The 72,089-nt window shown below is 38.4% G+C and overlaps 1 protein-coding gene across 11 annotated transcripts; it reads left to right on the top strand.

Annotated features, from left to right (window-relative positions):
* The first annotated feature begins 40,160 nt into the window (after nucleotides 1-40,160).
* Nucleotides 40,161-46,641, top strand: LOC147497339 (actin-7-like). 11 transcript variants are annotated; one of them, XR_015195085.1, is made up of 7 exons: nucleotides 40,161-40,311; nucleotides 41,459-41,530; nucleotides 41,630-42,008; nucleotides 42,082-42,689; nucleotides 42,773-42,859; nucleotides 43,176-44,027; nucleotides 44,146-45,741. XR_015195085.1 is itself a non-coding variant. In XM_086559933.1 (5 exons), exons 2-5 carry the CDS (start codon nucleotides 41,471-41,473, stop codon nucleotides 42,836-42,838), a joined length of 1,113 nt encoding a protein of 370 aa, XP_086416059.1. In that variant the 5' UTR covers nucleotides 40,622-40,861; nucleotides 41,459-41,470; the 3' UTR covers nucleotides 42,839-43,064. The 11 variants fall into 11 exon arrangements, 3 of the variants coding, with proteins under 3 accessions (XP_086416059.1, XP_086416060.1, XP_086416058.1); XR_015195083.1 differs by lacking the exon at nucleotides 40,161-40,311 and adding an exon at nucleotides 40,610-40,861 and having other exon boundaries at nucleotides 41,431-41,530; XR_015195082.1 differs by lacking the exon at nucleotides 40,161-40,311 and adding an exon at nucleotides 40,614-40,861 and having other exon boundaries at nucleotides 41,451-41,530.
* Nucleotides 46,642-72,089: the final 25,448 nt, after the last annotated feature.

The raw sequence follows: 72,089 nt of genomic DNA, 5'->3' as shown, positions 1-72,089 counted from the left end.
GAATAAACTATCTTATATATTTTTGAAAGTTAAACTATCTTGAAATCGTTTTGGTTCCTTTTATTTTTCCTCGATAGTCTTTGGTGATGAAGAGAAACCCATTGACACAATACTTATGGTACTTTGTAGCAAAAAGCGTGTAGGTCCCCTAACTAAATCCTTGAAGTGATCATCGATGGATTCGAGGAACTCCCCGCTGTTTTGTCAACCATGTGATGAAATCATCGAACACAATGCCACCCTAGTGTGCCCAAATCCTCCTCCTTGCACTTGTTCTATTGTCCTCAATGAAGCTAGTGTACTTCCTAAATGATTTTTGAAGTAATAAAGTCAGTTAGGATTATGAATATAATTTAGATTGTGTTAAGTTTCTAACAACTTTAATACTGACGTGATATACTTTACGTGTGCCATCTGTCATAACTGGGATGACTTCTTAGTACCCATTGGCGTGCTTGTTCATACTCCACACCTTCCAATAAATACTTTGCACTTGGGCCAAGTGGCCCACCCTCATTGGCGTAGTAGTTGTCGCCTACACTATCAAAATCTGGTAAAACATCGTGTTCATTTTCAACCATCCTATCAAGTTTATCTAAAAGACCACCTCCTCCTTTATATCCAAAGACAATACATTAGTGTCTCCTCCTTCAAGTAACGCTCAGAATACACCCTTCCGGGCGCTTTGTTGGTAACATAATCCTTGAAATATTTCATGTACCTTTAAAAAGTATTTTAGAAGCAATATAATCTTAAAATGAGAAAATAAATAAATAAAATAAGTAACAAAAATCAGGCTCACGTGCCTTTCAAAACAATACATCCACCTAAAGAAAACATGCCCACAAAGGCGAGCCTCATGAGCTAAGTGAATAGGAAGATGCATCATAGTAACAAACAATGATGGTGGGCGATTCTCTCCAAATAAGACACAATGCCTTGACCATACCCCTTTCCAAGACATCAAGTGTTTCAATCTCTACTTTCTTGAACACAAAGCACTAAAGAAAGTACAAATGGTAGTAATAATTGTTCGAGCTTCTTTTCTTTGCCATCTCTATAAGCATCTTTCAGATTAATACCGGCAGCAAATGTTGCATTAGAATATGATAGTCATGTGACTTCATTTGTCTCAAATCCATTGAATCTCCTTTGACAATATTAGACCAGTTACCACTAAACCTAACAAGTACACTAAGATTGCGCAAGGTTTGGATGAACAACATCTTCTCCTCTTTTCGAAGCCAAAAGATACCTTGAGGCATAACCTATTTCCCACCAAGCTTAGTCACCCAATATTTCTTCTTTTTCTCTTCATGCGTTAAATCTTTTATGCATTGACATCATCTTTAGTTTTCCCTTTTGTATTCAACATGAAAGCAAGAAGAATTTCACATACATTTTTTTCAATATGCATGACATCAAGGTTATGATGGACAAGAATGTGTTTCCAATACTTGAGCTTAAAGAAGATAGATCGCTTTGAAAACCACAAATTTTCTTTATTCCCTTCTTTATTCTTGCCGAAGCTTCCCAAATTGATGATTTTTCAAACTCTTAGTCATTCTCTTAACTTCAACTCCAAATAACCTTATTGGTTGCTCACCTTCTTCTTTTGTCTTATCATAGGTGCTTTCTCTTGTATCATTTCTAGCCTCGGATCTCAATGGAAGCCACCGCCTACTTCTCATATACACATGCTTACTTCCATGGTGAAGTCTTATAGAAGCAGTTTTCGACCACAAGGAGGGCGCTTAATTTTCCCTTAGTTCTACAGCCGAGAGATATTCCCATAAGCTGGAAAATCATGGATTGTCCACAATAAAATGGCATGCATATGGAACTCTTCACCTTTGAATGCATCTTTAACCATCACCCCATCATGCCACAATTCTTGAGTTCTTTAACCAACGGCTGCAAATAAACGCCAATATCATTACCTGGTTGCTTTGGACCCTCAATGAGAGTTGAAAGCATAGTGAATTGAGACTTCATGCATAGCCAAGGTGGGAGGTTATAGTTCACAAGCATAACAGGCCATGAACCGTGGTTAAGCTCCAAAGTTGCCATAAGGAGTAAAACCATCGCTGGCTAGTCCCAAGCTTAACATTCCGTGGCTCTACAGAGAAGTCTGGATATTTTAAATTGACTTGCTTCCACACTGCCGAGTCAACAGGATGCCTCATCGTGCCAGGCTTTGATTCTCCAGTAGAATGCCACCGCATCTCCTTTGCCACCCAAGGCACACTATACAATCGTTTCAACCTTACTGTAAGTGGAAAGTATCGCAAGACCTTAGCAGGCACCCTGGTTCGCTTCCTCAAATCCTCAATGGTTGGAGTTTTGTATCTAGAAACTCCACAAGTAGGACAGGTAACCTTGAATTCATTCTTTTCCCAATACAAGATGCAGTCGTTTCTACATGCATCAATCTTCTTGCATTTCAGTTTCAAGTCTTTAATCATCTTATCTGCCCTGTAGTTATTCTCTGGTATCTTGTTACCAGCAGTAACACTATCTTGGAGCGATTGAAGCAATACAGTAAAACTCTTATCACTCCACCCATTTGTGTACTTCAGGTTAAGGAGTTTCACGACAAATCTAAGAACACTGAAGTCACATCCATGATATAATTCAGTCATTGCTTCACGCAAGTTAGCGTTAAAAGCAACACCGTCTACGACTTCTTCCCCCTCTGTACAACCTCCTGGATCATCTCCAAGAAAAGTGTCCAAGTTGTCAAGACTAAACTCTTGAGCAATGGTGTGGAAAGCAGCATTCATGTCAACCACATGCACGTTCTCTTGAAATCCCGGCCCTCTTTCATTATGTTGTTCTTCCACTTCTTTCTCACCGTGCAAGAACCACATTTTATATGTCTTGTCAAACCCATAACTAAAACAGTGTAGGGCAACATTATCGTGACTCATTGCTGCGCCTTGGTTTCGACACTTTCGACAAGAACATGGTATGACATTCTTGTTAACGTGGTGTTCCGAGGCAAAGGTTACAAACTCTGTAACACCTCTTATAAAACGCGGATGCCAGAAATCATCTAGATCAATCCAACTCTTATCTATCAAGCATGTTGACTCCATGATGTACTTCTAAGAGATAAGAAAGAATGAATGAAACTCAAAACAAGAAAAATAGCTAAATAGTTATGTAGAGGCATACACTAACTAGGTTAAGGAGTTACAATGCTAACTCTAGGCATACACTGACTTCAAGCTAACTCTACGCATACACTAACCTAATATTCATTACCAAAGTTAGATGAAACTAGAGTCGAACACATATATTCATGCATCTTATATAATCAGCAATACATACACAAACATATTGGTGTTGTAATAAGAAAGACATCAATCCTACAATGCTAGCAGGACATTTCTATTTGAAAAATCAGTTCGTTTTTCAAAGAGGAAAAAAGGTAGAATAGTTTAACTTAGTTAACTAGATTGCTCTCAAACTACCTTAGAATTTTTTTTTACAGAACCAAACACAATGTGGCAATTTTATTTTGATACATCATCCTCATTTGAGTAACACATTTGATTAAAGCATTACTCAAATAATAATAAGAAGAGTTGCTTTAAACCAAATCAAAGTCAGTAGCCTTTGATTTGAAGGTATGATATTAGTATGCTACATATGATACTAGTCTCCATACACTTCTTCTGTTCGAATATTTTTTCGGCATTGAAGGTATATAATACTAGTCTGCTACAATTACTTCTACAATTGTAAAGCTATAAAAACACGACATTTCTAATTTCATCAAATGCATTACCACTAGTATAAAGCCCGCTTAACTATCGTGTTTCATCAAACAATGTTGAAAATAAAAACACTTTACTCACATTAGGAACTGAAAAATAGAATATGGGGAAAAAGATAAATGTATTCTTACAGTTGCTTATATATCAAATGGAGCTTTCAGAATATCTATAGAATACTAAACTTTGACCGACACTAAAATATAGAATACACACTTACAGAAAGCAAAGAAAAACAGTCAAGGAACTTGTTTGTCATCCAAAGCAATTTAAACAATCGAAACACAAATCAAATTGGACAAACTTACCAGAAATTATGGCGACTGACGAATATTCTCAGAGCTGAAATTAATCAAACACAAGTTTTAATAAAACAACTAGAAAAGAAATCATGTTACACTTATCGAACACAAGTTTTAAATAAATAACTAAAGTTTTCATCTTTTAAAAGTCGGTGTTCAAACGAGTAGTAGTGGTAGTGGAGGAGGAGATGCGTGGTGGCAGAGAGATGAGGTGGTGGCTTTGTAGTGAATGAAAGTGAATATTTTTTAAGGATTAAACATGCAAAAACTATAAAACGAAGTGAGAATGAGGATGAGATTCAAACAAATCAACTAAATATTTAAACATTGAAATTACCTGTTCAGGTTTTGCGGCGGTACCGTCGTGGTGCAATGAAATTCAAGAGTTTCCACGAGGTAATGGTCTGAGGTACTCAACAACTATTGCAGAAGCGAAAGTGAAGAAGGAGAAGTTGAAAACTTGCCAGTTTTAAAGTCGGTTTTATCATTTTAATTTTAAGGGTTTAAATTTTCATGAAATTTTATCGTGGGAAGTGAAATCTTTGCCGCCTGATAATTGAGATATGCCGAGGGTTAAGAAGTACGGCCATATTTTATTGTCCGTTGGATACAAACAATGGTTAAAGCCCGTCGAATTAGCCGATAGCTAAAAACTCTCGTGCAACCGTCGGACAGAACAAAACAATTGGATTACGCCCGAGGACGGATGGCCAACTAATACCCGACGGATAAAAGGCGTCGGTAACTTCCTATGGTTATAAACCGTCGGGTAATCTTTCTGGAGTCTGTCAGGTAAAGTCGTTTTTTTGGTAGTGAGCATTAACTCTTATTTATTACTCGCATAATTGGTCTAAAAGTATTATTGTTAAGGGGTTAAACTACAATTTTGGGCTCTTATCAACACCCTTAAGATACTTAATAAAATGGTCAGCTAATTACAACGTCATTTTAGTTGGTTGCATCTCTTTTAGACCTATTTGTTTATATAGATAATAAGGGAGTAAGTTAACACTCGCCCCCAGGTCTAATAGGGCAGTTGTCATGTGGGTATCCCTTAAGGTGCATTGTACAATAGGACGACCAGGGTCCTTGTACTTAACTATTCCATTATGTTCAGATAGAGTAGGAAACTGTTCAGTTAAAAAGGCATCTTTTGGAATGTTTGTTTTCCGCCTAGTAGTGCATAACTCTTTTAGAAACTTAGCATGTTGTGGTAATTTTTTAATAGCTTCAAGAAAAGGTAGGTTTATCGTTAGATTCTTAAAAACTTCCTTAATCTCATCAAAATTTGTATCCTTGTTTAATATGGCTAGTCTCTGGGGAAATGGTGGTTTTTCTCTATATTTAGCATATGGGTCAATAGAAGTTTTAACCTTGGCCGCTTTTTTCTTGGGTTGTGGTTTAACTGGTACCTTTACAGGGGTAGGATCTTCAGTTTTTATTTCGGTATCTAGTAAATTTTCATTTTCAATGACCACTAGTAGCGTATCAATGGGCATAGTTATGGTGTTATCAACCACTCTGCCAGAACGGAGAGTGGTGATGACATTTAACTCACCTACGTTTAAATTTCTATTACTAGTATTACCGATTACTTCAAAGGCTGTATTTGGAGTTTTAGGATTAGGTATAACTTGACCTAGAAACACATATTTTGGTTGGGCTTTCTCTTGGGTTAACTACTATATGGATTGTTGAATGGATTGTAGAATCTATTGTTGAGCTTACATGTAAGCATCGAAACGATCCGGTTGTGAATGTGTAGTGGCCACAGGTGGTGTGACTAGAACTATCTCGCGTTGATTATTAACGAGTGGGTTGTGATAATTGTTATTAAATGGGACAATACCTCTATTATTATTATAATTATTACAATTACTTGGTCCTTGTCCTTATCTTGGTGGAGCTAGATTGTAGTTGTTTGCTGGGCTAACATTTTGATTATTAAACCCCGGAGGTGTAACTGGTTGATTATTCCGTAAACTGAAATTAGGGTTTTGTTTCTAAGGTGCGCTAGGAATAGGAAGGCTATTTACAGAGAAAACATTATCCGGTTGTGCGGGTGGTTGTTCATAAACTAGAGGGCAATGGTATGCTCAAGACTAAAACAGAAATAACATGGACAGAGTTGATGTTCATGACAAGAGTAGGTTTATGTTGAATGGAAATGGCTTCTACCTTTTTTGCGAGGGATTCGATTAGAGTTCTAAGCTCGGGATCAGTTTTAACCTCAAACATACTGGCAGCCTTGGCTGTGGAAGAAGAAGTAGCGGAGCAGGGGATGTCGTTGAACCCCCATTATTATTACGCTTAGATTGATCTTCTAGAAACCTATAAGCCTCTGAGGCTCCTTTACTAAGGAAACTACCCCCATTCATTATATCAAGAACCTCCTTATGATGATGTGAAAGCCTTTTGAAAAAGGCACGATAAAGCGTGTCTTTCGGAAGGTTATGATGTGGACACTCTATAGGAAGATCAGTATACCGGTTCAAAGCCTCTGAAAAGGATTCATGAGGGTTCTGGCAGAAGAAATGAATCTTTTGAATCATTTTATCTGTCTTCAGTGGTGGGTAAAATTGTTCCATAAACAATTGAACCAGTTTGGCCCATGAGTCCAGCATTTTGGCAGTTAACCAAGACACCGCCTTATCGGCTATGGTGAATGGAAACACCCTCGCTTTAATTTGTTCGGAACCTACGCTTAGGGATGATGGAATGTAGTGAGAACTTGTTCTATCCTACGCGATATGTTGATAAGGCTTTTCGTGGTCTAAACCATGAAAAAAATGTGTTACAAATTAAAAATATTTGGGGAATTCGAAAATCCCTCACCGGTCCGCAAGAATGATGCAAGACTTAGGGCCATCGTTTAGGGCTTTGTAAAAAATCGAGAGAGGAGGTCCGCTTCTTCAGCCATTGATGCAGGTGTAGTGTGTGATATTCTAGATAGGCGTGCGTTGGCGCTTACGATATAGATAACGTTAGATGGTATTCTCTTACCAGACCTTAATCTCATGCAGACTAAGTTAAATATGAAAGAAACACTAACAGCAGTCAAACAACACCTGATATACTAGAATTAAAACTCCTCTTACGGAAGAAACGAGGAGTGAAAGAGGAGAACCTGAATGCCTCCTTGCTACACGTATGAATAGCGTCTTTTATACGCAATCTCAGTGTACTGAAAAAGCTTGGAACACTGAATAAAAAAATAATTTAAAACGAAAAGAGAGCCTATAACTAACCTCGCGGAAATCGGATTTCTTCAAAGGAAAAGGCCACTCAAATATAAGGCAACTAGAAGCGTCGCGGCCTGTGATTTTTTTTAGAAACAGGCTTTCGCGCGGTTCTTTAAAGGGCTGGGCCTTAAGAATGGAAATAAAAGAGGAAATAAACTTATCAAGGGAAGGGTCGCGGTGGCGAAAGTACAATTCCCAAAATTTTTACAGACTTCCAAGAGCAAAATCCTGTTTTCTAAAACAGAAAAACACAGTTAGAACACAAACAAATCAGGATGGGTGGGTGAAGTAGGTTATTAGTAGAATTGAAAAACACGAAGGAAACTATTCTAAAGACAACTAAGATGGCATCGGCGCCATTTGATAATATTAAAATTACACGTTTTTTTATCTATCTTAGCTAATTTAACTAGGAAGAAGTAAAATATGCTATTCTACGTTTAGATCAAAGTTCTACTCTCGATTATGATGGAATAACTTAAGTAAGAATTCGTTCCACTCCTAGTTGCTTAGAACGTAACAATTTCACTAATTTAAACAATTCAACAATATGATGAGAGTAATAATTCTACTAGAACTAATATGGTGAGAACTAATATTAAAGATATTCTAAATTATACTATCACAATTTAATACTAAGATGTGAATATAAAGAAGGAATTAGGGAGATTTGATATCCACCTTGATTAATCCCTAACATGCTAGTATAGATTTTTATTACAACCATAATCTTTATGTTTTCACACAAGGTTCAACATAAAGATTAGATCTTTTTATCCCTAATTATTCATGGCATCTCTAACTAACTAATAATTAGCATGAGAGGAAGTTTAAATCTATTCTCATGGTGAATGAACTACCCTCTAGAATTGAAACTCTTAAAAATAATGATTCTATACTAACACATCAAGTCTTCATCAAAGCTTCAAACAAACCACTCTAATGGAGGTTTTGTTATAAATCATGGGACTATCATGGAATAAATAATAGAAAGAAGACAAAATAGGAAGGGAACAATTGAATTAACTAATAATCTTAAAGGTATTTTAATGGTGGCTAGGTTCACAAAACATAAACTTAGGTTTAGACTAAATTAAATAGTTAATGAGAGAGAGAGAGCTAATTAAAATTAACATAAAGGTTAGATATTTTTGATCCCTAATTATTCATGGCATCTCTAACCAACTAATAACTAGCATGAGAGGAAGTTTTAACCATATAACTTCTTAGTAACCAACATTTACTCCTTCCTCTTGCAAAAGTGATATATTTCTACACATAATTGATTCCAAAACTAGAAATATACAAAAGTATGTAAACAGTACTAACTCTTATTTATTATAAACATAATTGGTCTATATGTAATGTTATTTAGGGTTAAAACTATAGTTTTGGGCTCTTATCAAACCACCCCAAACAAAGATTTTGCTTGTCCTAAAGCAAATAAGATAAATTAAAATAAGTGACAAAAAATGGAGTTCTAACTAATCTCGTTTCGCCAAGTGTGATTGCATTGATCATATGCAATAAGGCCTTAAACCACTAAAATTTCCCTAGTGGACGAGTTATAGCCTCGTGAGAGTTTTACAGAGAAGATACTCACAAACTTCATTTATACTACAATGACTAAGAAATAAAATTATTGTTTCCTTATTTATTCACAGATATCTATATGATAAGCACCCAAAACTGTAATATTAAACCCTGAGAGACATATCATTTTGGTCAATAATGTTATTAATAATCATATAATAATTATATTTTCATACTTTTACAGGTTTTTGCAGCTTAACGTGAATATAATGATAAAACATGCATTGAAATGCGAAATACCGAATATTTGAAGTCTTCCTACTAAGCCCAAAGGAAACCTAACAAAGCTTGACTAGAGCCGAAGTTTCCAAAGGAACAAAACCAGTGCAGAACGGGTCCACATATAAAGAAGCAGCAAACTTCCAAAGCTCACATCTTATAAATCTGGATGCCGACGTTGGCTAGTGAACTACTAGAGCAACTGGCTGACGAACTTTACGCGAAAAACAAAAGTTGTAAAATGCCAAAATTAGGCGCCGCTTGGACACACTAAGTGGACCCACTCTGCAGGCCCAAAAGGCATGACGAGTCAAGCATAGGCAGGTGGCAAGTGATGGTCACAATTTTGTACCACCTTGCAAAAGGAAAAACACATCGCACCAATTCAATGTTTTGAATTGAATTGGGCAAAAGGACAAAACAAGACATAGAAGGACAAAACAAATTATAATAGGACAAAACTTTATAAATACAAAGTTTTGATCTTAACAATTCAATGAAAACAAAACCTTTTAATGTTAGGTCTTCACGTGAAGGGTCCGAGCCTATATATATGTAAAGGGGGTCTTCAATATTCCCCCTTCAGCATTTTATGCTTTAACTTATGCATTAGTTAGTTAGCTTTACATTCCGTCATTTTCTATCCCAGTAGTTTCAATACTATAAGTTATTTCTTCTTAATGAAAGTCATTTCTTTCCAAGTTTAATTCCTATCCTATATTTATTTATTTAAGGTATACAACAAGTTTAATTATTCCTCCAATGACCATGAGCTAATCCCCTCGTGGGGAGGGTTATCTTTGCTAAATGTGAGAATCCGGATTGACTCTTTAATATTCTAGAATCACTGCTTAGGAATTAGGTGTAGATTAGACATCCGGTCCCAAAATGACTGAGACTGTACAAATTTGGAGTGTTGATGCTCCAGAACAATCTCACAAAAGACCCAAAATGTCTCGCGCGCGACTCTATGGTGCAGACAACTCTCCAATTTGTCTAGCTGATGTAGAATTGAACCAGGAGCTGAAATGATATTCCAGAGATGAAATATTAGTTCAACTCCTTATGCTAGTACGATGCGGCTCAGAGATGTGGGCATTTCGCTAGGGATCAATACTCGACGTCGTCTCGAGTTTGTCTATGAACTTGAGACGAATTAGAGCTGTAGTGATGTGGTAATATAAACTGTTGAAAAATGATTCTTGCATGAGTATGATTAAACTTCTCCCTGTTTCTCTATCTTTGTTTATTTACATCAAAATCACCGTTAGTAATTTACATTATCATTAATTTAACTAAACCAACTGAAAAACCTAAAATCCTACTCACCAAAAGTTGAAATTCCAGTTGTGAACCTTGCCGAGCCCTAAGGTTTGAACGATCCCTTACTTGACCTATCCTACCAAACCCACGTGAGTAGGGTAACTTGACTAAACGGACGACTATTAGGACTTTGGACTTTGGACTTTGGACTTTGGACTTTGGTGTTCGGACTGTCGACCTCGGACTTAAGTATAAAACCAATAATGTGAAATTAACGTTTTATCACTATACATCTCACTAGCAATGAATAAAGAATAATCAATTCAAAACCTAAGCTAATACGTGCATAATAATCAATCATCTATGGATAAACATATATATAATGAATTATGCTATGAAATGCAATAACATGTCCATTTCTAAAACTTTGGAATAAATGTCCTTAAGTAGGTCCTCACAAATATGTCAAGACAAAAATATTATGATTTTTCCACTCAACTTTCCCTCACTCTAGTACACAGTGGGCACACTTTTCCTCACAAACTCAATGACGTACAATGAAGCCAAAGTCGATCAAACACATTTGCCACTTACTATCACACTAACCTATTCCTAATTGAGCTAGATGTCTTTATTAGGTGTTGCGGGGATTAGGTGATGGTTTTAAGAAGAAAGGAAATTGATATTCAAAAAGGACGAGTCTTAGATAATAGGATCATCAAAATATGTAACTAGAGAAAACCTTGTTCTTACTTTGCTTCTACACTTTGTTTCCATCTTTAGCCATTTCCCCCTTTTTCTTTTGTTTTTTGACTCCTTTGATTCTGTTTTTGGAGTTCTAACTTTTTATTTTATTTATTTATTTTTTCTTTTTCTTTTCTTTGGATGGAAACTTTCTTTTGTTTTCTTATTTGAAGCAACTAACAAATTCTTGGTTTTCCACAGGTCTTTCTCTTTTCTGTTCTTCATTTCATATCTATTCTAAGACTCGTTCAAAAATGGGTAGGCTAATTTTTATTTTATTTTATTTTTTTGTAAAAGGGTAAAGGATTTGTGGTTTATGAAAAGGCTAAAAGATTTGTGGTTTATGAAAAGGCTAAAGAAAGGCTCAAAGGGGTGACTAGCGGAAAGTAATTTCATACAGGTTTGAATTTATGGCTATTTCGATTGAAAGAAGGGCCTAAATTCTCGCTTAAGATATGGTATAAGGATCAAGCAAGTGGACGTGTGATTTCTCTATTCAGAATTTACTTCTCCTTTGTGTCATGATAAGAGCCCAAAACTGTAGTTTTAACCCCTTAATAATCATACTGTTAGACCAATTATGTGAATAATAAGTAAGAGTTAATACTGATTCGTGTTTTATGCATTTCAAGCTTCAAAGTCCATTATGTGCGAGAAATGTGCCACTTTAGCGAGATAAAGGAGCAAAAGTCAAAGAGAACTTCCTAGAATGCCATATCTTTGGACTCAGACCTCGGATTGAGGCCTACCTTATGTCAAAACGACCGGCTTGGAAAGAGCTTTGCAATGGTCTAAGCCTTGACCCAATCCGAGGAGCAGAAGTGGACGAAAAGTCTGTGGAAGCCAACTGCAGCTGAAGAGGCCTTTTGGATTTGAAGAATTGGGTTTGGGCTGCGATTCTGGCCCAAAACATGGCTCCAAGCCCATGCACGATTTTTGGATCTGGATGTATAAAAACAAAAGCTTGACTAAGTGTTAATGGAGTCAATGGCAGTTAGGTTAGGTAGATAGCTTAGAATAGAAAGTAGCCATTAAAATATCTTCTAGATCTAGATTTAATTGTTTTATTTAATTAGTTTCAAATCCTTTATTAGATTAAACCTTTGGATCTTGTTCTTCATTTGATTAGATCAATAAAGTAGTATTTTTTATCAATTTCGATTTTGTCATTTCCATTTCTAGATCTAATTTCAATTCTTGTTCTTATTTCATTTTAGTCATTAATTTAGATTTCATTATTGTTTAAATTAGTAAATTTTAATGCTTATTATTATGTGTAGTTTTAATTTAAATGGAAATGATTGCGGAATGATTCAAGGCTAAACCTCCATTTAGTGGGGGTTGAGAAGCCTTGATGAAAGCTTGATTCCGTTTATCGTAGAAGTCGTCGTAAATTTCTATTCCACGCCAGAGAAATAATTAGTTCACCATGAGAATGGGTTTAATTGTTCACATGCTAGTTATTAATTGGTAGAAATGCCATGTGTAATTAGGGATTAGGAAGAACCGCTTGTTCTTAGCGTGGCAGATTCAATTCGATTCTGACGACTTCGTCGTTAGTGGATTAAGTTGAGTTAAGGTGGAATCAATCCCCTCTAACTCCTTATCATAAAATCACCGTAGCATTCCCATAGTTGTCGATAATCGACTAGTTGCATCTTGTGGGTAGTTGCACCATAGTTTAGTTGCCCCTTAGTAAAGCTCTCATTGACTTTAAGTAGAGTATTGAGACTAGAATACAAGCATACTAAGGACTAAGAGTGGAAACGAACTTCCTACTCCACTTTATCTCATAGGATTGAGAGTAGAAGAAAAAACTTTGATAAACAAGCAACAAAAGATAGTTTTAGTTTACTTACGTTGTGAATTCATCGTTCATTTAAGTAGGTAGACTATACATTTTACGCTATCAAATGGCAGCTGCCATCTTAGTTCACTTTAAGTATTGTTTTCATAGTGTTAGTACTTGTTTTTAAAGTCCCATTTCACCCACCCACCCTTTGTTTGAATCATCTTGCGTGGGTCGTCCCATTTTAGAGTTGAAAAATTCGAGCAAAATTTACACCGGCCTTGCCAATCCTCTCCTGGCGTGACCAGCCCTATGTTATCGATAATCACGACCCACCGCCCCATGTGGAGCGACCACCTAAAAAACATCAAATTGAAAATACCGAATGTAGAGCCTGAAGCGGCATACATGTTAAATTTTTCGGATTTCGGCGGTTTTGATTCGAACTTTGCTCTTTCATATTTTCGGTGTTCTAACCTGCTATATACACCGAACAAAGCGTAAACAAGACGCTATTCATAAAGCGAAGCAAGGGCTTGTCAGGTATTCCTTTCTTCCAAACCTCGCATCTCCTGTTAGAGGTTTTATACTAGTATATCGAAATTGTTTGGAGTGTTGCATGTTTAGTTAAGCTCGACTTAGTCTTGCATGAGATTAAGGTCCGGTAGAACAAAACACCTAACGTAAATACACAACAACAACAACAAACAAATCTATCTAGTATACCACACTACACCTCTAGCTACTATTTTACACACACCACCGATATAATGGGGAAGAAAGAGAGACTCCTCTCTCGGACTTCTACAAAGCCTTGGCGATAGCCCCAAATCTTGCATCGTTCTAGCGGACCAACGGGGATTTGAGAATCCTCCAAATATTTTTAATTTGTTACCCGCTTTTCATGGTTTAGACCATGAAAAACTTATCGGCTATCGCGTAGGATTGAACAAGTCTTAACAACATTCCACCATCCTACGGTTGAGTGCGGAACAAATTAAATTAAGGGTATTCCCTTTCACCTTAGCTGATAAAAGGCGTCTTGGTTAACTGCCCAAGCACCTAATTACGTGGACTCGTGGGCTAAACTTGTTCAGTTGTTTATGGAACATTTTTACCCACCCCTAAAGACGGATGAGATGCTTTCCAAGATTCATTTCTTTCGACAAAATCCTCATGAATCATTTTCGAGGCTTGGAATCGTTTCACCGATGCGCTTATAGAGTGTCCACACCATAACCTAGCAAAATACACGTTAGTTAGTGCCTTTTTCAAAGGACTTCAACATCACCATAAAAGAAGTCCTTGACATAATGAATGGGGTAGTTTCTTAAGTAAAGGAGCCTCTGAGGCTTATAAATTTTTAGAGGACCAAACTAAAGCGAAATAATAATTGGGGGTAGCGCGAGGATATCCCCGCTCCGCTAGTTCTACTAATACAGTAAGGCCACGGTATGTTTGAAATTAAACACGATTCCGAGCTTAAAACTCTAATCGAATCACTCACTAAAAGGTAGAGGCCATTTCGTACAACAAAAGCCTATCCCGTCATGAATGTAAATTCAAACCCATGTAGTTTCTTTGGAGTCCCGAGCATCCCGACTCCCGGCGTCCTATAGCCTATGAACAGGCTTCTTCCATTAATAGTGAACCTAAGCCCCGCGGAGACAAAATCCCAACTTCGGTTGGAGAAATAACCAACAAGTCACACCTCAAGGGTACAATAATCAATATGTTAGGCCAACGCACAGCTTTAACCAAGCTCCACTACGACAAGGACAGGGTCAAGGTAATTTTAATAATTATAACAACTAAGTGCAACCTCGACAAGGTCAAGCACAAGGTCAAGGTAATTATAATAATTATAATGCTAATAGAGGTATCGTTCCGGTAAATAATAATTTTCAGAATCCACCTATAAATAATTCACGTGAAATAGTTCCAGTCACACCACCCGTGACTACTACACCCACACAACCGGATCGCCTTGACACTTTCATACAAGTGAGCCAAAAACTTTTCCAAACTATGGCTCAATCTAACCAACAGCTTCTACAATCCGTTAATAATTTAACCCAACAGTTGGCTCAAGATAAAGCCCAAACCAAAGGTGTGTTGCCAGGTCACGCAATACCTAATCCTAAAACAACAAACACAGCCTTTGAGGTAACGGATAATACTAGTAATGAATTTGAAAATGTAGGGGAGATAAATGCCATCACCACTCCGCTCCTCGCGTTAAAGTGGTTGATAACAAGGTAACTATGCCTATAGTTACCCCACCCGATAGTCCCCTACACCTACTACTTTACTAGATACCGACATAGAAACTGAAGAGCCTACCACGGTAGAGGTACCCGATTACAACCAACCTAAGAAACGAGAAAGCCACGGTTAAACATCCGGTGATACCATTGCTAAATATAGACGAAACCACCGTTTCCACAAAAATTAGCCATGTTAACTAGGGATACAAATTACGAGGAGATTAGGGACGTTTTCAAGAATCTAACTATAAACCTTCCCTTCCTCGAAGCTATTAAAAGCTACCACATCATGCTAAGTTTCTTAAGGAATTGTGTACTACTATGCGTAAAGACAAATATACCAAAAGACGCCTTTTTTTAGCGAACAATTCCCAACCTTATCTGAAAATAATGGAATTGTTAAGTACAAGGACCCCGGTCGATCCTATCGCATAAATGCACCTTAGGAGATTCCTATACGACGACCGCGTTATTAGACCTGGGGGCTAGTGTTAACTTACTCCCATTTTATTTGTATAGACAAATAGGTCTAGACAAGATGCAACCCACTAAAATGACGTTGCAATTAGTTGATCGGTCTATTAAGTATCCTAAAGGGTGTAGTCGAAAATGTCTTTGGTAAAAGTTCGAGGATTTCTACTATCGGGCTGATTTTGTAGTCCTCGATCTGAGAAGTAAGCTAACGACTCTGTCCGATTATTTTAGGGGCGTCCGTTCTTGGCAACCCAATGCGCCATTAATTGCGTGATGGTTCAATGTCCATGTCTTTTGGCCATCTTGTCATTTGAAGTCAATGTTTTAAAACAAGGACACGTTATCCCGATTCGTCTATGGATGGAGAGGTTAGCATGATCGAGAGCTTTGCTCGAGATTATTTCAACAACACGTTCCCTGATAGTCATATGCCCAAAATTCTTTCCTTTGGAAAGTCAGACTCCAACATTTTCATTCCTACACTAGTCGATACACATGTTATTGATGAGGACGGGATAGATGACTTTCTCAAAGATGTAGAGGACTACCATAGTAATGTGGATATGACCAATCTAGATGAGGAATTCGATGAGTTTCTTCGAGTAGGTGACGATTCACCCTATCAAGATCTACCTTGCACAACATCCACCTCGATTCCCCTCCTTCCACCCTTTCAAAGAAATCTCGAGTTTGCACTCGATCCTTTTGTTTCTCCTGTGCTTCATAATTTTTTAAATCCTCCTAGCAAAAGCGGATACTTGAAGGACAAACTATTTGACACCTTCATTTTCAAAATTGAGACAGTCCTACACACAATGAATGAGTTCGGTGCTAAAACCACATCCTCATTGTGTACAAGCTGTCTTTCTAGAACTTATCCATATCTACCATATTCTCCACAACCATTCACTTTTCCACACTTATTTACTAGAACACCCACTCATTCAAAAATGAAAAATAAGGTGCATGATAGGTTACACAATAGGGTAATCCGACTTAGCTTTCATTTCACTAGGTTGAGTCATAGGAAAATTGGTGTTTCATTGTGTTTGGATATGTTTTATGTGATATTTATTTATGGAATGATCCACAACTATTTCGGTTGTTGATATATGATCAACTTCATGTTCATACATATGTTTTTAGATAAAGTCTCGGTATCCGACTATAAAAGCGACTCAATTTCTATGTTTGGTGCACTTCCTTTCACTTTAATATATTGGTGAGTGCACCATTAAGGTAATCCGGCCCTCCCATGGAGTGTGTGTGGCTGTAAGTACGGATCCTAAGTCCACGGTTCACATAGTTCCGTTTTCCCACTCTTGCATGTTTTTCTCGATTTTTGAGTCATGTTTCTCTATGGTGTGAATTATGTCTTTATTGCTTATCGTTTTTCCTTCTAAAAATAAAATAAAAAATAAAAATAAAAAAAAAAAATAAAAATAAACATAGTAATCTAGGAAGTCTCGAATCGACTTTAAAAAACCATTACTAAAACAAATTTTCTAAGCTTAGATTTGTAAAAATTTGTTTGGGGAATTTGTTAAATGTTTCCGTAATAAATGTTTTATGTCCCATTAGAGTTGTTTAGGCCGCTTTTATTGTATTACGATTCGGATTGACATAATCTATTAATTTAGAGTTCATTCGTTCGCATAACTTACGTCATGCACGCACTTCGAGGCGTTTTCCACTATCTCGTATGTCATCCGAAGTCGGAATAGAGTGTTTTATGGATCATTGGATAGGAAATTCCCTCCTGATCATTTCCATATCTCATTCGCAAAAATCGGACCGGTAACGAAGCGGCAATTTTGATTTGAAATTCGCGAAAAAAATCGAAAAATCAAAATTTCGATTTTGGGCTTAACCCAACCAGCCCACGACCGGTAGCTTTCAGCGCCCTTACCTTCTTCAGCAACAGTTCATCGTTTTTTTTCATCTTCCACCGCCATTAACAAGCTCCAAACCTAGAAAAATAAAAATTAAAAAGAAAATACCATAAACCCACGCCAAAAATCAAATCCTAACCCCAAATCTTCTCTAAAACCAAACCACCACAACCCCCCGATTTAAATAACTAAAACCACCAAAAATTCAAAATTTGGTCTTTAGCGCCACCACTCCACCACCACCACTGTTCTTTCAGTCGGTCAAGTCAAACCACCACCACCACATCATATTTAAACCCTCACTCCATTTCAAACACTAAATGGATCAACAACGCCGAATTATACCAGGAAAAAGTTTTCCTCTGCCGACCATTTCGCTCCGTTTTTATGGTGACGAAATGGCTAGTAGAGAGAGCTGGAATAGTCTCGGTAATACTTTCGACCGAAGCCTTCTACCACGAAGACTTGGTCCGACGGTTTCTACAACACCAGGGGAGTTGGAGGGAGTAGGATTTTGTGATGGTAAGGAAGAAGAGAAGGGAGTTGACTACGGATCGTTTGTTAGGAGATTCTAGGCATTCCGCCTAGAATCCATCTGAGGCTACTTTTACAGAGACCCAGTTTGACGGGTAGAGCCATTGATGGGCGTTCGTCATCAATGGGAGCTACAATACAAACTCCCATTGTGTTCGCCGGGCATCCCTCGGGACCAACCAGTGGCTACTGACCCGATGGATTAGTCGAATGTCTAAGGGAAGGACAAGGTCGGCGACATCGGTCCGACCTGCCTCCATCGTCTTATGGGTACTCCGGGAAGCGGAAGTCACGATTTCTGTATCACGGAGTTTTGCTGAGCATGATTAGGGGGTCGGAAGGTCTTTGGCACCTCTTCCTATGTTAATCACCAAGATCATGTTGAAGATGAAAGCAGCTCCGGTTAATGCGAGAGGATTTACATTACCACTGCACCGTAACCGCAGCGCGTATCTATAGGGGAGTGTGTCCAACAAGTTTGGAGGAGGGCTGATAGATAGAAGAAGAAGAAGAAGAGGATGGAGGAGGAGAGAATGAAGAGGAGGAGGATGAGGAGGGCGTGACCTGCTTTGATCACGGATGCCTTCCGGAGGTGTTGGTCTGATGCCTTGAGCGCATGGCTATGCTTCATAGGGGCATCGTTCACTAAACACTATCTGCCACACCTCTCCGGACTCGACAGGCGACTATTCATCACAACCGAGATCCGCACCCAGAGAGAGGATGAGAGATGGGAGCGGCGAGGGCTGAGATGGAAGCCCGGCGCCCGGTTTAGAGTGGATATGCTTGCACGCTTCCCGCCTCATCTGGACTCTGCCCAGGACACCGACTCTGAGGCATGGCGTCGTCGGCGAAGGAAGGGCTACTTCTGGGACCTTCGGAGCCCGGGAGCCACCACTAGAGAGTGTGCCCCTCCGCCACGGTGGCGGGCGAAATGTTTAGAGAGTCCGAGGATTGATAGTGGTTGTTGTTTTATTTATTTTTGTTGTTTTATTGTAATGTAACTTTTATTTCCGTAATTTGAATTTTGTAGTGGTACTCGAATGAAATTTTAATATAAGGGCCTATTTTCATTATGCATGGTTGTTTCATATTGACCCCCACCTTCCCAACTTGTTTGGGGGTGGTTTTATCAATTCAAGCATTATTTTTGTATAACCCTCATTATTAGAGTTAATTCGCGGAGTCAAGGTGAAAATATGGTTGTTTAGGCGAAAATATGATCAAGTATCATTGTAGGATGAAATCTAGATTAAATAGGTACATTCTATCATAAAATCAACCTAAAAGATCTTGGGTTTGAATTAGAATCCGGGTTATGAGTTGTTTCCGTTTTCGAGTTTGGAAATTTTAGGATTTCGGAACCTGCCGTAATTAGTTTTGGCAACTTTCCGATCCTTTTTAGCAACTTTAAACCTATATAAACTTGATACAAACTATTCTCACAACTCACACTACACCTAAACTCCATCACCCTCACCCTTCACACCCGCGATTCCCCGTTTGACTTCATTTTGCAAATCTGCAACTTCGGGCCAGCATATGCTAGAGTAGCAAGCGCGCCCTACACACCGAAAAATTTTACTAAGAGCGCGCCATGCTTCATAGAAGCGACTCGGCGCTAAAAACACTGGAATTCAAAAATACTAAAGCGCTTCGCCAAGCCAAAGTCAAAGCGACCATACTACTTCTTGGAATTCCAAAATACAAAGAAGCGACTTCGCCCTAGTTAAGCCTTCAGCGCCCGACTTCCATGGACCAGAAATTTTCCAGTTTTTCGCGCGTATATCCGGATCTTTTTAGCTATTCCAAAGCGTAATTTTGAGATGACATCTCCAACATTGATACGGAACAGTCTTTCGAAGATTTGTTCCAAAGCACCACTTACGGTGCTTGGTTTTATGAGGTGATCACATATGTTGGTGGGAACCTCTTATGGTAAGACCGGCTGAACTTTATTCTCCGGCACTTGCATCTTATTTTATAATAACTGCATTTTCTTTGAGAGACGGATGGAGAACAAGTGTTCTCCATCAACATTGACGATGAACCAATGGAAATTACGGGGTTCTTGCTAGCATTTGTTCTTGGACTTGCTATGCCCGAGAGATACAAGACCCATGGTGCTATTGGATTACGATAATATGCATGTCTACACTTATGAGTTTTTGCCGCGAGAGGCTTATGGGGCGGCATTTTCCGTATTGAGGACCAAAGGGGACTATAACGTTGCCACTTGGTAGCTTGTCCATGAACATAGGAACTGTTATGTTTTGGATTATGCTAAACATTTTAGGGGAATGGCGTTTTTCTTACGTGAATGGCGCCACTTGCAGCGTTTTCCTTGCTTTAGCCACGGGGACGCCGGGTTCTATGACCTTCCCGAACTTTGATGTCTAGTTTAGCACGAGCCCATACCATGAGGCATAAGTACCTTCTTATGCCTGTTCTAATTTCACGTATTATGCTATGTTTCTTTCCTGTTTTTGTACCGTTTCACGGATTGGATTAGGGTAGACCGCGGTCGCGACCCACCAATAGTATTATTCGATCTTTCCGTGCAATGACGTGGCAAGGGTGGCGGATACAACCCTCACCCGGGTTGCACCCTACACCCCATCGGACCAAAGTGGCACTTAATAGGTTAGCAACCATAGATGATAAATGGCGTGAGGCACGGCAAATTATCATAGCATGGCGGGGACTTCGAAGGAGCCTCACTTCTTTATAGAAGTGGAGGATGGCGAAGATGACGAATAACAGTGGGAGTGGAGGTAAGTTTTAGTTTACGTTAGTGTGCCTTATGTCCCAAGCAATTTCATTCTTTTAACCCCATAATGGGTAGAACTTCATTATAGAGTTGAGTCGGTTTTATTTCCTATATTAGTGCGTTCTAACTTTGTTTTGCTTCTTTTCACAATTTCCGCGGCGTTTCATGTTTTTTTACTACCCTCTTTATTTAAATGCTTTGAGGACAAAGCATGCTTTTTTTGGGGGCATAGAAACTTCGTGTAATTAAGGCATCTGTTAGGATATAAATATGTATAATATGCATTTGTTTTCTAGTTAAAATTTCAAAAATTTAAAATATAAATAAATAAGTTATGTTATACACTTAGGAATATTGGTATTGTTTCTTTCTCCATGCTCTTAACAATCTAGAAGTCTCACATAGCTTTTGCATCGGAATAATTGTTAGAAACTTAGGTTAATATGTAGGTAATAATCTTTGCATCTATCTATAAATATATTACATGAGTATCTATGATTGTTTGGCGATAAGTTTAAAAATCTAGGCTAGAGTACTTATTCTACAAATCCTGTGTGAGAATATAGCCTAAAAGCCTTATATGAGTGAAACAATTGAGAAATGACACAAGGGAGAAGTAAAATCCGGATAGAAAATCACCGTCCACTTGCTTGATCACTAAACCATATCCTAAAGCGAGAATTTAGGCCCTTTTGGATCGATATAGCCCGAAATTCAAACCTATGAATTATTTTCCGCTAATTAAGCCCCTAATCGAGCCTTTCATTAGCCCTTCCATAAACCACAATTCCTTTACCACATTACAAAACAAAAACAAAATAAAAAAAAAAAAAATATATATATATATATATATATATATATATATATAATAAATCAACCTACCCAATTTAGAATAAGTCTGAGAATAGAATGAATGAAGAAAGAAGAAGAGAAAAACCTGTGTAAACAAAAATTAGTTAGTGCTTCAGAAAATAAAGAAAATAAGTTTCCATCCAAGGAAAAAAAAAAAAAATAGAAATAAAATAAAAACTCCAAAAATAGAATAAAAGGGAGTCAAAAGCCAAAGGAAAGAAAAAGAAAAATATGGCTAAGGATGGAAACAAAGTGTAGAAGCAAAAGTAAATAACAAGGTTTTCTCTAGTTACATAATATGAAGACTCTATTATCTCAGACTTGTCCTTTAGAATATCCATTTCCTTCCTTCTTAAACCATCTCCTAATCCCGTAACACCTAATAAAGACCTCTAGCTCAATTAGGAATAGGTTAGTGTGATAGTAAGTGGCGGATGTGTTTGATCGACTCCGCTTTCTGTGTGTCATTGAGATTGTAAGGTAAAGTGTGCCCACTTGTACACTGAGTAGCTTAAACTTGAGTGGAAAAATCAGTGTTGTTTCTTGACTATTATTATTGTGAGAACCTACTTAAGGACGCTATTCCGAGTTCTCAGAAACAAACCTGCTAAACATTTTATAGTACTACTCATTGTGTATATGTTTATTGTAGATGATAGATTATTATGCATATATTAGCTTAGGTTTTTGACTTGGTTATTCTTGTTCATAGCTAGTGAGGCGTATATAGATAATTTGGAGCATGAATAAAGGAAACAATAGTTTTATTTTCTTAGTCGTTGTAGTATAGATGAAGTTTGTGAGTACCTTCAATCTGGAAAACTCTCCGCGAGGCTATAACTTCGTCCACTAGGGAATTCCTAGTGGTTTAAGGCCTTGTTGCATATGGTCAATGCAATGCACTCAGCTGAAATGAGATTAGGTAGAACTCCATTTTTTTGGTCACTTATTCTAATTTCTCATCTTTGCTTGAGGACAAGCAAAAATCTTTGTTTGGGGGTGGTTTGATAAGAGCCCAAAACTGTAGTTTTAACCCCTTAATAATCATCTTGTTAGACCAATTATGTGAATAATAAGTAAGAGTTAATATTGATTACGTGTTTTATGCATTTCGGGCTTCAAAGTCCATTATGTGCGAAATGTGCCACTTTAGCGAGATAAAGGAGCAAAAGTCAGTGAGAACTTCGAATGCCATATCTTTGGACTCGGACATTGGATTGAGGCCTACCTTATGTCAAAACGACCGGCTCGGAAAAAGAGCTTTGCAATGGTCCAAGCCTTGACCCAATCAGAGGAGGAGAAGTGGACGAAAAGTCTGTGGAAGCCAACTGCAGCTGAAGAGGCCTTTTTGAATTTGAAAGAATTGGGTTTTGGGCTGATTCTCGGCCCCAAAACATGGCTCCAAGCCCATGCACGATTTTGGATCTGGATGTATAAAACAAAAAGCTTGACTCAGTGTTAATGGAGTCAATGGCAGTTAGGTTAGGTAGATAGCTTAGAATAGAAAGTAGCCATTAAAATAGCTTCTAGATCTAGATTTAATTGTTTTATTTAATTAGTTTCAAATCCTTTATTAGATTAAACCTTTGGATCTTGTTCTTCATTTGATTAGATCAATAAAGTAGTATTTTTTATCAATTTCGATTTTGTCATTTCCATTTCTAGATCTAATTTCAATTCTTGTTCTTATTTCATTTTAGTCATTAATTTAGATTTCATTATTGTTTAAATTAGTAAATTTTAATGCTTATTATTATGTGTAGTTTTAATTTAAATGGAAATGATTATGGAATGATTCAAGGCTAAACCTCCATTAGAGGGGGTTGAGAAGCCTTGATGAAAGCTTGATTCCGTTTATCGTAGAGTTAAATTAAGTAATTTCTATTCCACGCTAGAAATAATTAGTTCACCATGAGAATGGGTTTAATTGTTCACATGCTAGTTATTAATTGGTAGAAATGCCATGTGTAATTAGGGATTAGGAAGAACCGATTGTTCTTGCGTAGCGATTCAATTCGATTCTGACGACTTCGTCGTTAGTGGATTAAGTTGAGTTAAGGTGGAATCAATCCCCTCTAACTCCTTATCATAGAATCACCGTAGCATTCCCATAGTTGTCTGATAATCGACTAGTTGCATCTTGTGGGTAGTTGCACCATAGTTTAGTTGCCCCTTCGTAAAGCTCTCATTGACTTTAAGTAGAGTATTGAGACTAGAATATAAGCATACGGAAGGACTAAGAGTGGAACGAACTTCCTACTCCACTTTATCTCATAGGATTGAGAGTAGAAGAAAACTTTGATAAACAAGCAACAAAAGATAGTTTTAGTTTACTTACGTTGTGAATTCATCGTTCATTTCGTAGGTAGACTATACATTTCAATTTTATCATGTCATTATTCAGATATTTTACTCATATGAGGCTTTTAGGCTATATTCTCACAGGATTTGTAGAATAAGTACTATAGCCTAGATTTCAGAAACTTACTGCCAATACAAACATAGATACTCATGCAATTTATTTATGAAAAGATGCAATGACTATTACCTACATATTAACCTAAGTTTCTCAAAACTATTCTCATTTAAGAGCTAACGTGAAACTTCTAGACTACTATCATCACAGAAAAAGAAACAATACCAATATTCCTAAGTGCATAGTATAAATACTTTTTATTTATATATTTTTAAAATTTGTTACTAGAAAGCAAGTGCATATTATACATATATATATATAAGTGTCTTAAATTATGCGTGTTTCTATGCCACCCCCAAACAAAAACATGCTTTGTCCTCAGAGTATAGAAATAAAACGGGTAGAAAATACCATGGAAACGTGTGAAATTTTTAGAACACCTTTGAAACAAATTTAGAAGATACTAATATAGATAAAGAAAAATAGACGCAACTCTATATGAGTCTCACCCGTTATTGGAATAACAAAAATTACATTGCTTAAGATATAAGCAGACACGAACAGAAAGTAAAACTTACCTCATATCTAGCACTTGTTGTCCTCCCTTCTATAAAGAAGTGAAGTTCTTTTTGTGTCTTGCCAAACCATGATAATTTGCCAGGCATCACGCCATTTATCATCTACTTTTGCTATCATGTTAAGCGCCACTTGGTTGGATGGGGTGTAATGTGCAACCCAATTAGGCTTTAGCCTCCACCCCATCCAAATTATCGCATAGAAAGAGCGTATAATGCAATTAGTGTGTCTTACAATGTCAACCTCAACCCCAAGAAAGAAAAATAGCATTATGCGGCAAACCAAGACAAGCATAAGAAGGTACTTATGCTTCATACTATGGGCTCGTGCTAAACTAAACACTAAGGCCTGGGGAAGGTCATAGAGCATACGTCCCTCAGCTAGAGCAAGGAAGACATTATAAGTGATAGGGTTATATACTAAAAGCATTACTTTTGTATTAACTCTAATTCTTTATATTTTGAATGAGAATCATATGGGCTAATGTTATGCATATATGTTATTAGTTATATGCATGAATCTAATACTTTATGTTGTAGATGATATGGTGTGTGGTGACACACAGAAGATCATATCATTTGTACCTTATAAAGTATAAGTAAACGTTCACAACCTAGATGGATTTGGACAAACCATTGATACGATTGTAGTATAATCTGGTATTAGTCTATCTTGACTACAGGATTACACTAGTATACTTTGTGTGTATTGAACATGACCAAGTGAGGTTGTTTCTCTTTATACTAACTATATAAGAGAACAAACACCTCTGTTATTATGGATGCTTGTCCTCTTAATCCGGATATAATAATAGGCACTTACGTGCATTATACATTGCTTTAAATCATCAATGAGTGAGATTCATTTGTGAATCAACAAACTCGATAGATTGGGTAATGACATTGTATGTAAGGTGTGTTGTTGATTATAGAAGGAATCTGTGACCCGCAGGAAGTCGGGCTGATGATGTCCTCTTGAGGAGCTCATAAGGATTGTTATGTAAACCCTACAGGTGGATTTAATCTGACATGACAATGAGGTTGAGTGGTACTACTCAAGGACATAAGAAGTTGATTAATGTAGTTGTTAGTAATTTGACTTAATCAACGGGCATTCGATATCTTAAACACAGGGAGATTAACAAGCATATAATATGGAGCCCATAAACGTAACCGTAATTTGGGATTAGGGCTTGTAGTGCAATAATGTCCTTTAGTGGAATAAGCCATTTGTTGGCGGACTTGGGCGTGTGTTATGGGTGAACATGGGAAGCCCAAGCCGTCGGAGGCCCAACCCTAATTTCTCCTCATGGTCCCGGTTGTAGCCTATAAAAAACCCTTCTCTCCCGGGCTGAAATACTCAAGGTTTTCTCAAGAAAGGTTAGTTCCCAAATCGGTTCGACCTTTGTAAGTGAAAGAGCCAAAGAGAAAGAAGGGGCTGGTAGATCGTTGCCCACGCAACATCCATTCTAAGGATAGGAATATAACGTAAGATCAAGAGGTTACTTGGTTCAGTAGAGCTTGGATTCTCGAGAGAAATCATAGCTGATAAAAAATGTATGATTCTAAACAAAATCGTTAGAACCTTTATTCCATTTAGCATGGTTTTCCACGGTTTGTAAACTAGCGACCATAATGGTTCCTACAATAAATGGCGTTATTAGCGGAGAAAAAAATCACGATTCCCCAAGATATTCCACATGATAAAGAACATAATAGTGCCCATGTTAAGGGAGAAGCTACCAAGGGCTCGTTATATTACCCTTGGTCCTCTATATGAAAAACCCGCCCATAGGTCTCATGCAAATACTCATAGTTGTAGATGTATATATTATCAGCCAGATAGCCCCATGAGTTTTGGGTAGCAGGCATAGAAAGTACAATAGCAAAGGTTAAAAAAAAACTTGGTTAAGTCCATTGTTACATTATCAATGGTGACAGAGAACACTTGTTCCCCATCCAGTCAGTAAAAGAACTTACAATGATCATAGAAATAAGCAGTAAGTGCAGGAGAATAAGTTTCATCAGCACTTACCATTAGAGGCTGCATCCTGACTGCACAATTAAGTCGCGGAACTAGTACCTACAGGTGTCACTATCGAGCAATTCTTTAAAGGATTGCTCTGGTATGATTTGAGGAGATTTCATCGCAAATAAACACACTAATGAACTCCTTGAAGTGACTGCAAAAAACCCCAGAAAAAAGTTATGGAGGTTGATAAGAGCCCAAAACTGTAGTTTTAACCCCTTAATAATCATACTGTTAGACCAATTATGTGAATAATAAGTAAGAGTTAACACTTCTGGCGTTTTTATGCATTTCAGGTTTCAAAGTCCATTATGTGCGAAATGTACCACTTTTAGCGAGATAAAGGAGCAAAAGTCGCAGAACTTCCGAAAGCCGTATCTTTGGACTCGGACCTCGAATTGGGCATACCTTATGTCAAAACGACCGGCTCGAAAGAGCTTTGCAATGGTCCAAGCCTTGACCCAATCAGAGGAGCAGAAGTGGACGAAAAGTCTGTGGACGTCAACTGCAGCTGAAGAGGCCTTTTGAATTTGAAAGAATTGGGTTTTGGGCTGATTCTGCGGCCCAAACCCCGGCTCCAAAAGCCCATGCACGAATTTTGGATCTGAATGTATAAGAACAAAAGCTTAAGTCTTTGTTAATGGTAGATAGATAATGGTAGATTAATTAGTAGAAATTAGGGTTCATAGCTTAGAATAGAAAGTAGCCATTAAAATAGCTTCTAGATCTAGATTTAATTGTTTTTCTTTAATTAGTTTCAAATCCCTTATTAGATTAAACCTTTGAATCTTGTTCTTCATTTGATTAGATCAATAAAGTAGTATTCTTTATCCATTTCAATTTTGTCAATTCCAATTCTAGATCTAATTTCAATTCATGTCCTTAGTTCAATTTAGTCATTAAATTAAATTTCATTATTGTTTAATTAAATAAATTTCAATGCTTTATATTATGTTTAGTTTTAATATAAATGGAAATGATTGCGGAATGATTCAAGGCTAAACCTCCATTAGAGGGGGTTGTGAAGCCTTGATGAAAGCTTGATTCGATTATCGTTAGAATAAAATCGTTATTTTCTATTCCACTCTAGAAATGATTAGTTCACCATGAGAATGGGTTTAATTGTTCACATGCTAGTTATAATTGGTAGAAATGCCATGTATAATTAGGGATTAGGAATAACCAATTGTTACGCTAAGCGATTCAATTCGGATTCTGACGATTAAATGGTTAGTGGATTAAGTTGAGTTATGGTGGAATCAATCCCCCTCTAACTCCTTATCATAGAATCAGCGTAGCATTCCCTTAGTATTACGATAACCGACTAGTTGCATCTTGTGGGTAGTTGCATCGTGAGTATAATTCCGCCCGTAAAACTCTCATAGACTTAAAAGCGACTAGTTAGATTAGAAAACATCCATGCTAGAGCACTAGGAGTGGAGCGAACTCTATCTACTCCCTATATCTCAATTGGTTGAGAGTAGAATAAATCTTTTGATAAACAAGATAGCATCGGTAATAAGTTTAGTTTACTTACGTTTTGAATTCATCGTTCATTTTAATAGGTAGACTATTCATTTTTTACGCTTATCAAATGGCATATTTATATCTTAGTTGCACTTTATCATTGTTTTCATAATAGAATTAGTAATTTTTAAGTCCCATTTCACCCACCCCACCCTTGTTTGATTCATCTTGTGGTTTCTTGCGTTTCAGTTTTGGAAAAATTCGAGAAAATCGACCGAAAGCCAGCGCCCAAAGAGCGCGACCAGCGCTATCTTCTTGGACTTCTCGTTTATACATAAAGAGCTTCGACCAGCTATCTTCTTGGAGCTTCGACTTTGCCTTGGCCACGCCCACGAAAGAGAGCGACCAGCTATCTTCTGGAGCTTCGACTTTGCCTTGGCCCAGCATAAGATAAGCGCCAGCGCCGCTTTCTCTGAAAATTCGAGGATTTCCACGGTTTGTTTTGAACCCGAGTTGTCAAGTTTTTTCGGTGTTCTATTCTCTTATATACAGCTGAACAGCGTAAACAAGGCGCTATTCATAAAGCGAAAGCAAGGGCCTTGTCGGGTATTCCTTTCTTCCACACCTCGCGTCTCTGTTAGAGGTTTATACTAGTATATCGAATTGTTTGGAGTGTTGCATGTGTAGTTAAGCTCGACTTAGTCTTGCATGAGATTAAAGTGCAGTGGTACAAAACACCCGAGCGTAAATACAAACAACATCAACAATCAAGTCTATCTAGTATACCACACTACACCTCTAGCTACTATTCCACACACACCACGATATATAATGGGGAAGAAAGAGAGACTCCTCTCGGACTTCTACAAAGCCTTGGCGATAGCCCCAAATCTTGCATCGTTCTAGCAAACCCGGTGAGGGATTTGAAATCCCTCAAATATTTTTAATTTGTTACCCGTTTTCATGGTTTAGACCATGAAAAACCTTACCGGCTACATCGCGTAGGATTGAACAAGTCCTAACAACATTCCACCATCCTACGGTTGGTTGAACAAATTAAATTAAAGGGTATTCCCTTTCACCTTAGCCGATAAAGGCGGCGTCTTGGTTAAGCTGCCCAAAGCTAATTACGTGGACTTCGTGGGCTAAACTTGTTCAAATTTGTTTATGGAACATTTTACCCACCCCTAAACTAAACGGATGAGATGCTTTCTAAGATTCATTTCTTTTCGACAAAATCCTCATGAAACATTTTGAGGCTTGGAATCGTTTTCACCCGATCTGCTTATAGAGTGTCCACATCATAACTTAGCGAAAGACCGTTAGTTAGTTGCCTTTTCAAAGGACTTCAACATCACCATAAAGAAGTCCTTGACATAATGAACGGGGTAGTTTCTTAAACAAAGGAGCCTCGGAGGCTTATAAATTTTAGAGGACCAAACTAAAGCGTAATAATAATTGGGGGTAGTGGCGATTACTCCAGCTCCGCTAGTTCTTCTTCCACGATTAAAGGCTACCGGTATGTTTGAGGTTAAATCGGATCACGAGCTTAAAACTCTAATTGAATCCCTCACAAAAAGGTAGATGCCATTTTACGTACAACAAAAGCCAATCCCGTTATGAATGTAAATTCAAATCCATGTAGTTTACATTTGGAGTCCACGAGCATCCCTAATCCCAACGTCACTATAGCCTATGAGCGGGGCTTGTTCCATTAATAGTGAACCTAAGCCCCTTGGAGACAAAATCCCAATTTAGGTTGGAGAAATAACCAAAAGCGTCACACCTCGAAGGGTACAATCATCAATATGTTAGGCCAGCGAGAGCTTTAACCAAGCTCCACTCGACAAGGGGGCAGGTCGGGGGTAATTTTAATAATTATAACAACCAAGTGCAACCTCGACAAGGTCAAGCACAAGGTCAAGGTAATTATAATAATTATAATGCTAATAGAGGTATCGTTCCGGTAAATAATAACTATCAAAATCCGCGATAAATAATTCACGGAAATAGTTCGGTAACACCACCGTGACCACCACTACACCACCATGACGGATCGTCTTGACACCTTTATACAAGTGAGCCAAAACTTTTCCAAACCATGGCTCAATCGACCCAGCGGCTTCTACAATCCCGTAACTAATTTAACCCACGGTTGGCTCAAGATAAAGCCCAAACCAAAGGTGTGTTTCAGTGCATGATACCTAATCCTAAAACAACAAACCACGCTTTTTGGGGTAGCGGATAATACTAGTAATGAATATGAAAATGTAGGTGAGATAAATGCCATCACCACTCTCCGTTCACGGCGAGTGGTTGATAACAAAGGTAACTATGCCTATAGTTACCCCACCGATAACCCCTACACCTGCTATATTACTAGATCTTGAAAATAGAAACTGAAGAGCCTACCAGCGTAGAGGTCCGGTTATTCAACACAACTTAAGAAAAAAAAAAGCCGCGGTTAAACATCCGGTGATACCATTGCTAAATATCGGCCGAAACCACCGTTTCCACAAAAATTAGCCATGTTAACTAGAGATACAAATTACGAGGAGATTAGGGATGTTTTCAAGAATCTAACTATAAACCTTCCTTTCCTCGAAGCTATTAAAAGCTACCACATCATGCTAAGTTTCTTAAGGAATTGTGTACTACTAGGCGAAAGACAAATATACCAAAAGGCGCCTTTTAACGAACAATTCCCAACCTTATCTGAACATAATGGAATTGTTAAGTACAAGGACCACAATAGATCCCTCTTGTCTGATGCACCTTAGGAGATTCCTCTCGACGACAGCGTTATTAGACACGGGGGCTAGTGTTAACTTACTCCCATTTTATTTGTATAGACAAATAGGTCTAGACAAGATGCAACCCACTAAAATGGCGTTGCAATTAGGCGATCGGTCTATTAAGTATCCTAAGGGTGTAGTCGAAAATGTGTTGGTAAAAGTTCGGGATTTCTACTATCCGGCTGATTTTGTAGTCCTCGATCTGAGAAGTTGCTAAGGACTCTGTCGATCATTTTAGAATCCTTTCTTGGCAACCTGCCAATCGCGCTCATTAATTGCCGTGATGGTTCAATGTCCATGTCTTTTGGCCATCTTGCTTTGTTGAAGTCAATGTTTTTAAAACAAGGACCACGATTACCCGATTAGTCTATGGATGGAGAGGTTAGCATGATCGAGAGCTTTGCTTTCGAGATTATTTCAACAACACGTTCCACGATAGTCATATGCCCAAAATTCTTTCCTTTGGAAAGTCGGACTCAAATATTTTCATTCCTACACTAGTCGATACACATGTTATTGATGAGGGATGGGATAGATGACTTTCTCAAAGGCGTAGAGGACTACCATAGTAATGTGGATATGACCAATCTAGATGGGGAATTTGATGAGTTTCTTCGTAGGTGACAATTCACCCTATCAAGAACTAACTTGCACAACAACCACCTCGATGCCCCTCCTTCCACCCTTTCAAAGGAACCCGAGTTTGCACTTTCGATCTTGTTGTTTCTTACGTGCTCTATAATTTTTTAAATCCTCTAGCAAAGCGGATACTTGGAAGGACAAACTTTGTGACACCTTCATTTTCAAAATTGAGGCAGTCCCTACACACACTGATGAATGAGTTCGATGCTAAAACCAAATCCTCATTGTGTACAAAGCTGTCTTTCTAAAACTTATCCATATCTACCATATTCTCCACAACCATTCACTTTTCCACACTTATTTACTAGAACACCCACTCATTCAAAAATGAAAAAGAAGGTGCATGATAGGTTACCTGATAAGGTTACCCAACTTAGTTTGGATTCCACTAGGCTGAGTCGTAGGAAATCTTGGTGTTTCATTGTATTTGGATATGTTTGCTTGTGATATTTATTTATGGAATGATCCACACTATTTAGGTTGTTGATATATGATCAACAATGCATGTTCATACATATGTTTTAGATAAAGTCTTGAGTATCGACTATAAGCGACTCAAATTTCGTGTTGGTGCATTTCCTTTCATTCCAATATATTGGTGAGTGCACCATTAAAGGTAACCGGGCCCTCCACATGGAGTGTGTGGCTGTAAGTACGGATCCTAAGTCCACGGTTCACATAATTCCGTTTTCCACTCTTGCATGTTTTTCTCGGATTTTTTGAGTCATGTTTCTCTATGGTGTGAATTATGTCTTTATTGCTTATTGTTTTCCTTCTAAAACTAAAATAAAAAAATAAAAAAAAAAATAAACATAGTAATCTAGGAAGTCTCGAATCGACTTTAAAAGACCATTTGCTAAAACAAATTTTCTAAAATTCTTGTAAAAATTTGTTTGGGGGTGTTCAAGAAGTTTAAATGTTCCGTACTAAATGTTTTATGTCCCACTAGAGTTGCTTAGGCGTTTTATTGTATTACGATTCGGATTGACATGATCTATTAATTTAGAGTTCATTCGTTAAGCATAACTTCGTCATGCACGCGCCGAGGCGTTTTCCACTATCTCATATGTCATCCGAAGTCAGAATAGAGTGTTTTATGGATCATTGGATAGGAAATTCTCTCCTGATCATTTCCATATCTCATTATTAAAAATATCGGACCCGATAGCGAAGCGGGAATTTTGATTTGAAATTAGCGAAAAAATCGAAAAAATCGAAAATTTTGATTTTGGGCTTGGGCCCAACTTCAGCCACCAGCCCCATGGAGGAAGCCAGCTCGCTCTTACATTCTCTCAAACAGTTCATCTCTTTCATCTTCCACCGCCATTAACATCTTCCAAACCTAAAAAAAAAAAAAAAAATTAAAAAATAATACCATAAACCCGCCAAAAAATCATATCCCAACCCATTTTGTTTGCAAACACCAATCAAAACAAACTCCACCAATTTAAAACTTCGAAAAACCACCGAAAAATCAAACCAATTGGTGCTGCCGCCACCACTCCACCACCTCCACTGTTCTTCAAGTCGGTCAAGTAAAACCACCACTACCACACCCTCTACAAACCCCAACCGTAATCAAACTCTAAATGGCTCAGCGCCATTATTATCTGGGAAGATTTTTCACGCCCGACCATTTTAAGCGCCGTTTTCACGGTGTGAAAAATGGCTAGTAAAACTGGAATAGTCTACGGTACTTTCGACCGAAGACTTCTACCATGAAGACTTGGTCAGGCGGTTCTCTGACACCGGGAGTTGGAGGGAGTCGGATTTTTGTTTTGGTGAAGAAGAAGAGGAGGAGTTGACTCTGGGCTGTTGGTGAGATTCTAGGCATTCGCCTAGAATCAATCTGAATGCCGTTTTCACAGGATCCCGGTTTGTGAGGTTGAGCCGTTGATGGCGTTCTTGTCATCATGGGAGCTACAATCAAACTCCCATTGTTAATGCGCCGGGCTTCTCGAGGACCAACCAAACTATTTCTGACCCGATGGATTGGTCGAATATCCTAGGCAAGGACAAAGGTCGATTGACATCGGTCGACCTGCCTCCGTCTATGGATACTCCGAGGGGCGGAATGCGATTTACGTATCACAGGTTTTTTGCTTGAACATGATCGGGAGGTTGGACGATCGTTGGCACCTCTTCACATGCTTATCACTAAGATCATGTTGAAGATGAAGGCAACTCCGGCTTCGAGGAGGATTTACATTACCACCTGCGGGAACCAGCGTATCTATAGGGAGTGTGTCCAACAAGTCTGGAAATTGCCGAGGATAGGGAACGGTGAGGAGGAGGAGGCTGAGGGTAGATGAGGATGAGTCGGAGGAGGATGAGGAGGATGGCACGTGCTTTGATCACGGATGCTTTCGAGAGGTGTTGGTCGATCTTTGGCGCGTGGCTATGCTTCATAGGGGCATCGTTCACTCAACACTCTGTGCCGACCTCCGGACTCGACGAGGCGACCATTCACCACAACCGAGCTCCGCTTTGAGGAGGGAGGATGAGAGATGGGAGCGGGGGCTGAGATGGAAGCCAGCAGTCGGTTTAGAGTAGAGATGCTATACGCTTCCCACCTCATCTGGAGACTCGCCTCGAGGACCACGGCTACTAGGCATGGCGTCGTCGGCGAAGGGCGGCTAACTTCTTTGGACCTCACGGAGCCAGGGAGCCACCACTTTCGATGCGTGCCCTCCGCCACCGATGGCGAGGTGTTTAGAAGGATGAGGAGTGATAGTGGTAGTTATTTATGTTTAGTAGTTGTTGTGTTATTTACTTTTGTTGTCTTTATTGTAATGTAACTTTTATTTGATGTAATTTGAATTTTGTAGTAATACTCGAATGAAATTTTAATATAAGGGTTTATTTTTTTCATTGTGTGCTTATTTCATATTGACCACACCTTCCAAACTTGTTTGGGGGTGGTTTGATTATTTCAAGCTGTATTCTTAATAAAAAACCCTAGTGTTAGAATTTACTGCGGAGTAAGGTGAAAATATGGTAGTTTAGGCATATCTGTGATTGAGAATCATTGTAGGATGAAATCTAGATTAAATAGGTACATTCAGTCATAAAATCCAAATAAGAGATACTGGGTTTGAATTAGAATCCAGGATATGAGTTGTTTCCGTTTTCGAGTTTGGAGATTTTAGGATTTCCGGAAACTGCCGAAATTAGTTTTGGCAACTTTCTGATCCATTCTAGCAACTTTAAGCCTATATAAACTTGATACAATCTATCCTCACAACTCACATTACACCTAAACTCCATCACTCACCCTTCAAACCCAGCGATTCCCGTTTGACTTCATTTTTACGCAATTACGCAACTTCGGGCGGCGCCCTAGTATTGTTGGCCTTTCAGCGCCCTAAAAATTCTGTCGAGAAAAATTTGGTCGGTGGCCCCCGCCAAGTCGAAAGTCGACCAGCTAAGTTCTTGAAATCAAAAATACAAAGAAGCGGCGCCCAAGCCGCTAAAGTCAGCGACCAAAGTTCTTGGAAATCAAAATACAAAAAGCGCCAGCCTAAAGTTAATGGCGCCAGCGCTAACTTCTCTGGACCAGAAATTTTCCGTTTTTGGCGTGTAGTATCGAATCATTAGCGGCTATTCCAAAGCGTAATTTTGAGATGACATCTCAATATTGATCGGAACGATCTTTGAAGATTTGTTCCAAAGCACTACTACTACGGTGCTTGGTTTTGAGAGTGATCACATATGTTGGCTGGGAACCTCTTATGGTAAGACCGGCTGAACTTTATTCTCGAAGACTTGCATCTTATTTTTATAATAACTGCATTTTTCTTTGAGACGGATGGAGAACAAGTGTTCTCCATCAACGTTGACGATGAACCAATGGAGATTACGGGGTTCTTGCTAGCCTTTGTTCTTGGACTTGCTATGCCGGCTGAGATACAAGACCCATGGGTGCTATTAGATTCGATAATATGCATGTCTACACCTATGAGTCTTTGCCGCGAGGCTTATGGGGCGGGCATTTTTCGTTATTATTGAGGACCAAAGGGACTATAGCGTTACCGCTTGGTAGCCTGTCCATGAACATAGGAACTGTTATGTTTTGGATAATGCTAAACATTTTAGGGGAATGGCGTTTTTCTTACGTGAATGGCGCCACTTGCAGCGTTTTCCTTGCTTTAGCCAATGGGCGCCCGGTTCTATGACCTTCCCGAACTTTGATGTCTAGTTTAGCGAGCCTATACTATGAGGCATAAGTACCTTCTTATGCCTGTTCTAATTTCACGTATTATGCTATGTTTCTTTCCTGTTTTTGTACCGCGTTTCCGCGGATTGGATTAAAGGTAGACCGGGTCGCGACCCACCAATAGTATTATCCGATCTTTCCGTGCAATGACTTGGCATGGGTGGCGGATACAACCTCACCAGGTTGCACCACACCCCATCAGACCAAGTGGCACTTAATAGGTTAGCAATCATAGATGATAAATGGCGTGAAGCACGGCAAATTATCATAGCATGGCGGGGCCGAAGGAACCTCACTTCTTTATAGAAGTAGAGGATGATAGCGAAGATGGCCGAATAACAACGGGAGTGGAGGTAAGTTTTAGTTTACATTGAGTGTCTGCTTATGTCCCAAGCAATTTAATTATTTTAACCCCATAATGGGTGGAACTCTTATAGAGTTGTGTCGGTTTTATTTCCTATATTAGTGCGTTCTAACATTGTTTTGCGGATGTTTTACGAATTTCCGCAGCTTCAATGGTATTTTTTCCTACCCTCTTTTATTTACAATGCTTTGAGGACAAATCATGCTTCTTGTTTGGGGGGCATAGAATCACGTGTAATTAAGACATCTGTTAGGATATAGATATATATAATATGCATTTGTTTTCTAGTTAAAATTTCAAAATTTAAAAATATAAATAAATAAGTTTATGCTATACACTTAGGAATATTGGTATTGTTTTTCTTTCTCCATGCTCTTAACAATCTAGAAGTCTCATATAGTTGTTGCATCGGAATAATTGTTAGAAACTTAGGTTAATCGTAGGTAATAATCTTTGCATCTATCTATAAATATATTACATGAGTATCTATGATTGTTAGCGATAAGTTTAAAATCTAGGCTAGAGTACTTATTCTACAAATCTGTGAGAATATAGCCTAAAAAGCCTTATATGAAAAAACATTTGAGAAATGACACAAAGGGAGAAGTAAAATCGGGATAGAGAAATCACCGCGTCCACTTGCTTGATCACTAAACCATATCCTAAGTGAGAATTTAGGCCGCTCTTTGGATCGATATAGCCAAAATTCAAACCTATGAATTATTTTCCGCTAGTCGCCACTCTGAGCCTTTTCTTTAGCCTTCCATACACCACAATTCCTTTACCCTGTTACAAAAAAAAAAACAAAATAAAAAAAAAAAAAAAAGAATAAATCAACCTACCCAATTTAGAATAAGTCGAGAAATAGAATGAGTGAAGAAAGAAGAAGAAAAACACATTATAAACAAAATTGTTACTTGCTTGAGAAAATAAAGAAAAGAAGTTTCCATCCAAAGAAAGAAAAATAGAAATAAAATAAAAAACTCCAAAAAAAATAGAATAAAAAGGAGTCAAAAAGCCAAAGAAAAGAAAAAGAAAAATATGGCTAAGGATGGAAACAAAGTATAGAAGCAAAAAAATAACAAGGTTTTCTCTAAGTTACATATCTGAAGACTCTATTATCTCGGACTTGTCCTTTTGAATATCCATTTCCTTCCTTCTTAAACCATCTCCTAATCCCTGTAACACCTAATAAAGACCTCTAGCTCAATTAGGAATAGGTTAGTGTGATAGTAAGTGGCGGATGTGTTTGATTGACCCCGAGCTTCCTTGTTGTCATTGAGATTGTAAGGTAAAGTGTGCTTACTTGTACCTTTTGGAAAAGAAAACTTGAGTGCAAAAAATCAGTGTTGTTTCTTGACTATTATTGTGAGATCCTACTTAGGGCCAGTATTCGAGTTCTCGAAACAAACCTTCAAACATTTGATAGTACTACTCATTGTATATATGTTTATTGTAGATGATTGATTATTATGCATATATTAACTTAGGGTTTTGTTTGGTTATTCTTATGTAATTGCTAGAGATGTATAGATAGTTGAGCATGAATAAGGAAACAATAGTTTTATTTTCTTAGTCGTTGTAGTATAGATGAAGTTTGTGAGTACCTTCAACTTTGGAAAACTCTCACGAGGCTATAACTTCGTCCACTAGGGAATTCCTAGTGGTTTAAAGGCCTGTTGCATATGGTCAATGCAATCGCTCAGTGAAACGAGATTAGGTAGAACTCCATTTTTGGTCACTTATTCTAATTTCTCATCTTTGCTTGAGGACAAGCAAAATCTTTGTTTAAGGGGGTTTTGATAAGAGCCCAAAGCTGTAGTTTTAACCCCTAATAATCATCTTGTTAGACCAATTATGTGAATAATAAGTAAGAGTTAAACACTGATTCACAGCGTTTTTATGCATTTCGGGTTTCAAAGTCCATTATGTGCGAGAAATGTACCACTTTAGCGAGATAAAGGAGCAAAAAAGTCAATGAGAACTTCAAAAAGCATATCTTTGGACTCGGACCTCCGGATTGGGCATACCTTATGTCAAAACAACCGGATCGGAAAGAGCTTTGCAATGGTCCAAGCCTTGACCCAATCAGAGGAGCAAAAGTGGACGAAAAGTCTGTGGAAGTCAACTGCAGCTGAAGAGGCCTTTTGAATTTGAAAGAATTGGGTTTTGGGCACGATTCTCTGGCCCAAACCACAACTCCAAGCCCATGCACGAATTTTGGATCTGAATGTATAAGAACAAAAGCTTAAGTCTTTGTTAATGGTAGATAGATAATGGTAGATTAATTAGTAGAAATTAGGGTTCATAGCTTAGAATAGAAAGTAGCCATTAAAATAGCTTCTAGATCTAGATTTAATTGTTTTTCTTTAATTAGTTTCAAATCCCTTATTAGATTAAACCTTTGAATCTTGTTCTTCATTTGATTAGATCAATAAAGTGGTATTCTTTATCCATTTCGATTTTTGTCAATTCCAATTCTAGATCTAATTTCAATTCATGTCCTTAGTTCAATTTAGTCATTAAATTAAATTTCATTATTGTTTAATTAAATAAATTTCAATGCTTTATATTATGTTTAGTTTTAATATAAATGGAAATGATTGCGGAATGATTCAAGGCTAAACCTCCATTAGAGGGGGTTGTGAAGCCTTGATGAAAGCTTGATTCCGATTATCGTAGAATAGAATGTCGTATTTTCTATTCCTCTAGAAATGATTAGTTCACCATGAGAATGGGTTTAATTGTTCACATGCTAGTTATAATTGGTAGAAATGCCATGTATAATTAGGGATTAGGAATAACCAATTGTTACGCTAAGCAGTTCAATTCGGATTCTGACGATTAAATGGTTAGTGGATTAAGTTGAGTTATGGTGGAAGAAACTAGAATTTCTAGCAGTGAGATTGAAATTCAACATGTAGTTACTATCAATTAAGAGTTTATTCATATATTAATTATCATCGCATGAATGGAAACAACACACGATGTACAATCTTGTACAAGTGGGGAATCTTAGGGCCTTGACGCTCCGCTCATTAGCTTTGGACTCATTCTCTTAATATTATGGATACCGGGACTTGTTGTTATGCTTGGCGCTCCTTTCACAGTAAATGGCTCGTTTGCTGCTTTTACCAATGGGCTGTTCTCTGAATCAATACCATCTTTCTCTATGTTATCTGTTCTAAGGGGTGGCTCCTTGGTGTTCCTGTCGTTGGGTGCACAAGATGAATAGCATGCTCAGATAACTGAACTGATGCTCTTTCCACTGGGGTGGACTTTACACCAAGACCATCTTGCTTATCATCAGGCTTATATGATTTGACTGGTGATGGGCTCGGCTTTGGACCAATACCGTCTTGATTTTCTTTATCATCAGGTTTGTATGACTTGACTGGTGCTCTTTCAGTGTCCGTACACCAAGCCCATCTTTCTCTGTTGTAATGGGTTTAACAGAAGGTTCCTTTACCATTTTGTTGCAAAGTTGACAAAAGTCTTGAATCCATCCACCACCACCACCAAAAAGGTGGCATTCCATAACCACCCGAACAACCGCCACCACCACCATTACCGCTTCCTGGAGCCAAACCCACCGCCACTTCCATAACCTGGGCCTCCATAAGCTGGTACAGACCCGCCTCCTGATCCATGGCCTCCACCAGACCCGTAACCACCAGGCGCAGGCCCACCTCCATAACCAGGCCCAAAACTGGCAGAACCCCCACCACCACCAGAACCATACCCACCAGGTGCAGGCCCACCTCCACTTCCATAGCCACCACCGGAACCATAACCAGCAGGTGGTGCAGGCCCCACCACTGCCATAACCACCACCACCACCACCTCCCCTGAACCATAACCACCGGATGCCGGTCCACCTCCGTAACTAGGCCCTCCCACTGCTAGAACCTCCACCACCACCACCTCCACCACCTCCGCCGACTACTAAATAATGACGTCCTAACCAATAGTTTTCATCTCTTCATGAGTTCCACTGTCTACAAAGGTCCCTATGAGCTGAGCAAAGCCATAAGCTTAGTGTGACAAATAAAAGCCAAATAAATGCATTTCAGTCTCGTCATATTTGGTGAGTTTTGCTTTGCATGGATATTTAAGAATGTACGGTGAATTATTTATAGTAAATGGTTGAAAGGTTTAGGATATTAGAGAGATGTATAGAGATGATGACATGGTTTGACAAGCACCAAAAGCGTCTCCCTTCTTTGCTCTGGGAACCTGGAGAAATGATACTTGTGTGAGCACTGAGCAGTTGGTTTAGAAGTTTCGTTCTTTCTCTGTAGCAATTTGGACTTTGGGCCTCCAGTCCAAATGGAACCTTAGTTTCTTTAAAGCCTGTTTTTATTTTGCATATTAAGCTAAAGAATTTCACATGGACCTATGGAACCTTTGTATCATTTGAATTTCGGGTAGTACAAAAATGAGGTAGTTGCAAACTCTCTTGTCATAGTTTTTTAATGTTTAACATCAATGAAAACGCAAATAAAATAGACCAGGGGAAGACTTATTGAAGTTGTGTTTGTGTGCATTTAAAAAACTATGGAGGGATTAGTGTTTTGGCAGATTAGTCTTCCGTTTACTTTCCTTCTTTCGTCGTCTAAAAGCACACCACAGACAAGGTGAGCCATGCTTTTGATCAGCAGCTCTTCTTCCATATTATTATTGTTGTTCCATGTTTTCTGATAGCTCAAAAGTTCTTAATAATCGACTCGATTCATTAACTAAAAGTCCATTTCTTCTTTGGATTGCATCTTGTTCTTTTAAGTCTATTGTGTCCATTTCGTGCAACACTCATCTCTGTAAAGCATAGCCGGTGACATTCTCTTTGATAGATCTTCCGTTGCAGTTTTTTTAAAATATGGTACTTAAATGTTGTTAGTTTGGCGGATTTCACTTATTCTTAAACATTGTATTAATTGGTTCTTTAAAACAGCAGTTAGTACTGGAGGCTAGATTTTATGTATTCGGATTGAATGTTAAGCACCTCCCTCCTCATTTAAGTCTCTACTTCATTTACGCATCTAAGATGTATCAGTATCATTATCTGCTCCAAACTTGAAACTTACTGAGATTCAATCCTGTTCTTGAGTTGATCTCTCTGTTCATGGGGACAAAAATCTAGGACTAGATTAGGTAGGTAATCAGCATAATCTTTATTTGAACTTTCTAAGGAATATAACAACGATAGATTCTCCGTCTCCATCTAAGTTTTGCAGTATTCATAGAAGATGGTCGATGCAGAGGATATCTTGCCTCTCGTCTTTGACTGCGGATCTAAAACTACCAAGGTTATCCAACTTACAACATGCCTTTTCTCATCATTTAAGTTATGGTGTTATCTTTCAAAGCTTTCTGAATTTGCATTAGCTTCTTTCATAAATCACTAGGCTGGATTTGCTGGTGATGAGAATCCAAGGGTAGTGTTTCCGAGCATGGTGGGTAGAAGTAGAACTCAACATTTTTGGCAGAAACATGCTTATGTAGGAGATGAGGCAAAGTCTAAAATTGGCGACCTCAACTCAGCCTACCCAATTGATCACGGTGTTGTTAGGGATTGGGATAACATGGTTGAAATCTGGGACAACATATTCAAAGAGCTGCAAGTCGACCCAGAAGAGCACCCAATTCTTCTTACAGAACCAGCACTCAACCCAAAGGAAAATAGGGAAGACATGACTGAAGTCATGTTTGAGATCTTCGATGTGCCCAGCCTATGCATTGCTATCCAGGCTGTTCTGACAATGTATAACTATGGTCGTACAACTGGTGTGTATCTCTTTGATTTATTCTCTCTGTAATTTTTGTGGTTCGTCTATTAATTTTCATGTTTCGTCAAAAGGTGTCGTAGTAGAGCTTGGTGATGGTGTGAGTGAGGTAGTACCAATTTATGAGGGGTATCTCCTATCCGATGCTATGAACCGTTTCAACCTTGCTGGTCAAGATCTCACTGATTTCTTGATGAATATGCTCACTGAAAGTGGAAAGATGTTCAGCACTGATGCGGGACAGGAAATTGTCTGTAACATAAAGGAGAAGCTTGCCTATGTTGCTATCGACTATGAGCAGGAGAAAGCGAAAAACAACTCTTCAATGGAGGCAAGTTACGAGTTGCCTGATGGGCAGGTAATTGCTATTGGAGCTGAGAGGTTTACCTGCCCAGAGGCTCTCTTTGACCCATCTCTTGTTGGAAATGATACTGCAGGTGTCCATGAACTTGTCAGTAAGTCCATCTTGAAGTGTGAAAGGAGTCTCCGGAAGCATCTGTATGAAAATATTGTACTTGGTGGTGGATCGACCATGTTTGATGGAATTGGAAATCGTATGAGGAATGAAATTAGCGTGCTTTGTCCCCGAACCATGAATGTTAAGGTGATTGCAGCATCTCGCAGAAGACATAGTGTCTGGATCGGAGGATCTGTCCGTGCATCCCTGAGCAACTTCAAACAGGTGACATGAAATTTAGTGTTGTCCTGTTACAGATACTTGGAGATCATTAATAAATCCCTTGTTTTTTTGTGTTAATTTTACAGAATTTGATTTCGAAGGCCGAGTATGATGAATCAGGTCCATCCATCGTCTTCAAGAAGTGTTTCTGAGCCAGTTCACAAAAAAAAGTGGTGGGTCTTTATTTTCTTTTATTGTCAGTACGTTCACTTTGTGTAGCAATATGTTATAGTTTCTAGTGAAGTTCCATTGATTTGAAAGGAGGTGTACAGTTCCATTAATTTGGACCCATTGTCATATACATTTGTACAGTGTAAAATCTCTCTGCAGTACTCTCTGATCCTTTTCTGGTGTGGATGACTAGATGTTGTTGTGGTTTTCATAAACTCTCTTTACTACTGTACAGCATCAAATCGAACTTGTTAACCTTTAGTCTTTTAGTTTTGGAGGTTTAAAGTAACCTTGAAAGCTCGGTCATTTGTGTGACAGCACGCCAAAACTTTCAACCTCGGAGCCCTTAGCGTGTAGGCAATCTGTCTCGGGCGTACGAGTGAATATACCTGGATATCGTTGAATGACCTCCTCAAAGCACCACTTGACTCCGTGTCTGAGTTCGCCAACTTGATGATGTAAGACGATTGCCAAGAGAGATATGAAATGAGCCTACTATTAGTGATAGCCTTATTCAATTTAGTGTAGTTTCTTCTTTTTGCAAACTGAGGAACTCATGCTTTGAGTGCACTTCTGCTCAGAGCTTGACAGCACAGATCTGTAAGTTAGAGATAAAAGAAACAGTTTTCGAGGGTAAATGGGGTGGATTGAGCTTGGATCCTACACCATTTTTCTTTTATGCGAATGTAAGTGAAATATGTACCATTAAATTCCATACGTTCAGATTAATAATACACCAAATCCAAATTTGTGACCCAGAATAATGTCCGCGAACACTACCGAACAGTTAAGCTTGGATCTGCTCATTGGCTGTACGTATAAAAAACACACGTCTTTCCTTCTCCCTGGTAAAAGTGTAAAACTCGAGATGTGAATCGATTGACTTCGGAAGTCGTCTTCTGTTTTGGTATAAATTCAACAAGTTCAACATAAATTAAACAAGTTCCACTTGTTGCAATTGCCAACAACCCCGGGTGTTGATGCCTCTTCTCTTTGTTTTATAACATGTTGGTTTAAGCGGAGAACTACAAAAAGCTTCATTTCTCCTGATTAAAATCCAAACCTGCATAGAGGAAATAATAGTCCAAAATGAGAGAAGAGCAAATTAAATTCCAATCAAAACACACCAATCTCAGAAACGTGAGAGTTGAGATCAGAAATGGTTCTTAGGTAAGTATGAAAGCCTTCATTTGTTATCCATTATGAACTGAAGTTACAGTGAGAAAATTTTCATCAAAAAACAAAGAAAAAACAGTGACAGAAAATGTAAATGTTTCTTATTCTACAGGTATGAAGAGATGGGAGCAAACATGGTTGCTGATACGTAGTTAACCTAGTCAATCATTCCAGGTACCAGCCTGTTCCTGTAAAACTTATCACCCTGAGCCTGGATTATGTTAAGTTCACCTGACCCATTACGACAAAGTTGTGGGTCATTAAACTATCCCGGAGACGAGCAGCAGATCTTGGTCAACTACTCACGGTTCCTTTGAGTTCAGAGATTTGATCTCTTTTGCCCTTGTTTAAAGTTTCAACTCTATTCCTATTAAATTTACACTGCAATACCAAATTGCAAATTTATTTTCAAATAGAATCTACCTTCTCTAAATATATATTCTTTCGCAGAACAGTAGCTTAAGGAGTGCAACTTTGTTCCATACTCCTATAAACTGTGAATGTTTTAGATCTAGGATCAATCAAGAGAAATTTTAATGTAAACATAGGAAAAGCATGAGAGAAATAGGAGGATGGGGATCCCAGTTTCTTTCACAGCACGTGTCCCAATCTGGTGTAAGTGGTTTAAGCCTAAATCAGGTGAGTTAGTAGTTAATACTGATGGATCGGTCACAGAATAATTTAATGGATTTGGAGGTGCGGTAAGAGATGAAGCTGGAGTTGTTCAGCTAGCGTATACTGGGTGTTCTATAAAGAGGTCGGTCATTACCCAGGAACTCTTGGCTATTGAAGTGGGGATGAAGGGAGCTATTTGTACTGGAGCTCGACGAATTACAGTTTGTTCGGACTCTAAAAGTGCAGTATGAGTGATAACTGGATGAGAGGAACCTCCTTGGTATTGTCTTAACATTATTGCTTCCATTTAGCTCTTGAAACAACAGTTTGAACTGGTTGATTTTAAGCATGTGTATAGAGAAACAAATAGGGTAGCTGATTACTTCTCTAAGTTATGTAAGTCTCATGAGGATTTTGTTTTCTATTTTCTTTCTCCTTTAGACTGTGCTCTAACTAATATTATAATAGAGGATGCACAAGGAAAAGTGTAATTGAGATCTTGATTAATACAGGTTGGGGTCTGCCTAACCCCTAGTTTCTTCGGAAAAAAAAGGACCTTTGTATGATTCAGAATGTGTAAATGCGGCTTTGCGTATGATTAAGGAAGAAGGACATTCGTATGGGTTGGTTCTTAATGTGGCTAAGACTGAGATATTTTCACCATCACTGGATCCACGTTGCTTCAGTCCCGGTCTCTTTCCTTCATATTTATCCCTACCCTCATATGGGGGTCGTTGTTGCTTGAGAGGGCAAATCATCATCGATTCTTCTTTTGTCATAAGCCTTGCTTTCGCAAAGCGTGTTGAAAATGCTATGACTTGATGGACTGTTTAGTCAGATTGGAGGATCCACAAGATGAGTTAGCACTCTTACGAGCTTGTGTTGGAGCTCTCCAAGTTGGTATTTGCGATTCAGTACTTGTCCACCATCATTTTTTAGGGATCAATGCTAAGACTTTTAATTAGCACCTTTGCATGGTTCTCAGAGGGGTATTATAGTTTCTGATAGCCCTGGCTTCGGGGATTTCCAATAGTGTTTAGCGACGCTTCCATTACGCCTTGGTGGGTTAGGTATCTATTGTGCATTTGATGTCTCTGCTTTTACTTTTGTGGCCTCCCGTTTTTAGACTTTAGAGCTTCAGAACCACATTCTTAGGAGTTGTGGTCCAGTGCCTATGGGTGAGATCCTTGATGATGCTACCAGTGCATTGCGTCTCTGTCTTCCTGATTTTGACCTTGATTCTATGGCTGTTGATAATAGTCTAAAACTGTAGTTTTAACCCCTTAATAATACTACTTTTAGACCAATTATACGAGTAATAAATAAGAGTTAATGTTAATTACGTGATTTTATGTATTTCAGGTATGGAACTCAATTATGTGCAGAAATGTGCCACTTTGGCGATATAAAGGAGCAAAGGGTTGGTTGCTAAGAAGTTCTGTGATAATTACCAAAATTCAAGGAGACAAAGTCTTTATGAAGCACGGTCAAACGCTGAAAAGTCAACACGGGCAGAAATAGTGCACAAATCAGCAGAACTTTCGAAGACCATATCTTTGGACTCAGGCCTCAGATTTGGGCCTATCTTACGTCAAAACGACCGGCTCAGAAAGAGCTTTCCAATGGTCCAAGCCTTAACCCAATCAGAGGAGCAAAAAGTGGACTAAATGTCTGCTGAAGTCAAAGCCAGCTGAAACGGGCTCTGTGGACTAAAGAAATTGGGCTTTGGGCTCAATTTTCCGGCCCAAAACATGAGACCTCAGCCCATGCACGAAATTGTGGATCTGGTCTCTTTCTTTACATAAAACAGGACTTAGCTCTAAAAAAAGATAGTTAGATAGCTTAGAATAGAAAGTAGTCATTAAAATAGCTTGTAGATCTAGTTTTTGGAATTTCAATTAGTTAATTAATTAGTTTTATACATTGTTTTAGATTGGTTATTGGAATGATTGTTCTTCATTGATTAGATAAATAAAATAGTAGTTCTTGATCATTTCAATTTTTGTCATTTAAATTTGTAGATCTAATTTCAATTCTTGTTGTTATTCAATTATTAGTTATTAATTGGATTTGAAGTATTGTTATTTAAAATTAGTAAAGTTCAAATCTTTATATTATGTCTAGTTTTAATTCAATGGGAAATGATAGTTTGATGAATCAAGGCTAAACCTCTATTAGAGGGGTTTGATGAAGCCTTAATGAAAACTTGATTGTGTAGTATAGAATTGTTGTAAGAATCTATTCTACTCTAGAAGGTCGTTGATTCGCCATGAGAATGGGTGGACGACCTCACATGCTAGTTATGAATTAGTAGAAATGTCATGTATAATTAGGGATTAGAACGACCAATTCTTACCGTAAAAATGTAAGAATTGGTTTACAACAATTCTATGCTAGTTTATTAAGTTGGATTCAAGGTGAAATCAAATTCCTCTAATTCTTTATCTAGATTCAACTCTTAGCATTTTGTCATTTCGTTATTCGTAGCTTGTTATTTGAATTCACATCGTAGTATAAATTCCATCATTATTCTCATTAGACTTTGGATAGACTCGTCAATTGTAGAAAACTTGAATGCTAAAGGACTAGGAGTGGAATGAATCTTCTATTCCAACTCTACGTCAATAAATTCGAGAGTAGAAAATAAATATCTTTGATAAATCTAGTAACAGTTTAGTTTATAGCTTTACTTGCGTTTAGAGTTTCATCGCTTTATTTGTGAGTAAGACTAGCTTTTTATGGTTATCACTTCACGAATCTACCGTCCCCTCAAAACCACAAAAAGTTTTGGCGGAAGCTTTCTACAGTAAGATTGTTGTTAGTTTTGAGAGGGAGTTTGAGTTATCTGCTCGTCAAAAAGCAGTCATTGGGTGTTTGCAGTCGGAACATGCAAAAGATTTTTTACTTTCTATTCCGATGGAGGGACTTGGACAGCGTATGTCACAGGTGTAGTATCGTGCCATTCTCTGATACCGTCTTATGATTCTTCTGTACTCTGATGATAGTCTTTGCCCTGTATGCAAAAATAGTAGATTAGATGCTTATGGAGACCATGCAGCACATTGTAGACATTTTTCGGGTTTTAAATACCGACATGATCATGTTAGAGACATTTTGTGTGATGCATTTTAGAGGGTTGGAGTACAAGTGAAGAAAAAGCCTCGCTAACTTTCTCAATGATCCAATGACCAGATCGACACTTTGACCTGTGGATGTCTTGAATTACAGTTGGTCTGAGGGAAAACATGCATGTGTGGATGTAACTGGAGTCTCTCCGTTGGTAGGGTTGGGGAATGGTGGCTTTGAGGTGGGAGAAGCAGCTAAGAGAGCAGCGGCAGGGAAAATGGAGAAGCATGAGGATACTTGCAGGGCTAACCAACATTGTTTCATTCCGTTTAGTTTCGACACTTTGGTTTCTTGGAACAACGATCTATTGAGCTCTTCAAGAGACTTCCGAAAGTTATGGACCGATACGTTATGGCGGGGTTCTAATGAGTTTGTTTTAGAATGATAGGATTTGCTATTCAGAAAACTTTACTTGGCGCAGACTTGTTGCACGCTTGTCCTAATTATTTGTAAAATTAAGTAAAACCTTCAATAGGAGGAGAATCCTTCCGGAAATCACGAAGGTGGTGAAATTTTCACAGTTCTCGAGTTACTAAAAAGTGAATTCTGAGAATCTCTTTGTTCAATCAAACACATCCTTGAAGAAAAGATTTCTCTTCGGTTTTGCTTTCCGTATTTGCTTTACATACGGGCGGACCGGGGAGTTTAGGTCGAGGGTATTCAAGCTAAGTCGGAAATTCAACAACGAAAATTTTTCTTTAGTGTTATGTAAAATAAATAAATAAATAAAAATAACGAGTATAAACATATGATTTCAAAAAGCAAAATGAAACCCCGCGAGAAATTGAATTGAGAATTCGAGATGGTTTGATAAATGAATCCGAGAAAATGTCCAAATAATAGAGAAGGTGATTGAGAAATTGAGAACATTTGAGAAGTTTACTAGAAAAAAACCGAAATGAATTACTCATTGGAGTAAAAGTAAAAGTGTGGACAGTCTTACAGAGTCTTTAATCCAAAATGTTAAAAATCATTAACTAATGAGCCAAGTTTTTTTTTGGCTAAATACTAATGGGTTAAGTTAAATATTAAACATTTAAGCCTACTATTTTTTATTTTTTTTTTTGAGAAACCGGAGGGTATTCACTTGAATACCACTGCCTATACCGGGACCGCCCATGTTTACATATTCAAGTTTTGTCCATCTCATTTTCATACTCTGCTTTTCTTGTCTACAGAGGTCAATTTCCTGATGGCACACAAATTGCTGTTAAAATACTTAAAAACCACATGTCTAGTGTAATCCAAAAGCAGGATGTAACAATAGATCCATTTAAGGCTGAAGTGAATACAATGGCCAGGACATACCATCAAAACCTAATTAAACTCGGCCGGATTTTGCTTTGATGCCAACATGAAAGCACTTGTTTATGAATACATGGAGAAGGGGTCGTTGGATATGATTTTGTATAAGAATGACTAGAGTGTAGAGTGGCCGGATTTATATGTTAATGCAATTAACACGGCGAAAGGACTCTCTTACTTGCATGAGAATTGCAATCCGAAAATAATTCACCATGATATAAAGGCTGCTAATGTGCTCCTTGGCCGCCCGATCTTACTCTGCTAAAGGTTCTGATTTTGGATTGGCTAAGCTTTGTAACTTGAATGTAAGTCAGGTCACACAGCGGATTCAGAGAGACCAAGGGTTATGCTGCCCAGAAGCGTCTATGGGAGCGAATGCAATAACTTAAAAATGTGATGCTTACAGCTTCGGCATGATGTTATTTGAAATCATGAGGAGGAAAAGGAATCACAATGGCCAATATTGGTTTCGAGGACAATTTTGGGAATATTTTGTGAACGGACAACTGGACGGAAACCTAACCCACTGTAGCATTGCGGACAAAAATAAAAACAAAAGTGGACAGTCATTGCGCGGATGTAATTGTTGTTGTATACCTATGCCCAGTTTAATAGGCGATTAATAGCCGATTAATAGGCGCATAGGCACTATAAGCTACTTGACCGATACAATTAGCAGAAAAAATCCCGATCTAAGCGAGATCAATTAATAGCCCGATTTATGCCGATTAATAAGGCGATTTAGCACAAATAGGTGTTAAAAAAGCGGCGATTAATAGGTATAAGGGTTTGTTGTTTTATGTTTTTCTCAAAACATAGTTTATATATATATAAAGTTATAGAACAAAAGATCTATGATATATAAAACCCAACTTAAACCAACTTTTTCATGATATAATTTTAGCGGAGTCATTGATGCCTTTGTGTTTTTCATATTTTATATGTTTTTATTTGACTTATGTTGACCAATAAACTATGTAATGAGGTTATTATTGCATTTTGGTGATTGTTGGATATGTTTCTCATTTTCATTTAACTTAAATATGCATTTAGCTAATAATTATTTGTGGCATGTGTTATGGGTTATCTATGGGAATGGAAAATCTTATTTAGAATTATCACCGATTAGTTTCGATTAATCCCGATATATTCCGATTACTAGGCCTAATCGCTATGCACTCTTAACAGATTAACTACCGCTAAACGCTTAAACCGCGCGGTGTATACAAAAAAGCTAGCTATGGTCAGATTTTGTATTTGCTATATTTCAACCTGCCATTTATTGCTACTTATCGCCTATAATCTCCCTTTGAAAAGCGTCAAGAGTCTCGATCAATTTACTTAATGAAGAGAAAAGGTTGAAAATGAATGTAGGAGGAGTTCTAAATGGTCGTGAGTACAAGTTACAACACTCTTATGTATTGATCGTGTAGCGCCTCATTATTTTTAAAAGACATATTTAATTATTTATTAATTAATTTAATTAATTATTTTCAAAATTAAAATTGACCGGGACTGGGGATACGTGGGCCCGGGTTTTGGGCCCGAAGTGCGTGTTGGGCTTGGGTTTGGACCCAAGTATATAAACACTTTTCTAGAAAATAGGGTTCATAAAATAATAAATATTAAAAAATGGAGGCCGAGATGAAAGCTTGGATTTACGGAGGGTGGAAGCTGACGGTTCGGACGACGAGGGATTAAGTAGGAGCCGCTCGACATGTGAGTAGCTATTTTGCTATTTCACGAACTTATGGTTTTCTGTGTTGATCTTGTTCATTTTCCGTTGTATTGGACTTAGTCTTTATTACGCTTTATTAAATTTTATTTAAATTTCGGATTTGTAATTAAACTCTGTATCTTGTGATCTTGTCTTTGTTGGGCTGTGGAACTCGTTCAAACTTTGAACAAAGGCCAATGGCGTCGACCTCCACAAAAGCGTCCCAACATAGTTTTAAATCTTTGTTTTGTGTGGGGTGTCGATACATTTGAGAGAATCTGTCGAAGCTTCGACATGGCGTCGATAATGGCGGCGAAAACCCTGGATTAAGCTTTTGGTTTTGTTGTTTTGCTTTAGTTGGATTTTGGTTGTTGTATTCTTGTTGTGGGATGGAATGGAATCTTGTGGTGGGTATGTATTGGGAGCTTCGGGAAGAAGAAGGGGCGTTAATGGCGTTCTTTGAATCTTGAAAGAACTTGGGGTTTATCGCGTTTTAAAATCGTTTGAACTGTTTTGTTTGGATTTGATGTTTGTTTGATGTTGGAATGTGAGTGAGGGCTGTTTGTGTGTGGGCTGTGGGAAGCCATTAATGGCGGTCGAAGCTTTTAGATCTAGATTTGGGGCGATCTCAACCGTGGAGGAAAGGTGGTGTGGGTATTAAAGTTGTTTGGTTTTGGCGAGGGTCAAAACCGTGGGGTTGAAATGGGCGGTCGGTTAGAGCTTGGTGGTGGCCGGATTTGGTGGTGTTGGATCTGTTGGAGGGAGAAGAAAGAGAACGCGATCCGGTGCTCCCGGACGCATTCTATTTTCTCTACACCTGTTAGCTGTTGGGCCTTGGGCCGGTTTTTGGTTTTTGGGCTATTTTAGTTTTGTTTGGGCCCGATTTTTATTAAGTTTGGGACCAGTTCTAATATTAGTCTATGGGCCCGTTTTAATTGTTTTGAGTGGGCCGAACCCATTTGTATTTTTGGATCAGTTTAATTAATTTGTGGACCAGTTTAATTAGTTTCCTTTGGGCCCGATCACTTAACTGTTTTGGGCCAATTTCTAATATTGTCTGAGGCCAGTCCTTAGGACTTAATATTGATCCCAATTGGGTCAGGTGGAATAAATAATTGGTGTAGACTTTCGGGGCCGGGTTTTAACGTTTGGGCTTGGCCAGTTGGGTCCGAACCAGTACCTTAGCTAGGAGCCCATGAGCCATGCACCTTTGACCTTAGCCATGAACCATGGCTATGACCATGGACCTGTCGAACGGAAACGACAGTTTGACTTTGACCAGAACATGTTGACTTTGACCAGGACCTGTTGACCTTGACTAGGACCTGTTGACTTTGACTTTGACCAGGATAGTTTGACTTTGACCAGGACAGTTTGACTTTGACTAGGACATGTGTTGACTTTGACCGTCGACTGTTGACTTTGACATTTGACCGTTTGACTTTGACCGTTGACCGTTAACTTTGACCGTTGACTTTTCCAGTTTTTCACATATTTGACTATATTGATAAATGTAATAATAAAACGTTGTCGGATATTATATAACTTGGTTTGTCATTATCTAATTTAGATTTGGCGTGAGTAGTGTGTAAAAGCATATATATATATTGGGCTTTGATTGTGGATCGTGGGATTTGTTTAATTGTACTCGTTTTATGTGTATATTATATGGACACATATAGTAATAAAATCTTGTGGAAGCTAGTATATATTTGGTGGTCATTATCTAAAAAGATTTGACCTTGATGTTGTGTATTTTGACACGTGATGATATTGAGATGTTAGGAGACATTATATTCCTAATATCGTTATAATAAAAAATGTATGTGATCGTTGAAGCATTATGACATGATATCATATGTTGGGATATTTATATTAATGCAATATCTTGGAGAAATGTATATACACTCCATTATTTTATATGTGAGATGCTAATATAGCATTGGTGAATATTTGCCACGGGAGTGTGGTGTAGTCTGCAATAAGATATTGCGCGTGAAAGTATGAAATATGGTTATGAGATATATTGAGATATTTCTAGAGATTGTGGCTTAGTGCAATAAGGTAATTGACCTTGCGTTGATATAGTAGAAATGTTTATGAGTCATAGATGTATGACACTGAATAAATTACGTATCGAAAATCCTAGAACGACTACCACAACTCATGTGATTGGCCTTTCCGTTTGATTAAGTTGAATGGCCTTCGGGTACCTTACGGCGTTTAATTAAAATTTGAATGGCCTTGGCGGCTCCCTCACGCGTAGCGAATAGTGGCTTGATTATTCCGTTAAGCAAAATAGAGCGATGATGCGCAATATTTTCTGCCGAATAGTGGCGTTACTTACATAATTGCTTCCGTGTGAGGATTTACGGTGTCGCGGCATCCCGCCGGGGTAGTTTACGCCGCGGAGTGGTTCATTATGTAAGGGGAGGCATGTGGATGTACATGTTAAAGTTGGGTTCGCGATTGTGGTAGCCGGGAAACTAGGTAAGACATAGATCTGACGTGATTTTAGGGACACACAAAGAAAGCCCGAAATAATCTAATTATGGTAATAAGTTGGTAAATGATATATCTCTAGATAGATGATTTGTATATGGTTGGTTTATAGTTTAGTTATAACATAAAAGGCCTCGATGGAGGAACTACATGCCTTATTTATTATGAGTATAGTTGTTGTGTGGTTAGTGGGAAGTTAAAGGCCTCGATTGGAGGAACTACCCTAGATTAGTGTACTTAAGAATGTTAAAACCTCGGTGGAGGAACTACCTGCCTAGATTATTGTACTTGAGAATGTTGTATTAGTCATTAAAAGTTAAGGCGCCTCGATGGAGGAACTAACTGCCGTATGGATTGTGTATGTATATGTATATTATATGTTGTATTTTAGGGCTACTCACACCAAAGATTTTATAATCTTCAACCGATTTGCATGTTTGCTTATCGGGTGTGTTCATTCAATGAACATAGTTGATAAGTTTTGACAGGTTTAGTGATGAAGAAGATTGGTTGCTGCTTGTGGTTTGCGTTAGCATTGCATCTCAGGTTGTGTTTTGTTTTCCCTTGAGGTGATATAGATTTTCAGTTGAGATAATATTATTTGCATTTTCATTTGTAAATTGTTTTATAATGAAGAGGACTTTGTTTAAGTTAAAATTTTTATTGGTTTTAATTATCCGCATATTTTAAACCTGTTTATGGGTTTTTGGAAGTGGAGAGTCGTCACACCTCGGAGATCGAAGAGTCGGGGAACAAATAATGTTTTTCAAATTACATCCGAAATCGAGGTGTGACGATCGAAGTTATAATTGGAAACATGTATTATTCTTAGAACGTTGACTAGATTTTGAACCCGGGATACGCCCAGGATCTATTAAATATTTTGTGTCTTTGAAAAAGCTTTACAAAATGTCTCACACAAATTTTCAATCGAGAATATATTTTTATTGAAAATCAACCTTTGAAATATCGTTAATGAAAGCGATTATGGTGCATAAATACTTGAAAACTAAGGGATCAAATTGAGATAGCATCTTCACTTTGTGCTTGGGATATTAATCCGTAATTTTCAAACGGAATTATCTTAAACTCGATCTAGCTTGTATAATAGTTTTCTTAGATTTATGGTGATTTAGCGACAAATTTTCGACTCATAATATATTTTTATTGAAAATAAACGAGTTTATGACTATTTGGTACCACGAACTTTCGCTTTTTTTTTCTAAATGGTACCCGAACTTTGTTTCTCGCCTATTCGTACCACGAAGTTTCAATTTGTTTCAATTTAGTACCTCAGCTAATTTTCCATCCAATTCCGTCCAATTTTACTAACGGCGTTAGCACTATTCACACAACACTATTTACGTGAACATTGTTTTTCACTATTCACGTGAACAATGTTTTTTCAAAAATCAAATTTTGAAAAAAACACTATTCACGTGAACATTTTTTTTTTGTAAGAACCTTAAAAATAAATTCTTTAATGAAAAATAAAAAAAAAATACTATTCATGTGAATAGTTTTTTTTTGTAAGAATCCTAAAAATAAATTCTTTAATGAAAAATAATAAAAAACACTATTCACGTGAACAATTTTTCATTTTTTATTTTTAAGATTATTACATTAAAAAAACATTGTTCATGTGAATAGTGTTTTTTAAATTATTTTTCATTAAAGAATTTATTTTTAAGATTCTTACAAAAAAAAAACAAAAAATATTCACGTGAATAGTGAAAACAATGTTCACGTGAATAGTGCTAATGCCGTTAGTGAAATTGGATGGAAAATTAACTGAGGTACTAAATTGAAACCTCGTTACTTAATAGGTGAGAAACAAAATTCGGCACCATTTAGAAAAAAACAAAAAGTTCAAGGTACTAAATAGTCATAAAGTCAAAATAAACCGAAATCGTTAATGAAAGCGATTATGGTGCATAAGTACTTGTACTTAGAAACTAAGGGATCAAATTGAGATAGCCTCTTCACTTCGTGGTTTAGGATATTAATTAATCAGTAATTTTCAAATGAAATTATCTTAAACTCGACGAGCTTGTATAATAGTTTTCTTAGATTTATGGTGATTTAGCGATAAAATCATCACCGCTCGGCTTACGTACTAATGTGTATAAATCACTAAAATATCTATCAAATCGCTAAAACAGATTGATTGTTTCCATATCCTTAAAGAATACACTACTCTAACTTGAAAAGATTTATCACATGAGCGTGTTCTCGATGAATTGATGAATACAAAAAAAATTATCTTTGAAGAAAATGCGTTCACCTACTTAGAATACTCCCTCAAGTATTTTCTCTTTTTCTAGGTGATTATTTGTATACATGCAAAATATATTTATTCAATTCCAACATGAATAACAGAGAAGATCATGTCGTTCTATGTCTTCATCAATGTGAATATGTCAAAGTGTTAACGTAAGATTGGGTGGGTAAAATGAGTAATGACCATTAATTTTTAGATTTGAACAATCTAATAGTCAAATGGATGGAAAAAGAGTGTGCCTTCCAAATAACATTCCCTTTTCCAAACTTAAAGCTTCTAACACACACCTTGAACTTATAATAAAATGCTTAAATATTCCATCTTATTCCACATTTTTCCTTATTTCTTATAGTAGATTTATCTATTCTCAATGTTTCTGCAAGCACATTGCAAAACAAAATTCGGATGAAGAAATAGTACCACAAAGTTCTTCCAATATTGCACTAATGTTGCAAGGATGATATCAATAAAGTGCCACAAAAATAAGTATAACAATAATTCACACAAACACTCTTCACTCTTTTAGACCAAAGAATTATCATCCATCAATTATCAGTAGAACACTCGTAAGAATTTTTAAGCTTCGATATATTTTACTCCAAAATTATTAAAATTCCTACAACCAAAAAATGTTTAGTTGTCTCTTTGCAACCAAAGTTTGTTGCATATCGAATAAAGGTTGTTGAGCTATTACAAGTTCAACTGTACTTCTATTGTTTTGAAATGCTCATCACAATGCAAATTCAAAAAAAAAAAAAAAAAAAAAAAAAAAAAAAAAGTTTGAAAGTTTTGGTCATGGGGACAGTGTTTGGTGCGATAGGTTGTGAGATAACATAGGTTGCTGCTTTGATCTGGTGCTCCTTTTCTTACCAAAAATAGAGTAAAAACTGAACTTTTGTAGGTTTCTTATTTAGTTTTTCTTGGTTTTGCTTTCCACTAATAGTAAAATCCTCCATTGCTATACAGTGGTAGTTTATTAGTGGAAGTTTATAGCTTTTAGCCTCAAAGGTAAAATCCTCCTCTATCTATAGTGTGAGTTCACTGAGGCAATTCTTAGTGCTGGTTCTCTTTCTCCTGGGACAGTTTTAATCCTAGCTTGTTCTCATGGCTTCTGCGACCAGTGCAAATGGGCAAGCTGTCCCTCAAACCACGTCCTGGAGGTCCCTATTTGGTCGGTCTGGGTCTTCTGAATCCACAGTAGCTTTTAAGTCTTTCTCCCCGATCTATGTTGATGGAGTGGCTGAGTTTCCGTCGGATTTACTGGAACAAGGTAAAAAGGAGTGGGATGAGTATTTGGTTGGGTATTTTCTGGACAAAAGATTGTCATTCCCGATGGTAAAGGAAGTGTTGCAGAGAAAGTGGAAATTGAAGGGGTCCTTTGATATCACCACAGATAAAGAGCTTTTCTATATGAGTTTTAACGAGCTTCGGAGGATCGCCAAATGGTTTTAGATGAAGGTCCGATTTTTATTGGGCGAGTTTTTGTAGTAAAGCCATGGACCGGTGGAGGTTGATAATTACAAAACAAGGTGGCCTCTATCCCTCTATGGGTAAAGGCGATGGATGTCCCGAAAAGAAATGTGGACTTTCGATGGACTTTAGTACCTTGCAAGCTTAGTGGGTGGCACACCTATGTTTATGGATGATGCAACAAAATAAAAAAGGAAAAGACTATCTTTTGCTAGATTCTGCATTGAGTTCCTGGAAGTGAACCATGATTACAAGGAAGTAATAACGATGGAAAGGGGAACAGAGATGTTGTTATACCTTTGGAATACCCATGGCAACCGAAGTCCCCGCACAACCTGTAATAAATTTGGGCACTCAAACCAGAATGCTGCTCGGGTAGACAAACTAGGATATGGAGACAGAGGCAGTTTTTTGCGTAATGGTGGAGAAACCATAAGAGCCACAAGAATAGGAGGAGTGACTCCCGCCCAGAGGGATTGATATCAAACTATCCAAGAGAACCAAGAAGTAGCGGGATCCGCGAGCAATTTCTTTGTAGTGATTCAATTCAAGTAGCAATGAGGAACTTGAGCAGCATCTTTGCCATGGCTGAAATAGTTGTGGATACTCGGGTTGTTGGACCAATGTTAGAGGTAGGTGTGGTGGACCTAACTGCGGAATCCGCGCTGAAGGTGCTAACTGTCAAACCCCAAGAGGCAATGCAAATGCACGAGGGTGAAACATGGCGGGATAACCAATTGATGGTGGTAGGAGTTTCTGAATGTAGTGGTAGCAATCTGGCCGGGCTACAAGAGGCGAACGAGCTGGGGTGGTGAGGGTACGAGTGGGGATGAAGATAGGCCGTTACATCACTTGCTACCAGACAACACTCTCGCTCTACAGTTTATCAGTGAAGGGGGTATGTTTGAATGCCTTGCAGCAGGCGAAGACCTTGAGGATGACATCTCTGATGCAGAACCGGAGCTTTTTGGTGATAGGACTCCTCCTCCTATACCAGCTATTATGTCAGTACAGACTCAAAGCCAAAAGAAGAATAGAAACGACAACCAACACCAAACACAGGCAGTTTCTAGTAATAGAGGTAAACAGAGAGGCCGAGGGCAAGGAAAGAGAAAAGCTCATTGATTCTCATTATGATAAGAGTGTGTAGCTGGAATGTGCGAGGGTTAAATGACCACACAAAAGCTAGACAGCTAAATTTGTTTAGTAGAAAGAAGAATATTAGTTGTATGGGAATTTTGGAAACGAAGGTAAAACGAGAGAAATTCTAGCTATATCGGGAATAGTATGTCCTTCGGTGGGAAAGTATGCATAACTATGCAAGCGATGATAGTGGTCGAGTTTGGATTGTATGGAATCCGGTAGTTATGGAGATTACAAAAGAGGCTGGAGGCGGTATGAATTTATTCAATGTAAAGGTCTCTATCTTACAATATGATTTCCAGTTTACCTTGACAGTTATATATGCTAGTAGTAACAATGCAGAGAGATCCTCTGGGAGGAGCTGAAGTTTCTCAGTCATGGAATTCAAGGCCCGTGGTGTGTTATTGGGGACCTGAATAATGTTCTCTTCTCGCATGAAAGAATTGGGGATGTGGCAGTCCACCAGAGGGAAACAGCTCCACTAGCAAATTGCTTAAATGCTTCGGGGCTTTTTGATCATACCGCAACAGGATGCTTCTATACATGGAACAATGGGGGTGAGGTAGTCAGGAAATGGTCAAAGCTGGATCGGTGTCTTGTGAACTTCTCCTGGGCGTCCTTACAGTTGGCTACGAGCGTGGAATTTCTAACTCAGGAGTTTTCTGACCACTGCCCAATAGTGATATCTTTTCTGAATAAAATTAGAAGTCGACCACCTTTTCAGTTTTGTAATTTTTGGAGACTTCATGAGGATTTTGCACCTACCCTTGCTCAATGTTGGAACATCCAAGACCATGGTAACCCACCGTACATGCTATCATGCAAGCTGAAAGCGTTAAAGGCTGTCCTCAAGGGCTGGGCTCGCTCCTTTTGTTATGATGCCCACAGGCTTGTGGAGGAAACTAGAGAAGAGCTGAGACATCTTCAAGTGAGACTACAGGTGAACCCTCTAGATTTTTCGTTATGCTGCCAAGAGAGTGTCACAAGGCACAAACTTTGTCTTTTGATCAAGATGGAGGAGGCGGACCTTTATCAGAAGACAAATATTGAGTGGCTGTGTTTCGGGGAAAAATGTAATGCTTTTTTCTTTAATGCTATAAAGGAGAAGAAGTCTAGGAGTGTTGTATGGTGTATAAAAGACAAGGAGGGATATCTCAGAGAAGGCCAGATGGAGGTGAAAGATGCGTTTATTGAGTACTACAAGGACCTTACAGGCCACCTCACACCGCTTTTGTGACCGTGTAGTCTTGAATGAGCTTAGTATCGCTGAAGTGGATAATTGCACTAGTCTACAGCTGGCTTCCCCTATCACTGATGCAGAGATAAAAGAAGCTCTTTTTGATATGAACGATAATAAAGCTCCGGGGCCTGATGGGTTTAACGCGTTCTTTTTCAAGAAGTGTTGGGATGTTGTTGGCAATAATGTAATAAGAGCCATCCAGTACATTTTCCAACATAAGCAGATGCCTAGAGGTTTAAATTCCATAATCCTCAGTCTTCTTCCAAAGAAGAGAATGTCTTCTAGTGTTGAGTCTTGTAGACCTATAGCATGTTGCAACATTATTTACAAATGTGTATCTAAAGTTCTCACTAACAGAATGAAATTATGTATTTCTTCTTTGATTTCTTGTGCACAATCGGCTTTTGTGCCTGGGAGGACTATACAGGATAACTTGTTGCTTGCTCATGAACTTTTGTGAGGTTATGGCCGGAAGAGAGGACCAAAGAGGTGTGCAATAAAGCCGACATCAAGAAGGCCCTACTGACTTTATAAGCTGGAATTCCCTCTTGGTGATCCTACAGAGATTTAAGTTCCCCGTTGTTTGTTGAATGGCTGAAGATGTGCTTCTCATCTCCGTTTTACTCCGTTCTAGTTAATGGGACACCAAGGATATTTTGAAGGAAAGCGCTAAGGCAAGGTGACCCGTCTCTCCGTATCTTTTGTTCTTGTGATGGAGGTGTTAAGTGCTATGCTGCAAAAGGGCTTAGGTCAAAGTCTATCCATGCTCACCCAAGTGTAGAAAGATTGGTGATGTTATGCTCTTACGTAAAAGGTGATATGGAGTCACTGGGCGATAAAAAGAAATTTTGGCCACATTTTCTAACGCAACAGGGCTACTCGCTTAGTAATGCAAAACTACCCACCTCGCGGGTAGAATGTCTGAGGAAGAAGGGCTGGCTAAAACCTGCGTAGTTCTAGGAATTTCCTTGTTACTCCTCCGGTCCTACCTCGGCTTACTCTCACGGCCACCGATTGGGTATTAAGGAATGCCTCCCACTCATTGAGAAAATAACGGGGAGAATTTCAAATTGGAAAAATGCAGCTCTTAAGCGTCACGGGGAGTGCGGCTTGTTCGTTCGGTCCTCTCCCTCTTTCCAAACGCATTGGCGAAAACCTTTTGTTTTGCCGAAAATCGCTTGGATAAGGTAAAGAAAGCTACGTAACAGTTTATCCGGGCTGACCTTCCATGGAGAGGAAGATGCATCATCGCCGAGTCATGAAAACCATGAGAGTGGCCAAAGACCAAGGTGGGCTTGGGCTGCTAGATCCTGTGAACTTGGAACAAAAGCGCATACCGCTCGTTGTCAAGATTGCTTTCGAGAAATATGATTGCTTGTGGGTGAAATGGACATGGGAGTATCGTATGTAAGGGACATTTCTGGATATGAAAGAACCGAAGGACCGTTCACGGGTATGGAGAGGGCATCCTTGGGCCTGCCTCGAAGAGTGTGAGATCGGATTGCTCGATGGTTTAAAAAACGAGCTTCTAGCATGATCCGTATTGATACGGCCCTTTGATGCTTCAACATCCAAGCTAAAAATGCGCACTTTTATTCCCGATGATGCTTGTGTTGGATCGATTATTGAAAATGGGGAGTTGGTCAAATACCATTTGTCAATTACCAAGCTGCGAACTGAAAAAGTGTATCATGGAAACGGAGGTAAACAACTTCTTGCAAGAGGATCGAAAAATCCGGACTCCAACAAGCACCGGTCGCTTCTCCTTGCATCGGGCTTATCTCGCTCAAGAATATTCGAGGAAAAGTGAAATGGTTCAAGCTTGTTTGGGGTAAGTTATTGGTGCCCAAACACTCTTTTCTGTATGGCAGCTCTTTCTCTCGATCCCCGCCCACCCAAAATCAACTTATGTTCAAGAAAGTCATAAATGTATCCAAATTGCTTATGCATCGGGTCACGCATGAATGTTCTTCGCGATCTTTTTTTTGGCGTTCTCAACGCAAGTTTGGGCGAGGAATAAAAGCTAGCTTGGGCTTGTCTGCAGGCAGGTGAAGAGATCGCATGAAGAGTGGTACTTCTTGATGAGACTATGCAGAGTGAACTCAATGCAAAATGAAATTCCCAGGCCTTCACGCTTGCCAAACCCATGCAATTTGGATGAGAGAACCGGCATCTAAAGAAAGGTAGGGAAAAGATTACCCGAGTTTCAGCTTTGAGTATGCAGATTCTAAATGATATGAAGGTTTATCTTGGCAAAACACTGCCGCAGTTTATAAAGGAGAGCTATGCGCTGGTGCCGCTAGAAAGACTAGGCATAGAAGGAAACTACCAAATGGTTGAACAGCGATGGGTGTTGGTCAAAGCCGAATGATCGATACCGGTCTTCGAATACCGATGGTCGCTTGAAACTTCGGCAAGGCAGGGTATGGGGGCTAATAAAATGCAGATGGCGTGGTCCTCTTTGGGTTTATTGATCATCCACATCTCCCTTCGCTAAGGCCGACAGAACCGTTAGGAGTTATGAGAGGACTACAAGGAGCTGCCCATTGGGAGTAAAGCAAACCGCATGTACATTCGACTCCATGAGGGTTATGCGATGATTCTTGAACTTGAAGGAGGAGCCACCTTGGACGGAGAGGGAATAGCGAGCCCGATAAAAGCGATTATGGACGAGTTTGAATTGGTGGACTTTGTACATGTTTACGAGAAGGGAATCAGGCCGCAGATTATTTATCTAAGCTTAGTGATTCGATAGATGATAGTGTTTTTATATTTCATTTCCCCTGCAGACCAAAGTCCGCATGTTTTGGGTCAAAAGGATGAAGAGGGTAAGTTGTACTTGAGATCATGATCAAATAAAGGTTGGGGCATCCTTAACCCCTAGCTTTTTCAAAAAAAAAAAAACAAGTTAGAACACTGAAAAACTTGAAAATTGAAAATTTGAATCAAAACTGTGGAAATCCGGCAAAATCAGCTAAGGGCGCGGGTGCGCTTCACTTGGGCGCAGGTGCGCTCAGTGCAAATTCGAGTTCCAGTGTTTTGAGCGCAGGTGCGCTTGCTGAGGGCATGGTTCGCGCTCAAGGTTTTCGAATGTCCAGTGTTTTTAGCGCTGGTCGCCGCTGGTATGAAGCGCGGGCGCCTCGTGAATTTCAGATGTTCGTTTTAAGCTGGTCGCGCCTCAGGGTTTTCGAGTTTTAGGGCTTTTATCGTACTCCAAAAAATTTGAAATTTTTACAATAGTTTTCTAAGACGTCTATAAAGTAGCCTGTTAAATTTCAGATCAATCGGAGCTAAGAAACTCCCTCTACTGCCCTGCAAAGTTTGTGAAACAGTTTTTAGACACAATACAAACAACCGAATGGTTAACCCATCAAAACAAAGCCAAAAATTTCCAAATTTTACTGGAGACTTCTGACAGATTCTACTTATTCTTGTAAAAATTTTAGAGCAATTGAGTTCTACAACCTGTCTTTATTGGCTGGTGTTCCAGATGTTAAGTGTTTGCAACACTGCAGAAACACACTGGAAACACTCTACTATTTAGGAGGTCAAAACAAATTAAAAACTCGTCAAATTTTTACTACAAACTCCTGACTTTGGATAGATACTCCTTTAAAAATTATAGAATTTTTAGAAGTCCCTAAGTAACTTTACTCCTCTGTTTTCAAGAACATACGGTGAAAACTGAAATGTAGCACTGTAAAGATTGTATTTTTTCACAAGGTAAACCAACTTTGAAAAATCTGAAAATATTCCAATAAATCAACAACACATTAGATATTATGTCTGAAAATTTTCAGAATTTTCGAAAATTTAGAAATACCTTCACCGCAGTGTTTTTCTCTGTGAATCCGCAGCCCCTATGCCTAAAATAGTGAACAGCCCGAAAAATTCAAGAAATAAGAATGAAAAATTAAAAGGGTGGGTGGGTAATGAATGGGGGATTGCCCCTTGATTCAAGCAATTGAATTTTGTCTAGAACGAGATTGAGATGGCAATGGCCATTTGATAATCGTAAAACAATAGAATCCTAAATATTAATCCTACCGTTTTACGCTTAAATCAATTCTTCTTACTCTCAAAACATATTCATGCAATATAATGAGTAAGGATTCGGCCCACTCTTAACTCTAGACTTAAATCAAATTCAACTAATCAAAACCCAAAAGGAACAATGGTGAGAGTAATGATTTGATGTGAAATTTCTATACTACCATTCCCAACACAAGAACAATAATAACAATAAGACATAATTAAATTAAACCAAATTAAAATAATTTAGAACTAAGATTGTGAATAACTAATTATGAATTTAAGACAACTAAGTCTAAATAAGAATTTAAGCAATAATCTAAATTGAAATGAAGAACTAATACTTTATTCTAAAAACTAAAATATGATTCTAAACTAACTAATTGAATGAATTTAAAAAACTAGATCTAGATCTAAAACTAATCTAGATCTATCTTTTCTAACCCTAAACTCCATTAACATTAGCTTCCTAACCTAACTGCCATTAACAAAAAGTCAAGTTTTTTGTTTTATACTTTCAGATCCAAAAATTGTGCATGGGCTTGGAGCCATGTTTTGGGCGGAAAATCGCCTAAAACCCAATTTCTTTAGTCCAAAATGGGCTCTTCACCAGAAGTTGGCTTCGACAAATATTTTGTCCACTTCTGCTCCTCTGATTAGGCCAAAGCTTGGACCATTGGAAAGCTCTTTTCGACCCTCGTCGTTTTGACATAAGGTAGGCCCAATTCAGGTCCGAGTCCAAAGATATGGTCTTGAGAAGTTCGGTGACTTTGTGCAATCAAGTTTACGCCCGCGTGGACTTTGACTTTTCAGCTTTTGACCGGCTTTACAAAGGCTTTGTCTTCTTGAAAATTGGACTTTAATCACGAACTCCTTAGCAACCGACCTTTGCTCCTTTATCTCGCTAAAAGTGGCACATTTTCTCGCATTAATGGACTTTGAAGCCCCAAATGCATAAAACACGTTATCAATATTAACTCTTACTTATTATTCACATAATTGGTCTAAAAGTACGATTGTTAAGGGGTAAAACTACAGTTTGGGCTCTTATCATTACACATAAGGTAGCAACTCCGTTATCATCCACAAACTAGCGGACAAGTAGAAGTTTCTAATAGGGAAATCAAAAAGATCTTGAAACAATCAGAAATCCCGATAGGAAAAGACCGGTCGGGTTGCCTATCCGATGCCTTATGGACGTATAGGACTGCTTTCAAAACTCCTATAGGTATGTCTCCCTTTAGACTTGTATTTGGGAAGCCTTGTCATTTACCCATTGAATTGGAGCAATCGTGCTATGTGGGCTATAAAAAACCTTAACTTCAATTTTGATGAGGGTGGGTGTCAAGCCAAGTTGCAATTGAATGATCTTGAAGAAATCTGTGGCGAACTCTTATGATCTCGCAAGGATTATAAAGCTAACATGAAACGTGTTCATAATAAGCAAATCTTGCGCAAAAGAATTTGTGGTAGGTCAAAAGGTCTTACTATACAATTCCCATCTACATATTTTTTGCAGGAAATTAAAACCCGTTGGTCCGGTCCTTTTAAGTTATCAAGTCACCCCCACAAGGCAATCACCTTGGTAAATCCCAAGAATAATAGTACCTTTCAAGTTAATGGCCAACGGTTGAAACATTTTCATGAGCTATTGTCCCCTTAATGTAGAGAGGTCCTTTTACAGACCCGCATCTATGAGGATCGACCTTTTTCATTGGTGTACTTCCTTTTTTATTTCCATATATTGGTAAGTGCACCACTTTCAGTAAACCGGCCCTCCCTATGGAGTGTGTGGCTGTAAGTACCGGATCCTAAGTCCACGCTTAACATAATTCACCTTTTCCATTTTGCATGTTTTCTCGGTTTTTAGTCATGTTCCCTATGATGTGAATTATGCATTTATTGCCATCTTATTTTTCTTATATTAAAATTTTATTCATAAAAAATAAAAATTGTTAAAATCACAAACATAGTAAGTTAAGAAGTCTCGAATCGACTTTAAAAGACCCTTTTTAAAACAAATTTTTCTAAACTCGTTGTCTAAAATTTGTTTGGGGGGGGTGTTTGGGTTCCGCTCGATTGTTGAACCGCTCTATTGGTACTTGTTTTAGGCCATTTAATCATATTTCAATCCGGCACGGTTGTCATTACCTATGAAATTAGATTTCATTCGCTCACATAACTTACGCCATGCACGCACTTTGAGGCGTTTTACATTTTCTTACATCTCACCTACGGTCGGACTAGAGCGTTTTTATGGTGCATTAGATTGGAAATTCTCCCTGATCATTTCCATATCTCATTCGCGAAAACGCCCTCAGAACGGCTGCAAATTAAGTTTGAAATTGCACGAAATATCGAAAAACAAAAATCGAAAATCGCTGGGCTTCAGGCTAACCTCGGGCGCCGCGTGCGGTGCATGTGCATCTCTTTCCTTCACACCAACAACAAATGGATTTCATCTTCTCCAAACCGCCATTAACAAATTACAAACCTTCAAACACCTAACCTAAAAAAAAAAATAAAAATAAGAAACCAAAATACACCCACGCCCAAAAGTTAAAACCCACCCCAAATCTCCTCCTAACTACAACCACCACCACCTCCACCAACTTAAACAACCAAACACCACCAAAAATTCAAAAATTTCGATCGCCACCACCACCATCGCACCTCCTTCCATTATTTTTAGTTAGGGTGTTTCAAAACAAGTCCCTACCTTATTCAAACCCACACATCTTATAAAAACTTCAATGGCTCAAAGATATCGGATATTGCCGAGCACTTTTTACTCCTCGACCACTTCGCACCGCTTTACGTGACGAGATGGTTAGGAGAGACCGGAGGGTTTATGGTACTCAATAGACAATTTTACAACGTAGATTTGGTCCGAGAGTTTTATAGGACGAGGGAGTTGAATGGGATCGAATTTTGTTAAGGTGGCCGGGAGGAGGAGAGAGGTTACTACTTGGGTTGTTGGCTGAGATTTTAGGCATTCCACCTAGACACCATCTCGATGCCACATTATAGGATTCCCAATTTATTGTTGTAGAACCTTTGATGAACGCTGATCGGTTGCATGGAAGGAAACTTCAATGCGAAGTTCGTGATTGTGTTCGCCGGATTCTTCGAATCCAACCAACCGGCAGAGTCTCGTGGATTGGTAGGAATGTCATAGGGAAGGAGAAAGTCAGCGATATCGGTTTGAACTACCTTCATGTTTTATGGATACTCCAGGAGCAGAAGTATGAGTTCTGTATTTTGGAGTTTTTGCGTAGCATGATTATGGGAGTTGGAAAGAGTATTGCACCTCTCCCTGCTTTGATAACGAAGATCATGATAACCTTGAGAGCGACTCCGGGTCCGATAGGATTTTTCCTCGGGAGCACCAAAATCATCATATTTATACCTGGTGTATCTAGAGAGTTTGAGGTTGCCTGAAGAGGGGTAGTCGAGGAGACCCACTCGAGGATGAAGATGACACGACATGTTTTGATGTCGATGCCTTGGAGAGGTAGGTCGGATCTTAAAATCCATGGCTGTGATTCACCGCGGGCATCGCGTTCTCTCAATACTATTTGTGAAGACCTCCGAACTTCGGCAGGCTACCATGCATCATAACTTCGAGACTTGTGCCCGGCGCGAACGATGGAAGCTCGCCGCCGATTCTTAGACGACATGCTTGCATGCTTCCCACCCCCTGTGGGTGTTCTTCTTCGAGGAGCAGTTTGTGAGAGGCCTGGCGCCGTCGCAGCAGACGGATGGCTCGCCCATCGGAAGCCCAAGGGCCATCTCGCTTCGAAACATTCCACTACTAGCACGAAAGTGGTTTAGGGATCTAATGAGTTGATTTGTTTTATTGTATTTGTTTTTATTTAGTATGGATGTAAAAAGATTAGTTCAGTAATTAAATTTGAATTTGGTTGTCGTATGTTATTTGGAATTCAATTTTAATATAAGTTGGTTAATTTCGAATTATGCGTTGTTCTTATCATTAATCCCTCCTTCCCGACTTGTTTGGGGTGGTATTGTTTAGCCTAGCATAATTCGTTATATGATCATCTATTTTCAGAAGTTGTTTTGGAATGAGGGTTGAGAATATTGCCGATATGGGCATCGCTATAAATAGATGTTGTGTTAGGATGTAATCTCGATATATTAGGCAGTATCTAACCTAAATTCAAACTAAAAGATATTAGGTTTGTTTTGGAATAGAGAATATGGATTGTTTCCATTTTCGGTTTTAGAAATTTTATTATTTCCCACGGTTGCCTTAAAACTTTTGGGTAACTTCCCGATTCGCTTTTAGCAACTTAAATCCTATAAAAACTGCATTCATTCTACACTCACAACCCCAACTACATCTCACATTCATCTCTCACGTTTCATTCCCACTTTACCTTATTTTTCCTTCGCACTTCGGCCTCACAGCCCCTCGAAGGAGCGCCCCCCAGAGTGAGCCACCCCGCCCTCAAGATCGCCGAGGAATTCAACCCCCGAAAGCACAACCTGCGCCCTCTCCAACACAAACCTGAGCGCCACCTGAGCCCAAAACACTGGATTTCCAATTTTCATCCTGAGTGCACCCCGCGCCCATCCTAGGCTAAAAGTGAGCGCACCTCCTACCCCACTCCACCCATCCCAGAATACCTTGAGCGCTCCGGCTCGACCGATGTGGGCACCAAAAATTTCAAATTTTCCGAGGGTTGTTCCGGATAGTTGCAGCTATTCTAGAGAGTAGTTTTTATGATGACTTCTCCTATAGTAATACCGAGCAGTCTTTTGAACACTTGTTGGGAGCCGAGTCTTATGAACATTGGTTCCATGGAGGATCATGCGCTTGGATGGAGGCATCTTCCGGTAAGTGAGGGCGACTCAGATTCACCTAAGCTTACTTAATTTTTCTACAATAATGTTAAGTTCTATTGTAACCAGGATGGAGAACAAGAATTCTCCATCAAGGTTGATGACACACCCCTAGAATTCAATAAGTATGTGGGTAGCATTAGTTTGGGGAATACCAATACCCGATCCTATTCACACATGGGGATATATGACCAATAATTCATACCTCTATGACTATACATATTTCCATGAGTATTATGGTGGAGGGGTATTTCGTATAATGGACCAAGGGCATTACAACATAGCCCTTGGTAGCCTGTCCCTAAATGTAGGCACCACCATGTTATTCATCTTCATGAATATTCTAGGGGAATGGCAGTTTACTTCTGCAAATAGTACCGCTGGTGACGTTTTTCTTGCTTTAGCTGAGGGACGTCACCGATATGACATTCCCCGAGTATTAGTGGCTAGTCGTAAGAGAGCCCAAAGCATACACCATAAGTATCTTCTTATGCCTGTTTTGGTTTGCCGTCATCCTCGCCAGCTTGTCTACCAAAATTATGTACCCACCACGGATTGAAAAGTGGTTGAAGTCATGGAGGCCCACCAATTGGGTGGTTCGCTCATTTCGAGTAATAACTTGGCCGAGATGGCAGGTGCAACCTCATTTGGTTGCTCTTACACCCCATCGGATATAGTAACACTAGACGAGGTTAGCACAAGTTGACGACACACATGGCGGCCGGGCTTGGCAAGCTATCATGGCATGACAGATGCTTAAAAGAACCTCATCTCTTTGAAGAGGGAAATTAGGAGGACAATGTTTAAATGGGAGTGCGGGTAAGTGTTAGTTTCAGTAAGTGTCTGCTTATGTCCCAAGCAAATTTGTTTCTCATTAACCCCATTACTGGTGGAACTCTTATAGTTCGCAAGCGGTTTTGTTTTCTATAATAGTATGTTATAACCTTGTTTTACGGATGTTTCGGAATTTTACGCATTTCAATAGTATTTTCCTACCCTCTTTATTTAAAATACTTTGAGGACAAAACATGCTTCTTGTTTGGGGGGGGGGGGCATAGAAACACGTGTAATTAAGACATTTGTTAGGATATAGATATGTATAATATGCACTTGTTTTCTAGCTAAAAAATTCAAAAAATTTAAAAAATATAAATAAAAAGTATGCTATACACTTAGGAATATTGGTATTGTTTTCTTTCTCTATGCTCTCAATAATCTAGAAGTCTCACGTAGCTTTTGCATTAGAATAGTTTTTAGAAACTTAGGCTAATATGTAGGTAATAATCCTTGCATCTATCTATAAATATGTTACATGAGTGTCTATGATTGTTGGCAGTAAGTTCTGAAATCTAGGCTAGAGTATTTATTCTGCAAATCCTGTGAGAATATAACCTAAAGCCTTATATGAGTGACACATTTGAGAAATGACATAAGGGAGAAGTAAAATCCGGATAGAGAAATCACACGTCCACTTGCTAGATCACTATACCATATCCTAAGTAAGAATTTAGGCCATTTTTGGATCGATATAGCCAGAAATTCCAACCTATGCATTATTTTCCCCTTAGTCGCCTCTTCCTTTCTTTAGCCTTTCATAAAACCACAAATCCTTTTACCCCTGTTACAAAACAAAAAAAATTAAATAAAAATCAACCTACCCAATTCTTTGAATAAGTTTGAGAATATAGATGAAGAATAGACAAGAGAATAACCTTTGAAATAAAGAATTCGCTTAGTCGCCTTAAGAGAAAAGTAAGTTTCCATCCAAATAAAATAAATAAATAAATAAAAATAAAGAGTTAGAACTCCAAAAATAGAATCAAAGGAGTCGAAAGCCAAGGAAAAAGAAAAAAAAGGCTAAGGATGGAAATAAAGTGTAGAAGCAAAAGTAAAGAACAAGATTTTCTCTGTTACATAATATGAAGACTTCATTATCTCAGACTTGTCCTTTTTGAATATCCATTTCCTTCCTTCTTAAACCATCTCCTATCTCCGCAACACCTAATAAAGACCTCTAGCTCAATTAGGAATAGGTTAGTGTGATAGTAAGTGGCGATGTGTTTGATCGACTCCACTTCCTTGTGTGTCATAGAGATTGTAAGGTAAAGTGTGCCCACCGCATTGATCGGAGTAGCTAAACTTGAGAGGAAAAATTAGAGTGGTTTTGTCTTGACATTTATGTGAGGACCTACTTAAGGATGCTATTCGAAGTTTTTAAACTTAACCTCGCTAGTTCATCTCATAGTATTACTTGTTGTAAATATGTTTATTCATAGATGATAGATTTTTATGCATATATTAGCTTAGGTTTCAACTTGATTATTCTGTATTCATTTGCTAAGTGAGATGTATAGATAATTGAGACATAGATAAGGAAACAATAGTTTTATTTCTGAAGTTTGTAGTAGTATAGATGAAGTTTGTGAGTACCTTCATTTGGAAAACTCTCACGAGGTTATAACTCGTCCACTAGGGGAATTCCTAGTGGTTTAAGGCCTTGTTGCATTTGGTCAATGCAATCGCTCGCTAAACGAGATTAGTTAGAACTCTATTTTTGGTCACTTATGCTAATTTCTCATATTTGCTTGAGGACAAGCAAAATGTTGTTTGGGGTGGTTTTATAAGAGCCCAAAATTGTAGTTTTAACCCCTTAATAATACTACTTTTAGACCCAATTATGCGAGTAATAAATAAGAGTTAATGCTAATTACATGTTTTATGTATTTCGCATAGAACTTAATTATGTGCAGAAATGTGCCACTTTGGCGATATAAAAAGCAAAGGGCTGGTTGCTAAGAAGTTATGTGATAAAGGCCAAGATTTAATGAGACAAAACCTTTATGAAGCCCGATCAAAAGCTGAAAAGTCAACATGGGCGTAAACAATACACAAGCCGCCAGAACTTCCAAAGACCATATCTTTTTGACTCGTGCCTCGATTTGACCCTACCTTTACGTCGAAACGATCGGCTCGGAAAGAGCTTTCCAATGGTTCAAGCCCTGATCCAATCAGAAAAGCAGAAGTGGACAAAAATTCTGCTGATGTCAAAGCCAGATGAAACGGGTTCTATGGATCAAGAAATTGCTTTAGCAAGATTTTCGGCCAAAAACATGAGACCTCAGCCCATGTACGAAATTGTGGATCTGGTCTCATTTTTACATAAAACAAAACTTAGCTCTTAAGAAAGATATAGTTAGATAGCTTAGAATAGAAAGTAGCCATTAAAATAGCTTGTAGATCTAGTTTTGGAATTTCAATTAGTTAATTAATTAGTTTCATACATTGTTTTAGATTAGTTATTTGGGAATGATTGTTCTTCATTGATTAGATAAATAAAATAGTAGTTCTTGATCATTTCAATTTTGCCATTTAAATTTGTAGATCTAAGTTCAATTCTTGTTGTTATTCCATTCTTAGTATTAATTAGATTTGAAGTATTGTTAGTTAAAATTAGTAAAGTTCAAATCTTTATATTATGTCTAGTTTTAATTCAATGGGAAATGATAGTTTGATGAATCAAGGCTAAACCTCCATTAGGGGTTTGATGAAGCCTTGATGAAAACTTGATAGTGTAGTATAGAATCGTTGTAAAGACTACATTCCACTCTAGAAGGTCGCTTGATTCGCCCATGAGAATGGATGGACGACCTCACATGCTAGTTATGAATTGGTAGAAATGCCATGTATAATTAGGGATTAGAATGACCAATTCTTACTGTTAGAATGTAAGAATTGGTTTACAACAAATCTATGCTAGTT

This window comes from Coptis chinensis, chromosome 5 (genome assembly GCF_015680905.1).
Source record: "Coptis chinensis isolate HL-2020 chromosome 5, ASM1568090v1, whole genome shotgun sequence".
Lineage (NCBI taxonomy): Eukaryota > Viridiplantae > Streptophyta > Magnoliopsida > Ranunculales > Ranunculaceae > Coptis > Coptis chinensis.
The sequence above is the reverse complement of the archived record's forward strand: the minus strand, read 5'-3'. Positions and strand labels throughout refer to the sequence as shown.

Bases quoted from the DNA above. Each gene is read 5' to 3' on its own strand.
- LOC147497339 (XM_086559933.1), top strand. From the start codon at position 41,471: ATGGTCGATGCAGAGGATATCTTGCCTCTCGTCTTTGACTGCGGATCT. The intron at 41,531-41,629 runs GTTATCCAACTT...ATAAATCACTAG, and splicing joins GCGGATCTAAAACTACCAAG to GCTGGATTTGCTGGTGATGA. The intron at 42,690-42,772 runs GTGACATGAAAT...TTAATTTTACAG, and splicing joins CCCTGAGCAACTTCAAACAG to AATTTGATTTCGAAGGCCGA.